This window comes from Arvicanthis niloticus, chromosome 5, assembly GCF_011762505.2.
Source record: "Arvicanthis niloticus isolate mArvNil1 chromosome 5, mArvNil1.pat.X, whole genome shotgun sequence".
Classification (NCBI taxonomy): domain Eukaryota; kingdom Metazoa; phylum Chordata; class Mammalia; order Rodentia; family Muridae; genus Arvicanthis; species Arvicanthis niloticus.
Genome location: NC_047662.1, coordinates 89,326,337 through 89,398,425, shown reverse-complemented (window position 1 = coordinate 89,398,425; position 72,089 = coordinate 89,326,337). Strand labels below are relative to the sequence as shown.

The 72,089-nt window shown below is 44.8% G+C and overlaps 1 long non-coding RNA gene across 1 annotated transcript; it reads left to right on the top strand.

The window, feature by feature from the left end:
- The first annotated feature begins 40,989 nt into the window (after positions 1–40,989).
- Positions 40,990–59,568, top strand: LOC143442445 (uncharacterized). Its single transcript, XR_013110667.1, has 4 exons — positions 40,990–41,137; positions 41,282–41,455; positions 42,269–42,338; positions 59,058–59,568. It is a non-coding gene; the product is annotated as an uncharacterized LOC143442445 (long non-coding RNA).
- The last annotated feature ends 12,521 nt before the right edge of the window (positions 59,569–72,089 follow it).

Sequence of the window (72,089 nt, the reverse complement as noted above, 5' to 3'; positions counted from 1 at the left end):
GAAAGGTCAGTCTGAGTTTGAGACCAAACCAGGACTAGCCTTTGATGCGGATTCTCAAACATACATGTGCAGATGTGGACCCGAATACTATATTTTGGTAAAAAGGGTCACTGAGGCTGGGGTGTTGCTTGGTGGCAGAGCACTTGTCTAGTCTAGCATGTGGTCACCCTGAGCCTTAGTTCTCCAACTTGGAAGAAAAAAAAAAATCTGTTAAGTAATACAGAGTTGGTGCTGTATGTACCATCTCTGCCTTGTAGGCCTAAAGTCCTGGGTTCAATACCCAGCACCCCATAAGCTGCACTTGGTGGCATATACTTCTGGTACCAGGACTCAAGGGGTGAAGAGAGTCAGAAGTTCAACGTCATCCTCAGCTACGTTATGAGTCTGAGGCCAGACTGGGCTACATGAGACCCTGTCTCAGAAAGACAAACAAACAAACAAATGAAATTAAAATGAGAAGGGAGGTGAGATGACCCAGGCACGTAATATTAGAAGTAAAGAGGTTAAGGCAGGAAGGAGGGTCTCTGCAAGTTCAAGGCCAATCTTATCTACTTAACAAATCCCAGGCTATTCTGGCTCCAAAGACACTGTCTTAGAAAACAACAACAACAAAAAAAATTCAATGTACCGTTTTATATGAAGGAGTCTAACTTGCCCTGCACCTGCATTGGAAGCAGGCAAATGAGAGGATAACTAACTAGGTGCTGCTTTGGGAGAAATTGAAGATTGAAATCAGAGAAAAGAATGGATAGGGCTGGTGAGATGGCTCAGAGTGAGTAAAGGCACTTGCTACCAAGCCTAAAGACCTGAGTTCGATCCCTAGTCCTGCTTGGAAGGAGTCAGCAGACTTCCCATAATTTGTTCTTTGACTTCCACACACATGGTGCACACAAGAAAATAATAAATAAACAAAAATTTAAAAGCGAATAAGAGAATGGCAGAATGTTAAGCAGGGTTTGAAGTTCCTAGGTCAAGAAGCTGTTAGAGCCTTTTTTTTTTTTTTTTTTTTTTTTTAAGGCTAGGAAGCAGGGACATATGAAACTAATGTGCTAAATTGTATTTTTAATTTGAAACAAGGTTAAAGTTTAATTTAAGCCCTGACTAATTTCCTTGGAACTGCGAGGAAGTAGAGATGTTGTAATCTGGATGGTGAGTTTAAAACTCTGAATTTTCTAAGAGGAGGAGAGATGCTGCACGGACCTCTTTCTTGTCTATTCCCGGGGACAAGGAACAGGTTCCTAACAATGTAATCATCCAGATGTAGCTTCACCAGTGAATCAATGAAGTCAGCCGTGTATGCAAATGAGGAAGTACTCAAGCTGTCTAAGGGATTAAACTGGAAACTGGAGTGAACGTATGGGGTGGGGGTGGGGGCGGCATCGGCAAACGATGGGCACTGTGAGGCAACCAGAGAGAGGGAGATGGAATTTTCTGTCTAATCGTTGGCAATTTGGGGGAAATCTCAAAGGACCAAATGTTCTGGAAGAAATTTTGTGTATTAAGAATGTCCCCAAATTAGACCTCTCAGCTTAATTCAGGCCTTCTGGAACATCCCCTCCCCCACTGGCGTTGAGAAGGGTAGTTTGATCGCTTCCTTAGAAATACAAACCAACTGGTTTTTGCCCAGTGTGGGTCAGAGTCAGGGAGAGATGTCTGGCTGACTTACACAGCTCCCACTGGGTTCCCAGCAGATGGGACGGACTGCTAGTTCAAAGCCACTTTGTTGTAAAGTGTCTGCCTGGTGGAAAAAGCATGTCATGCAAAGGACTCCAAAAGATGGATCGATGGTGACTCCAGGGCCACCCTGACCCCTTGAGCCTGTTCTGGTCTCCTTTTCCTGTTTAAAGAGAATGGTAACGTACACCTTGCTGTGAGACTGGACACGAGTGTGCCTAAGACAGCAAGCACAGAATCTGGCATGTAACAGGCCTTTCCTCAATGATCATAATATTATTATTTTTGCAATGCTTTCTGACTGATGTCATGCTGGACAATAAACGAAGCATTGAGCTGCCCATTTTTCTAGGTCACTGTGTTCACAGTTAGCGAGCTGAGCCAAATTGCAGTTCACTTGGAACAGGGATTAGTTCTCAGGCAAACAATGGGAAACAAGCAATGGGGGCAAGGGGCACTGCTGACCTATTGATTGGTCTATCTTGCTTAGGAGCCTGGGCAACCCAATGTGGTTAATAAGTCTGGGGCTTGTCCAGCAGACAAAGGAAGTTCTACAACACAGTGCCAAATGCCCTGAAACTATTTTCTACATTATACTAGTCCACTTTCAAGACCATTGGTTGGAACCGACAATGTTGTTGTTGTTATTATTATTGTTATTATTATTATATTAATTTTCAGACAGAGTTTACCTTTGTAGACCTGGTTGACCTACAACTCACTTTGTAGACCAAGCTGGGTTTGAACTAACCTGTGAAAATCTTCCAGCCTCAGCTTCCCTAGTGCCGAGACAATAGGACTATACCACTTCACCTGGCTTTTGACCATTCAATAGATCAGAGTTTGCACAGTGAAAGGCTGGCTTCTGTGGAGTCCCCAAGGTTGCAAATGAAACTGAGGTGAATGGCAGGAGGGAGTGTGTGCCACTGAAGTGCTAGGGATGGGTGGCAAAGGATGAACCCAGCTGTGTGAGCCTCACAGCTGCTGCTATTTCTAGAAACCACTGTTCTAGCATCTCCTGGTAAAGCATCACCCCCTAAGACAAGCTCTCCAATGGCAGCCATTTTAAAACCAGGCCCGTTGCTAAGGAGCAGAGCTTTACCAGTCCTCTCCAGTCCTCCCAGGGTTCAACCATGCTAGCCATGCAAGACCAGGCTGTCTCTGAACTGCCCATGCTGTGCTGAAGCAAGCTAGCTATTTCTCGAAAAACTCACATTCCGTTCTGCTTGCTTCTGACTTGGAAGTGCTAGAAGTCTATAGAGTTACAGGTGTTCACGAATGGCAGCGTGCATTCGCCGTGAGGCTTGAGTACACTTCGGAGGGCAGCGTATAGAAGTCAGTTCTCTCGACCATGTAGATGTGGGGGATTGAATGTGGGTTGTTAAGCTTGGCAGCAAGTGCCTTGACATGATGAGCCATTTTACCCATCAGACTTTTTCTCCAAGTGAGAAACTAAACCAGATACACACATGATGACAACATCTGGATGGAGGCAAAGGAGAAGCCACCATTCTGATCTCTTCACCAGAACAGCACGCTCTCCAGGTCCTGTCCAGATGCATACCTCTTACGTAGATCCTTTAGTGAGAATGATTTACTTCTACTTCAATACATTCACTTATTTCTCTTCTCCAGCTGACTTCCCTACTGAAAGCACAGCTAACATTGTTAGCCATGCACTGAGCTTAGACAAATTGTTTTAAGTATATCGACATTAACATAGCTTTGATGACTAGGTGTGATGATGATGATGATGATGATGATGATGATGATGATGATGATGATAGAAAGCATCTCTTGTGGCCCAGGATGGCCTGGAACTTGGCTGTGACTTTGAACTTCTAGTGCTCTTGACTCCATTTCTTAAGTGCTGGAATTACAGGCCTATTTTAATGCAGTACTGAAAATCGAACCCAGGGCTTCATGCATGCCAGGCAAGTACTCTACCAACTGAGAGATTTAGAAAGATTGAATAAATTGCCTAGGATTATACAAATTGACACCATCAGCAAGGCAGGTGAGTGAGTCTCAAATCTAAAATCTCAGAGCAGTTATGCAAATCCCCAAAGCCAGACTGGGATCTAGGACCCTCCTTCTGTCTTCCTCTACTCTTAGAAAGCATCAGGACTCTGGGTGTTTTTCTGCTTCTGCCCGGTGAAGCAGACAGACGGGCTATCCTTGCTCCCCCTTACTTATCTAACAGACTTACCATAAGTAATTCAGATTGTTTATATGCAGACAGCTTGGCAAACAGCTGTTTGGTACTGTTTACCAAAAGCTTTCAAGTACATGACCTCACTTGATGCTTACTCAATAGCCAGGCAGGAAGAAGGCTCATCTAGTGTCCTCAGATGTCAGAGAAGGACGGCAGGTAGGGACCTGCAGTCATCATCCCAGAGTCACCCCAACTTAAGGAGACCGTAGCTGCCAAAGCAGGCAGGTAGAGTGGGGTTTGCTGGGTGGATGGACTGTGATGTCAGCAGGTTCTGACCTTCTTCCTGGTAGTGGATGTAGTTGTGGCTGATACTAGCAGCAGAAGAAATGTTTTCAATGTGCTCCTGCACACACTGTTCCTGGGCATAATCCCAGGGCAGAAGGATTGCCTGAGGCAGAACCTCAGGTTTGAGGTCAGCCTGTGCTACATAATGACTTCTATCTAGCCTATGCTACTGAATGCACCTCCGTCTAAGTAAAAACCCAACCAGTTTGGGAGTGACACAGCTCAGTTGGTAGAGTGCCTACTCAGCACAAACGAAGCCCTCCAGGTTTTGTTCCCAGTATTGCATGAAGCAGGCACAGTAGCTCTGCTCTGGGAACCCAGTGGGAGAGAAGTTCAAGGTCATACTGACTACATGGGGAGTTACAGGGCAGCCTAGGCTAAATAAGATTTCGTCTCAAGAAAAACAAAACAAAGTAAACAACACACCCATACACATGGCCTTCTGAAACGGGGTACATATGTATATACAGACACCCTAGAGATTGGTGCTACTGAGTGCTCCAAGACTCAATCCTCGCTCTGGACTTTTGGAAGCCATTTTCCATCTGCAGTATCATTATCTTCCAAAGAATAATGCAAAATAGTGAAAGCGCAGGGAGGGAGGGAGGCTGCTTGGTTGGACTTCCCGAGTCAGTTTGCTTGCTCTCTAGCCTCGCAACATCAACAGTACCGGCCCCACTGAATTCTGTTGCCCAAGGTGGCAATGGCAGCAGGACTCACAAAGGACTTTTAGAAAAGGTGTTCATACCTATTCTTCCATCAATCATGGATACCAGTTAGACTCTTATGCGTGGTCATGATGATGCAGTTCCAGAAACTGGTAGGGCTGGTAATGGACATGGCCAGGATCAGAACTAGAGTCAAGTTTGTCCAAGATAAATCCTCATTTAGTCTATGCTTTTATCACGACACCGTGCCCTCTCCAATTTAGCAGCTCTGACATGGCCAGTGTGTCACTCTATCTAAGAGTAATTTCCCTGTAGATTGCTCTTCAGGCATCATCTGAGCATCTGGTAAATGGTCGGCTGTCTCCTCATGGCAGCTGGAGACCAGCGAGTAAAACATTTACCAGATTATTGACATAATGGGTCTGGGTGTTTGTTTAGGTATCAAGTAGTTGTAGATTGCCTTTAAACCCTGTTTTGAAATGAAAATAAATGTGACAGTGAGCCCCAAATGACCCTAATAGAATGTCAAGAATGATCAATACACAGCTATGATTGGTTTAGAGCCTTGGAAGGTAATCCAGAGGGAAGCCATAGGTTCTACCCGACTGGGATGGAGATGGGGATGTTCAGAAGGTCTTGCAGGAGAAACTGAAGGAGGAGGAGGAGGAGGAGGAGGAGGAGGAGGAGGAGGAGGAGGAGGAGGAGGAGGAGGAGGAGGAGGAGGAGGAGGAGGAGGAGGAGGAAGAGGAGGAGGAAGCTCAAGGGGGACTGAGGAGAATAGCTGGAGACTGAATGGGTAGGACTGTGAATTCTAGGTGAGTAATCTCAAGTCAATCAAAGGGCTACTTGTTGGTGGAACCCAGAGGCTAAGCCATAGTATAGCCTTTTGCAAATAAAGCTGTCTTTTATAATCCAGCACCCTGTGGATGAGGCCAGGCATATGCAAAACTGAAAAGAGAGAGAAAACTGAGATTGGGGCCTTCAGGAGTTTCAGTTTTTTCTGAAGGAAGAACCAGGTTAATCTGGAGGCCAGGTCATCCAAGAACCTTGGAATATGGAACCCCACTTAGGGTTCTCTATTGGGAGTATGGGGAGTACTGCAGGACAAGTTAGATCAAATCTGCTAGTAATTCTCAGGTCACCATGACTCAGGACCTCTGAGGATGGCATGGCTCCCATGAGCAGGTGTGTGTATGAAAGATAACAGCTGGTCATCCTCAAGGGCCTGGGGTGCCGCTGAGGCCTGCTATCCTGAGAGTACTCAGTGTTCAGGATCCTCCAGCTATAAGGTGGCTACTCAAACCAACAACTGGGATTGGCCAATGACAGATCACAGTAACTTTGGTAGAAGTGTTTTGCTGAGCAGAACAGGATGGAAGCAAGAGGGGGAGGGGGAGCTGAGGTAACCACAGTAACAGAGAAGGCCATAGCCAGAGGAGGGCTGAGGTCAAAGGATGATTTATTCATTTATTTTTACTTTTTATATGTCTGTCTGTCTGCCTGCCTGTCTGTCTGTCGGCGGGGGTGGGGGTAGGGGGTGGGGCTTGATGCCTTTACTGAGAGCTAATGGACCAGTCTGGGGAGGGTACTCCTCATTGGTTTTAGGAAGAAGTCCTGTCAGCTGCTGAGGGAAAACAGAGGTGTGCTTCCTCAGCTGAGGTAGATGAAGGCTTCCGGAATTACCTTCAGGTCCAGGGCAACTCAAAGTCCCCAGTACATCTCCTGTGAGGGCCAGCCTCCTTCAAGGACCACAGCCTCCCTGTCCTCACGTTTGCAGCCATGGGTAAGAGTCCACTGAATCCTGACGGGTCAATGAAAGTGTCTGTAGAGAAGATCATGGTGTGGACCAGATGTCTCTTCCCTTTTTTGTTTACCATTCAGTTTATGGCTTTGCATTCTTATCTTAATTTTACTCCGAGGTGGGTACCTCACTTAGGATCAGGGCCCCCTTTCTACTCAGCAGAACCTCAAGTCTGCAGTGTTGGGAGGAAAAGAGAGCAGGATGCAGAAATGAGAGCACTGGCGAGCGCTGAGGAGCTCAGGAACACACTAAGACTCCAGGCCAGGAAGTAGGAGCTGTAGGTTTCCCCCTCCCTCCTTTCTTCCCTCCTTCCTCTTCCCTCCTTTTCTCCCTCCCTCCCTTCCTCTCTTCCTCCCTCCTCAGCCTTTTTAGACTACATTATTCAGGCTGGCCTCAACCGAACCTCCCCCCCGACCCCCCCCAGCTAATGGATATTGAACTTCCGACCTTTCTGCCTCTACCTCCCAGACATGGGGATTACAGGCATGGACCTCACACAGTTACTGTGGTGCTAATGATTGAACCCAGGGTTTTGTGCATGTTAGGCAAGTGCAATACAAACTGAGCTCAAGGTGGATTCATCACATAGCTCAGGTTAGCCTAGAGATTACGATGTAGTACAGGCTGGCCTCAAATTAACAATCCTGCCTCTGCCTCCCAAGTGCTAGGTTCTCAGAACATTTGAATTAGGATTTTCACATCCACAAAGACAATTTTCAAGGATCTTCTGGGCATGGAGAATAGGAATGATTTGGATAAAACACTTCTCTTGGGATTCTTCTTGAGATTAGAACAAAGTTCTTGGGTCTGGTATGCTGACACATGATAATAGTCTCAATGCTCGGGAGGCTGGGGAAGGAGGATTGCAACCTGGGTTACTCAGAGAGACACTGCCTCATGATCCTTGATGGCAGTGGTGGTGACAGTTTCTGACCATCATCATCATCACCACCACCACCACCACCACCAACCACCACCTTCCCTTATCTGCACCATCAGGATGAGCTCTCCAGCATGGCTCTGGCTAAGCCACCCAGTGCTGTCATCGGCAGGAAGCAGGGCCAGCTCTCCTGCTCTCATGTCCTCCGGCTGGCTCACCTGCACCCAGGCTTCTAGAGCCAGCTCTATTGTGCTGCCCAGTTCAGGCCTGGGACCCACTCTCCCAAGTGTTGCAGCTTGGGAAGTGCTGGGTCAGCTCCCTCACTCTCATACTGTCAGGGATGGCTCTCTCATGCCTTCACCATCAGGGCCAGCTCACTGTGCTGCTCAGGTAAGGTGCAGGGCCTGCACTCCCAAGTGCTACAGCCAGTGAGGCTGCTCTCACTAGCTCTCCTGATTGCCTCAGAGGTAAGGGGGAGGAAGTAGAAAGTTTATGCTTCTTTAATACTTCAGTGTCTGGGTTTCATGCTGCAGTATTTAGGTTTTACTTAAGAAATGGGACTTGGTGTATTTTTGAGGGGAGGGTGGGCACAAGAGTGGGAGGGTGGACTTGGGAGGAATAGGAAAAGACTGTGATCAGGGTGCATTATATGAAATTTTTAAATAATCAATGAAAACAGTATGTTAGAAAAAAAAAAAAAACAACAAACAGAAATGAGTTCTCATCAAATGTAATGGACCATTCCTATAATCGGAACATTTAGAAGGAGGAAGCAGGAGAATTCTGAGTTCAAGGCCAGCCTCTAATACATAGTGAGTTTGAAGACTACTTACTTGAGACAATATAATAAATCAACCAACCAACCAACCAACCAACCAACCAACCAAGCTAGAGATATGCCCCTTATGTTGCTTGGGCTGGTCCCAAACTCTTGGGCTATCATGAACCTCCTATCTTGGCTCTCCAGGTAACTGTAGTGCACACTGTCAACCCTACTTCTTTCTGGCTTTTGTTTTTGCTTATTTGAGACAAGGTCTGGTTAGGTTGGCCTCTTGCCTCAGCCTCCTGGGCTTATAATTGCAGGCTTATACTATCACATCCCCCCACTCCAAAGGGAACTATTCTAAGCCCCTTAAGGAACTATTCTAAGCCCAGTATGGACACCAGAGTTTCTAAAGACTCTCCAGATGACAAAGTTCCTCTGAAACCGGAAAAAAAAACTCTCAGGGCCTATTAGATGCCTTTAGCAAGTAAAGACACATGACACTTGCTGTCAAGCCTGGCAGTCTGAGTTTGACCTGCCTCAGAACTTCATGGTGGGCCAACTTCAGAAGGTTGTCTTCTGACCTCCACATGTGCACATGACACATGCATGCACATATGGGAGCACACACTCTTGAGTGTGTGTGTGTGTGTATACAAATAAATGAAAAAATTTAAAAAGAGAGAACTCAGAATGATCTTGTGAGAGCAAGATGAACATCACGTGACTGGGCCTAGTCAGGGCTGATAACATCTCAGTTCTTCTTTGTTTTTCTTGCACTAGCTCTGAATTCTCTCTGATTAACCCTATATTATTTATTATTATTATTATTTATTATCATTAATTTGTTTATTTTGAACAATTTGGAGGACAGGACAGACTTGAACTTGCCATTCTTCTCCCTCACCTTCCTGAGTGTTGGGAATACAGAAATTATCTGTGGCATCATGCCTGGCCATCTATTAACTTTAAAAGAAAACTAGCTCATACTCTTTAACAAAACATTTTGTTTTGAAACAAGTCCTACTGAAACTCTGGTCTGGAACTCACTGTGAAACCTAAGCTTTCAAACTTGTAATAATCTTCTTGCTGTAGTCTTCCTAGTGCTGGAACCACAGTCAGGAACTATCAAGCCTGCCTTAGAAATTCTCATACTTAAAAAAGAATCATGTTTTGATGCACTATAGCATAGAGAAGAAACTCTATTCCTTCCTTCCTTCCTTCCTTCCTTCCTTCCTTCCTTCCTTCCTTCCTTCTTTCCTTCCTTCTTTCCTTCCTTCTTTCCTCCCTCCCTCCCTCCCTCCCTCCCTCCCTCCCTCCCTTCCCTCCCTCCCTCCCTCTTTCTTTCTTTCTTTCTTTTTTTTTTTTTTTTTTTTTTTTTTTTTTTTCCGAGACAGGGTTTCTCTGTGTAGCCCTGGCTGTCCTGGAACTCACTCTGTAGACCAGGCTGGCCTCAAACTCAGAAATCCACCTGCCTCTGCCTCCCAAGTGCTGGGATTAAAGGCGTGCGCCACCATAGCCCGGCTCTTTCTTTCTCTCTCTCTTTCTTTCTTTCTTTCTTTCTTTCTTTCTTTCTTTCTTTCTTTCTTTCTTTCTTTTGAGAGGAAGTCTCATTAGGTATCATAGGTCTTGAACTCACATTATAGCCAAAGTTAATTTTTGATTTTCAATCATCCATCTCATCTTAGCTTCCTGAGTGTTGGGAGCATAAGCATGTACCTCCACACCTGGCTCAGAAAGAGACTCTTGTTGATGCTTCATTTTTGTCTTTAAAGAAATGTAGTCCAACCCTACTATGCTTTCTAAAGCTAAGTGATACTGTTCTGGCTGTTCACAGTCCTGGGCTGTTAGAAAGCTTTGGAAGACAGGGATTAAATAAGCTCCGAGAACCCTCTATGTGGGGAGAGGAAAGGTGTGCTGTGGGGTATGGGGACTAATCATAGGGAAGTGTACCTGTAGCACCATCAAGCATTGTGGTGTGTGGAGACCACACCCCTAGTAGTTGGCATTTTAAGTTCCTCTTTGTTTTTAATAGCAGTACACTATCTCTTCCTTTCCTCATCTACTTCTTCACTGTTGATATAGGAATTATATGCAGAACATATTTCCTTTAGGTCTAATGAGTCTATATTTTGGCCTAACTCCAATGAACTTTTATCAGCTGGGCTAAGTTGGTCAGAAAGAAGCAGCCATGGCTGGCATCGTAATCTTTCACCTAGAACAGCCGATAGGAGTTTCCTGAGGGCTTTGTGTGCTCTATTGGTCACTTGTTGTGGTTGAAAAATGTCCCACAAAGTTCACGTGTTGGAGCAGAGTCTGAACACAGCAGTTCTGAGAAATGGGGCTGACATAAGGTTTCATCCAAGGCTGAATTCATGTTGTGGAGGGAGTAGGTTCCAAGACACTGGAGACTGGAATGGGCTCCTTATGAAAGCATGGGTTGGCTCTTTCTTTCCTTCTTCTTTTCTTCTCTGTTGCTCTTCTCCTATGGAATAATTCAGCAATGTTGTCCTCAGATGCTAGCCTCTCAGTTTTGGGTTTCTTAGCTTTCAGATGTATCAATTAATTTGTCTTTTTATGACAACAATACAAATTGGACAAACACTTGTCTACAAGCATCTGTCAATTATCTGTATATCATCTATCTGTCTGTCTGTTCATCCACCTGTCTGTCTACCAACTCACTCATCCATCTACCTATCCACTCACCCATCCATCCATCCATCCATCCATCCATCCATCCATCCATCCATCCATCCATTCGTCCATCTTATCTATCTAAATCTACCATGTTGGGGTAGAACTAGATCTGTGTGCATGATAGGCAATTTCTCTACCACTAAACTGTGTTCTCAACCTACAGCTTTCACATTTACTAGTGAGATTGCTAATGTCTTTTTTTTAAAACCAAGCTTCACAACCCTTATCCCAATCACCACCATAAAACTGGGTGACTAACTCCTTGCCACTGAGCCCACCCCTACTTTTTTGACAGGGTCTTGTTGGATAGCCAAAATTGATTTAAAAAACAAAACAAAACAAAACAAAACAAAACAAAACAAAACACACCACCACCAACAACAACAAAAAAAAACCCCTTAGGATCTTTGTGCATCTTTCATTCTGAGTACTAAGATAACAGACATGTCCAACATTTCTCCCCATAATGGTTTGCCTGAAGCAAATTATCTCACCCATTCATAAAATCACCCATTCATTCCATTCTCCATTTATAAACTATCACTCCCCATCCCTATCTCCTACTTGCTTAATTCATCTCTCCATCCACCCATCTATTCATTCATTCACTCGTTGAGCACATTTAAGGACTTACCTTTGAGGTCATAAAATGGATCAGTGGCTTGCTTTCAAGACTGATGGCCTGAGTTTCCATCTCTGGGACCCACATGTTGGAAGGAGAGAAACAACTCCTATAAGTTGTCCTCTGACCTCCAGTGTTCACTGTGATACTCACATATATAAGTGGATGGAATGGATGCAGTAAATTCTTACTTTCCTAAACGTTTGGTGTTTTTGTTATGCTATAATTTATTAACGGGAGTTTTGTCTTCAAAAACAATTTTATTTTGGTGTTAGGAATCAGACTTCATGCCTGGTAGGCAAACACTCTGGTACTTAGTCACACTTCCAGCTACAGTTATTTTATTATTATTATTTAAGTATGAATTCCATAATGCTTGGACCTACTTTTGTGCATGGTGTTCTGTTAGTAATACTGAGGGAATAGTAACTAATGTGGGTTGAATATTTTATTTTTTAAAGGCAGAGTCTCTTGTAGGCCAGGCTGATCTTGAACTTGCTGCGTTGCCAAAGATGACTTTGAACTTCTACTTATTCAGCCTCTGAGTGCTGGAATTGCAGATGTGTACGACTACAGTCTTATTTGGCACTGGGGATCAAACCCATGGCTTTGCCTTGCTAGGCAAATGCTCTCCCAGCTAAGCCACTTGACACCCCTCTGAGTCAGTCTTGGGGGTTCAGTCAGCATTGTGTAGGTGAAAAGAGCAGGGAGATAGAGAGAGGGATAGGATTCTGTGCGTAAGAACTGTTGTGTCATGTGGATACTAAGACATGTGACTCTGACCACTGTCAAATAGTGCCTGCTGTCAGGGTAGCAGGGTGGAAGGTAAAGGTCTCCAGCACTGAAGATTAGAGATGAACTATGTCTGGGCCATGAATGTCTTGGGTTCGGGCTGAGAAGCCTAGAACAACTATTGAAATCAACTTGATAATTTTGTATAAACCGTGAAGCTATTGACTTCTCTAGACTTTCTGAGTTGAGCTGATGACAGATCTGAGCCGAGTCCCATGACTATGAAGCCAGAGGCAGCCTGCCCACTACTCCGTGTTACCAACCTTTCTTCTGACTCATTCTTCTTCTCCCTATATCTAATCTGTCTCATCTCTCAGTTTCTAATATATCTGTCTGTAAACCCAGTCAGAGCTCAATAAATGTTTGTTGAATGAATCACATGCTTATCAAAGGTATGAGCATACCCAAAAGCCCTCTAGAATTTTGTTCAGCATTCCAGTCTGTGTATACTTTTCTTGGTGTAATTGGACTAGATTAGCCACCTCAGACACTAAGCTGCAGGCTCTGGCTCTCCCCTCATCAGCCCTCATAGCCAAGCTTCCATTTGCTTTGGAGTCGCTGACGTGGATCTGAAGTAGAGTGGATGGCCACTACTGTGACTGATGCTTATAAGGTAGTTGAAGCTATGGATATAATAAGTTCATAATGTCTGTGAAGGAAATTTGCTAACTGTGGAGTTCTGTGCATTTACCGGGCAATATTCCTATTCTTCCCTCTACTAAAATAATGTCATACTTGAATGATGGAACACTTCCATACCTAGTATGTGTATTGGAACATGTTTGAGGCACTTATTTTTAAATTTTAAATATTGCTATTCATACTTTTTTGAGGCAGAGTCTTATATATAGCTTAGGGTGGCCTTGAACTCACTACATAGCAATGGTCCTCAATACTTAATTTTTCTGTGCCACCTTTCAAATGCTAGGATTGCAGGCACATGTCATCATGCTTGGATTAAATTTAGTTGCCATTATGTGTGTGTGAGCATGCTCATAAGTATGTGTAGGTACACAAATGCCATGGTGTGTGAGCATGTGTGTGTGAGCATGTGTGTGTGAGCGTGTGTGTATGTGTATAGACCAGAGAACAGTTTCAGAGAGTCAGTTCTTTCATCTCACCATGGATTACAGAGGTTGAATTAAGGCCACCAGTTTTGTGTAGCAAGCACCTGAATTATCTAAGCCAACATGTTGCCTTAGAGTGTTTTTCTTTGCATTTATTTATTTATTCATTCATTCATTCTATTTTCTTGATTGCTCGTTGATAGAGGAAAGTCTCCCATTGTAGGAGGTATCGTTTCCAGGCAGGTGGGCCTGGCCTCTATCTTAAAGGCAGCTGAACAAGCCAGGGAAAGGAAGCCAAGGAGCAGGATTCTATCATGGTTTCTGCTTCCTGTTCTTGCCTTAGTGTCCCTGTAAGCTAAAACAAGCTCTTCCCTCTCATATTAGTGACTTTTCTCTTACTGAGAAACTAAGCCTCCCATTTCTTAGCCCCCCAGCAGTATCGTGGTCCTATCATAACACAAAATGTAGTTAGTTCAGCTTCAAAAGTCTCTATTGTCTTTTACAGTCCCCACTCTATTTTAAAGTCCAAAGTCTCTTGTGAGACTCAAGGCAATCTCATAATTGTAACTCCATGTAAAATCCATAAAACACCATGACCAAGGTAACTTATAAAAGACATAGTTAATTTGGATTGTGGCTCCACAGAGTCCATGATGACAGAGTGAAGGCTTGGTGGCAGGAACAAATAAAAGCTCACCTACTGAACTGCAGGCAGGAGTCAGAGAGCACACTGGGAACAGCATGGGTCTTTTGAAACCTCAAAGCCTACCGTCTGGTGACATACTTCCTCTATCAAAGCCACACCTCCTAATCCCCTCCAAACACCCACCAACTGGGAATAAAGTTTTCACATGCCTGAGACTTATGCAGAGACATCTCATTCATACCACCTGCATTCCACTCCTTTGTCCCCAGTAGTACCATGGCTGTATCATAATACAAAATATATTTTGTCCAACTTCAAAAGTCCCCATAGCCTTTCACCATCTCCCACAGTTTTAAAGTCCAGATATTCTTCTGAGACTCAAAGCAAATCTCTTCATTGTAACCCCATGTAAAATCCAACAACAAATTATACCTTTCCAACCTACAATGACATAGAATATACATTACCATTCCAAAAGGGAGGGACTTCGGCATAGTGAGGAAATACTGGCCGGAAGAGAGACTGAACCGCAAAAGGTCAAACTCCAAATCTTGTAGCTCCATGTGTGACAGAAATAAAATGACCCAACCTTCCAGCTCTTCTGACTGCAACACACTTCTCTCCCTTGGGCTGATTTCACTCTCTGTCTGCAGGTCTCCTGGGCAGAAGTCTCACGGCTGGCTCAGACCATCAACATCTCTGGCTTTCCAAGACAGTTCAGGTTTCACTTTTACAGATTCACACAAAGGCCTCTCAGGGTCTCAATGGAGGAAGTCTTCTGCCACCGGCTTCTTCCCAGCATCCCTCCTTAACTTAAAAGGGACAGTCTACAACCCCTTTACTAGTGTGTCCTTTGTGACTCTAAAGCCAGCACACATGACGAGTGTGGTGGTGAGCCCTAGAATCACATTTACAACAGCCTCAAGCTCCCATTAGGTCTCTTCCTAGTCTCTCTATCCTCTTTAGTACAAACCCTGACGCCGACATCATATTTCATGGTGCTTCTTTCTTTTTTCAAGCTGTACATTTTTTTTTTTATTTCTTTTTGCCCAACTTGCTCTTCTTCATTGCAGACCTGCCTAAGAGGGATTACTATTAGCCATGTGGTACACCCGACATCAGACTGTCTTATAATCTCCACCAAAGAAGTTACTCCATTACTTTTAAATTTTAGTCTCAAGCAAAATTTCTGCCTTAACTTAGGATAAGGGCAGAACATAGCCACATTCTTTGGCAAAATATCACAAGAGTAGTCTCTAGCCTAATTCCTAATTTTGTTCCTCTATGAAACCTCTCGAGTCATGTTTCCACAGTCCACAGAGCCCCTCAGTACTACTATTTTCCAAGTCCCTACTAGGATGGCCTATTACAGCATTCAACTGTTTTTCTAGTTCAAAGTTCCAAAGCCTTCCACACTGCCCCACAAACCACATGGTTAGGTCTATCACAGCAATAGCCTGGTACCAACTTCTGTTTCAGTCACTTTGTTATTGCTGTGATAAAATGCCACAGCCAAGGCAACGTATTAAAGAAAGCATTTAATTGGGTGTATGATTCCACAGTGTTAGAGTCCATGATGGCAGACTGAAGCCATGGGAGAAGGAACAGCTGATAGCTCGAATGCTGAACTGTGAACAGGGGACAGAGAGCACATTGGCAATGGCATGAATCTTTTGAAAGTAAGACTTGCTCTTACTCACTTATGAAACCTTCTTGTCAACAGCTACCAACTAAGGACCAATAATTTAAATGCTCAGACTTATGGGGGACAAATCATTTAAACCACCAGACCTACCCAAGCTTTTTGTCACGATGCTTCTCAGAGCAATAGAAATCAAGCTAGAACCATAACCAAATGACCAAGCCAGCAAGCTACACTACCACCACCACATCGAAGAAGTCAAAATAGAGCTTAGAAGCAAAGACAGGTATGGTGGCTTGCATGTGTAATTCCAGTACTCAGAAGGCTGAGATTGGAGGATTGGTGGGAGTCTGGGACCAACCTGAGTTATATAATAAATTTTAGGCCAGGTAGGACTAAAGAGTTAGACCATATCTCTCCCAGAAAGAAAGAAACAAAAAGGCAAGACATTCCAGGCCTTCAAGATGGCTCATCAGGTAAGGGACTTGCAATATAAGCCTGGTAATGTGAGTTCAATCCTGAAACCTCAGAAAACATGCAAGGAGAGACACAACTCCACAAAGTTGTTCTCTGACATCAGGTGCACACCATGTCACACAGTACACTAAACTGGTTGGTTTTTGTTAACTTGATACAAACCTATACATGCATGGGAAGAGGGTTTGGTTTTTCGAGACAGGGTTTCTCTGTATAGCCCGGGCTGTCATGGAATTCACTCTGTAGACCAGGCCTGGAACTCAGAAATCTGCCTGCCTCTGCCTCCCAAGTGCTGGGATTAAAGGCGTGTGCCACCACCACCCGGCGGGAAGAAGGTTTCTTAAAGATATCTTTTTTGTTTGTTTGGTTTTTTGAGACAGGGTTTCTTTGTGTAGCCCCGGCTGTCCTGGAACTCACTCTGTAGACCAGGCTGGCCCCGAACTCAGAAATCTGCCTGCCTCTGCCTCCCAAGTGCTGGGATTAAGGGCGTGTGCCACCACTGCCCGGCTGAGAAGACAGTTTCTTAATAGAGAAAATGCCTCTATAAGATTGGCCTGTAGGCAAGTCTGTGGGTCATTTTTTTTTCTTTTCTTTTTAGGATTAAGGACTGATGTCAGAGGGTCTAACCCACTTGGAAGTTGTGCTACTCCTGGCCAGGTAGTTCTGAAGTATATAAGAAAGCAAATGAGCAAGCTATGGGAAGAAAACCAGGAAGCAGCATTCCTCTATGGCTTCTACTTCAGTTCCTGTCTCCAGGTTCCGACCATGGCTTTTCTAAATGGACTTAACCTGTAAGCCAAATAAACCCTTCTCTAAGTTGCTTTTGGTCAGGGTGTTTTATCACAGCAATAGAAACCCCAACATAAAATACTGCTACTACGACGACTACTACTACCTCTTCTATGCCTACCAATACCAAATAATGTAACTCAAAGTATTCAGTATTTTAAAAGTAATTCAGGGGCCAGGAAGGAGCACTGGAGCTGAATTTCCAGCTGTTTCCCTTCTCTGTGAGCTGGTGGTTATAGCACCGAGGACTTCATGGGGATGATGAAGACTAGCTAAGCCAGTGGCTTTCTGCTGAGCCAGCCTTACAGAGTGGGATCACATCCAGAGTGGGCCTATGACCAGAGCGGACCACGGAGTGTGTAGCTGGGATTTTCTTGCGTGGGTCAGCTGTGGGAGCCACCTCCTCACACTCGTGCAGGGCATCTGGGGCAGTTCTGGTGAGCTGAGATGACACTGACAGGACTGAAATGCATGGGATAGCAACCAGGCTGTAAGGGACCGAGGAAAATCTTGCTCACTTATGCCAAACCTTGGGCTCTTCAAAGGCTCCTGGTAGCCTGAGGTGGTCAGACTTCCAGGGGCATGAGGTTAGGATCAGTCTGCCTCTTTCCCACTAAGAGAAAACAGACGACTACTGGGCTGTTGTGGTCGAGCCTAAAATGCCAAGGTCCTGTGGGTACTTTGTCCTCGGCTCACCTGGGACAGTCCTGGAGCTCCTTGCATAGTTGAGTGGTCCTTGCTGGGTTCATTTGCAGGGTGAGCATAGTGGGCTAGACACATGGTGTCTGGTGACAGTGGCTGAGCCTTGCACACAATGGCCTGCTGTGTGGGAGGAGTTACAATAAGGGAAACACTGTAGGGTGTGCTGTTTAAGGATGACCTTTTTTCTCAGAAAGCCTGTCCTGCTGTGGGCAACCTGGAGAGGGAGGGTATGTTTTGAATCCTATACCAGCTGCTTCTCCTACCTCAAACCAGTCCTTGCCATGAGCTTGGAAGGAGAAGAGCCCAAGGAAGCCACTACCAGATTTATCTTCATTTTGGCAGCATCTGAAAAGCTTACAAAACTACCGACTCCCTCCAGAATCTTCAGGTCTGTGGATGGAGCCTTGCAATGTTTATGAATCAGTTTCTCTTCCGGTTATGATCAAAGGGCCAAACCCAAGCAGACACAGAGGTATGGATTTGTCTTAATCCAGGAGACACCTACCCCCAGTGTCTTGGGTCTATAATCCTACCACATGAAAAGTTCACAAGTTCAAGTCCCATCTGGGCTGTAGCACAAGTTCAAAGCCACCCTGGGCAGTTTCTCATGACCCTGTTTCAAAATAAAAATTGAGACTGGAGGTGGGGGTGGGGGTGTGCACCATAACCCTAGCCCTCAGCAAGAGGGTAGTTGCAAATGGCATGTCTACATGGTAAGTTCTAGGCAAGTACTACACAGTGAGATCCTGTCCTCAAACAAATAAAGCAATCTCCCCAAACACAAACCCATTAAAATAAAAAGTGAAAAAGAGTATGAGGCCCTAGATTCAACTCCCAGAACCCCCAGCACACACTAATACACAGAAAACATGTGAATTCCACAAAAATCTGTAGAAGGTAGGGGTGCAGGAGATGTAACCAACAATCCTGAGCAGGGAATCTGTTCATTCATAGCCACCTAGCAAACCCAAAGTAGACATCTACCAGAGTACACATGAGTGCCTAGAGGGGTACACACATGGACACACACATACACACACATGCAGGCAGATACACACACATGCAGATACACACAGACACACAGATACACACAGACACAGATACATACAGGCTCACATAGACACAAATACACACACACAGAGATACACATATGGATACACACAGACTCATACAGACAGACTCATAGACACTGAAAGGCATACATACACACACACGCACACACACATACATGCACACGCATGCACACACACACACACACACACACACACACACACAGCCTGCAAATTGGTAGAAGGGAGGAGTGAAGGGTGTGTGATGAAGAGTCCTGGAGGGCTTCCTGGAGGAGGATGTGATCTGACTTGCTTGGTTTCACTCTTTATGGAAAGGTATTCAGATAGGGAGTAGGGCACAGACACAGCTGGGCTTTTGTCTTAGTTTGGGTTTTACTGCTGTGAACAGACACCATGACCAAGGCAACTCTTATAAGAACAACATTTAATAGGGGCTGGCTTACAGGTTCAGAGGTTCAGTCCATTATCATCCAGGTGGGAACATTGATATCATCCAGGCAGACATGATGTAGGATTTGCTGAGAGTTCTACATCTTCATCTGAAGGCTGCTAGCAGAATACTGGCTTCCAGGCAGTTGGGATGAGGGTCTTAAAGCCCACGCCCACAGTGACACACCTACCCTGAATGCCACCACTCCCTGGGCCAAGCATATACATATATATACAAACCATTATAGGTTTGTGAAATGGTCCCTTCAGAGAATAAAATATGTGTGGGAATTCATCCAGAAGAGACTAAGCAGGAAGGCTGGGACCAGATGACCGTGTTGGGAGTGCTCTCTACAAATAGGGAATACTACAGATGTTATCAGCTCTGCCTAGAGCTTCTCAAAGCAGGGGTACTGCAGGCCACTTGGTCAGCTTATAAAAGGGCAGAATCTAATCCCTTAGGGGAGGATGGATTGGTACCCCGAATTTCTAACATGGTGGTGTGGTGAGAGACTTGCTGAGACTATGGTTACCTGAATTATCCTTGAACTAGAAAACACTTTTTTTTTTTTTTTAAAAATGAAAAACTTAAAAATGCATGTGTGCATATAAGTATGTACATATGTGCATGTGTGCAGAGGCAGGATAATCTTGAGTCTCATTTTCAGGTACTACCCACTCTTTCTTTTTGACATGGTGTCTCTCCACGATTTAGAATTCACCAATTAGGCTGGACTGACTAGCCAGCTAGCCCCAGGAACCCTCCTGTGTCTACCTCCCCATCACCTGGGTTACATATCACCATACCTAGTAGTTTTCTGTGGGCTCTGAGGATTGAATCAGGTCCCCACAACTTGCAAAGGTGAGGATTGAGTCATCTCCTCAGTCTAGGAAGGTTTTAAATAGTTCATCTTCAAGCCAGTATGGGGGCAGGGCTAATTGGGGCTGGGAGTTGTGTCGCTATTGGCAGGAAAAGCATCAGACAAGGCACAGATTAAGCGTTAGTTATCTAAGAAGACTGTAGCTTCTGCTGGGTTTGGGAGCAGACCCTGTCAGCCCCAGCATATGTCACCCTTTGGGTTTTTCTCATCCATAAGAAAACCCAAGAAAGGTCTGGGGGGACTCAGCTTAGCTCCCATTTCTAGAGAGGGCAGTCTTCAGCAACTGACATTTTGATGCCCATGGGAAATGGTCAGAACCTATTGCTGTTTGCTCCATCACAGGACATGAAGTGATTCTGAGAGCAGAAAATATGACCGCCTTCCATGCTGTGGTAAAGGCTGAAAACCACAAACACAGTCTCCTAGGCTGTGACCAGCTGCCCCAGCGGTTTCTGTGACTGTTGGTGAAGTCTTCATTCTTGTCATCTGTGAGCAGAAGCGTGGTGGCAGTTGCCAGAGTTTGGGGGGTGGGGTGAGGGGGATCATGGGAGAATTTACATTTGAGAAAATTCCATTCATTGACTTAATTATTTCTGGGAATTCAGAAAAGACCACCATGATCCTCCAGCCACGAAAATGCTAGGGCTGGCCTTGAAAGTACCGGAATCTTGCAGCAGCAGCTTTTGAGAAACCCTGAACTATGCGAATTTTTAGCCTGAATAGTTTTCTTTTGTATGGGATATTTTGGAAACTTTAAATAGTGCAATGGTACTAGATAGTTCAGGGACTTCTAACGGAGGTCTCCTGGCAGAGGTGCTCCCCTAGCAGGGGAGCACTGAGTTCCAATCCTACTACCACATAAACATGGTGTGCTAGTGACACGTATAACCCCAGAACTCAGGAGATGGAGGCGGGAGGATCTAAAGTTCAAGGTCATCCTCAGATACTTGTCCAATTTGAGGTCAGCCTGGTCTACACACTACAAAACAAAAACAACAAAAAAATCAAACAAAAATAACTAGCTAGTTTTTGTTATAGCCCTGTAAGGTAGTTAGCCTAGCATGAACATGGTTAAAACCAGTGGGGACTTGGCACAATTTCTTGTTTTTAATTTAAAATTTTTTTAAGTCAAGGTCTCAATATGCTATGTAAATATACACAGGCTGGGCCTCAAATCTGCTATGTAGCCAAGGAAGACCTTGTACCTCTGATGGTCCTTTCTTCTCTCAAGGGCTGGGACTGCAGGCATGCACCACTATGTGGTGCTGGAATGAAACCCAGGGCTTTTTGTCCATTGTAGGCAAGTTTTCTCCCAGTTGATCTATAACCCCGGTACACCACACTTACTCTTTCACTTTAGACTTCATCCCCAGATATTCTTATCTATTTATGCATTTTCCATGTAGATGCCTCTTGCCGGCTTTCTCTGTTTCTGACTGCCTGTCTCTGTGGTTCCATAGTCCAGCGATCGAGTCCATGGGCTGCATAATTTACTGACTGGATGTGTTCTAGTTTGCCCAGACCTTGCTATTGGCTAGTTCAGCCAGGGATGCCATTAAAGATGGGATGAGCAGCAGAACTGGTGGGAGTGTGAAATGGCACAGCCCTTTAGGGAAAAGGAATTTGGCAATATGTATCCTAGGCCTGAAAAGTGTTCATTTCCTTTGGGCTAGTCATTCCTCATCGGGGAATCTCTCATAAGAAAATAATTCAAAGTGGAGAGCTGGATTGCTGTCTGAGATCAAAACCTCACGTTTAGGAGATGAGCACTTAGAACAACCTGAACTGTGAACATGGGGGGAACATGGTGTAAATGGTTATACCGAGAAACGGAATACTATATAACTATAAAAAATAGGTATGTGCAGTTCATGAATGGAAAACGGTTATGATTGAAAGCAGTAAATATAGGATTGTATTTATATTATAATCTCAGCTATTTAAAACTTGGCTGCTGGGCCGACTATGTGGCTCAACCGGTTGCTTGCAGCCAAGACTGATAATTTGAGTTCAATCCCCAGGACCCACACAATGTTGTGAGAGAAGCATTGCCTTTGAGTTGTTCTTTGATCTGCACACACATACTGTGCCTCTGCAGCCCAGCCCTCATGCATGCACATAGGCACACACACAAGACAACTTAAAAAACCTAGGCGTTTAACTGTATCTAGGAAAGTACTATAAGGAAGCATAGTAAAATATCAACAGGAGGTGTTAAAAGAGATTGATTGTATTTTTCTTTCAACACTTTATGTCTTAAAAAAAAAAAAAACCCTGAAAAGCGTTTAATGAATTAATTTTGAGATAGGATTTAATGAAATCCAGGCTGGCCTGAAACCAGGCATCTTGTTTTTCTTTTTTCTTTTTCCTTTTCTCTTTTCTTTTCTTCTCTCCTCCTCACCTCCCCCCCCGCCCCCTCCTCTTCCTCTTTCTTCTTTTTGGTTTTCGAGACAGGGTTTCTTTGTGTAACAGAGCCCTGATTGTCTTGAACTTGATTTATGAACCAGGCTGGCCTTGAAGTCACAGAGATCTGACTGCCTCTGCCTCCCAAGTGCAGGGATTAAAGGTGTGTGCTACCACACCCAGAAAATCAGGCATCTTTAAACCTCTGCCTGTTCCACTGTACTTGGCAAGACCTATAATTTTGTTCTGATGAAACTATTAACATTTATCGAACAAAAGTGCAAGCATTTAAAGTAATATATAATACACAAAATTAACTCCTATTTGTTATTCTTTTAAATATTTATCTAAAACGTATTTCTAGAATTGATTCAGTGAAAGAATGCCATGATATTCTATTTGTGAGATCTTGAGGCAAATTAAATTTTATAAAATGCGATTTTGCCGTTATCATATCTGGATTGTTTTTTACAGAGAAGGGGAGGACAAGGTCAGCTTCAGGAAATCGGGCCTGGCCAGGCTCAGCAGCAGACATTCCTGTCAGGCTTGGAGCTTCCCGTATGTGGAGTCACATCAGCTGCTCTAGCCAGGGAGGGCCAAGTGAGTCTAGCCAGTTTATATTCACTCAGAAAATGCCTCCACAGGGAAGTTAAAATTGAAAAATCTCTATATTTCCCAAATGGCCTATGTAACCAATTATTTACTTCATAGAAATTAGAACTTTATTTATTCACACTTGTCTTTTGAGACAGGTCTCTTGAAGTCCGAGCTGTCTTTGAACTTGACTCCTGATCCTTATGTCTCCACCTCCACAGTACTGGGATTAAAGGCAGGTGCCACGGTGTTCTCTCAGAACTGTCTTTAAGTTGCAAAGATGAGGTAAAATGTAGCTCAGTTGATGGAGCCCTGGTCCAGCATGCACGAAGCCTGGGTTCCATCTCCAGTATCAGCTACACCAGGGATGGTGATTCAGGATAGTAATTCCAGCATTGACAAAGTCAGAGCAGGAGGGCCAAAAGTTTAACATCATCCTTAGCTACATAGTGAGTTTAATTCCATCCTGGGCTATATGAGACACTGTCTCAATACAACAACAAAATAAGCAAAGGGCTAAAATCCAGAGGCATATCACAAGTTCTATAGAAGAAAGATTTAATAAATTATAGATCTCCTGTTCAATGGGCTACCTGTCAAGCATGTTAGCATGTCATATTTATGGATATTGGCAACATGCTAATTTATCAGTAAAGTGATAAGAAGCAAACTGTTAAAAAAAGAAATCCTAGTACTCATGAAGCTGAGGCAGGAGGATTGCCACAAGTTCAAAGCAGCCTGGTTTATATAGTAAGTTTGAGGCCAATCAGGGCTACATAGAAATACCCTGCTTCAAAAAAACTGAAGGAGCAAACAAAACCCACCCACAGTACTTGAATAATCTAAAAAAGAATTCGCCATGACAGAGTAGAAGTATGTGTTTGTGTGTTTGTGTGACTGTATGGGTTTGTGTGTGTGTGCATGTGTGGGTTTGTGTGTGCATGCACATACCCATGTGTGTGCTGCATATGTGTGTTTGTGTGTGTGTTTAGGTGGTGTGCGTGTGCTTACTCTGCAGATCAATATAGGCCTTCAGGATCGATTGCACAGCCCTTTGCTCATGGAACCATCTTGCTTGCCCCTGTCGTTGTATTTATGAGTAAAGTTTTAAATTCTGCTAATTGATAATTCCATATCTTTAAAAAATAGAAGTAAAAAGTTTCCCATCTTCATTTAATAAAAGAGGAAGGAAGAAGAAGTGAGCTTGGTTTCTGCATGGGAGATGAGTCTTGATTGAAGATTTACGCAAGTCTTTTTTTTTTTTTTCTGACTCAGAGAAAGAGTCTCATTTATGTAGCCAGGACTTGTGTGACCTCCCAATGTTGCTCAGTCTGGCTTTAAACTTGCAGTAATCCCTCTGCCTCTTTCTTTCCAGTGGTGAGACTAAAGTATTGATTGCACCAGCACACAGTTAAGGCCCCCAGAGCTTTAATCTTTGCTCCCCCTATGTCAGACTACTTACATTTCCTTGCTTGCTTGTTTCCTTGTTTGCTTGCTTTCTTGCATCCTTTCTTCCTTCCTCCCCTCCTCCCTCCCTCCCTCCCTCCCTCCCTCCCTCCCTCCCTCCCTCCCTCCCTTCCTTCCTTCCTTCTTTCTTTATTCACATAGGGTCTCACTCTTAGTCTCACTATGGAGTTATTCCAGGGTACATTTGAACTTGCTTTGGGCTTTCCCTTTTATTCTCCTTCTCATCTTTCTTCTTTTGTGCCCTCACTCCTGCCCACCTCTCCCTGCATATGTGTACTTGGGAGTGAGCAAGCATGGGTGTATTCAGGTACACTCCCCCATGCTAGCCGACTCTTACTTACCCCAGCCTGTGGCTACTGAATCTTTACTGGTAAAATCAAATAACTGAGATATTTGTTTTTAAAATAACATGTGCCAGCACACCCACCCAAGGCTCAAGCTTTACAACCCCCCCTCCCATCCCCACAAGCTCCTTGTCTCACCAGGTCAGCAGCTATCTGAATTTAATTAAGCAGGAGAAGCACTTCCTCCAGGTAGCCTCTTGCTCCCTCCCACCAGAGTATAAATAGGTGTAAATAGCATCCACCCCCAGCCACACTTCCTGCTCTCTCCTATCACTGTTTGGAGCCTTAGGGTTATGTAAGACATTATTATGTAAGATACGAAGACATCAGCATCAGGGCAGAGTGGGTATACAGTCAAATTTGGGGGACTGTCAACACAAGAGCCTTTCTTCTCTAGGGTGAGGAGTTAATAGAGAGAGAATACTTACAAGTGAATGTGCTGTGGAGAAAAAAAGCAGCAACATAGCCGAACCTTGAATAACCCACACGGATCTGGGATTGCAGTGGGTACTGGCTTTCTCTCAGTCCTTCCCGGATCTTCAAAAACTATTATCAACACTTAGTTTGCGGATGAAGAAACTGAGGCTCAGGTTTGCAGAGCCAGAGAGAAAGAGAGAGAGAGAAAGAGAGAGAGAGAGAGAGAGAGAGAGAGAGAGAGAGAGAGAGAGAGAGAGAGAGAGAGATAGCCTTTTAATCTGTGCCCATTTAACCCCATAACCCTTGACATTCCAATGGGCATGAGAGGCGCCAGGCGGGTGACTCAGGATAGAAGGCCAGAGGTCTCCTTGATTGTTTCATGCCCGGTAGCTGAGACAGATGTGTACTGCGTTTATATTTTATCTGGGGATTTTCTGTACTGGATTCCATGTAGCAGTAGAGCAGTAAAGGGATAGGTTTGCTCACCCTTCCTTCCTTCCTTCCTTCCTTCCTTCCTTCCTTCCATCTTCCCTCCCTCCCTCCCTCCCTCCCTCCCTCCCTCCCTCCCTCCCTCTCTCCCTCCCTCCTTCCATCCCTCCCTTCTGCCCTCCCTCTCTCCCTCTTCCTAGTCATCCTCTTCCTCACTACCTGGCCCTCTCTCCCAAGTAACTGGCCATGACGTTTTCTGTCCAGTTAGTATTTAACTTTTCGCTCCTTTAGTTCTAGCCCTGGCAGCTTTGCCCTTCCCCAGCACTGTAAAACAATCAAGGTGTTTTCCCATTAAAGACAGCTGACCATGACTGGCTTTCCTGCTGTATTGAGTGTTGCTAGGCAGCAGCTGTCTATGAAAAATGAAGAAGTGCAAGCCAGAGGGGTACATGGAAAGTGGGCCATGAGGCTGGGGGTTAGCTCAGTTGGCTGCCTAGTATGTATGAATCCTTGGCTTCAGTGCTCAGCACAAAACAGGAAGTAAACAGAAAGTGGTGGCACAGGTCAGCAACCCTAGCACATTTGAGGCAGTCACAAGAGGATTAGACATTTAAGGTCATCCTCAGCTACATGGGATATGTAGCCCAGGCTTCCCTCAATCTTGGAGCAATCCTCCTGCCCTTGCCTTTTAAGCTGGGATTCCAGGTGTGAGTCACTACACACTCAGTTCCTTATGGAACCTTTATGGTCATTGAGAGACACACAAAAAAATTGTACATCATCTAGGAGTGTTCCAAGCTGAGGATTTATAAGGCAGGGAAAGGAAGGAAGGAAGGAAGGAAGAAAGAAAGAAAGAAAGAACAAAGAAAAGAAATAGGGATATTTCAGAAGAGTTGTAATTTCTAATTCATCCAAAATTACTTTTAGTCTTCTGGAGTGACTGTCCCTCAAAGCTGACACAAGTTAGGGAATACCCACCTGTGCCTTTCAGAGGAAATGGGGCCAGGTTCCTCTGAGTCCCTGGTCACATCCCCCTTCCCCCATCAGTCTATACCTGGCTGTGTTCTGTAAGCATTATTGGTTTTGTTTCATTTGTTTTTGGTTTTTCTTGTGACAGAGTCTTGCTATGTATCTCTCTCTGGCCCTGAACTTGTGGCAATCCTCCTGTCCTACTTTCCCAGTGCTGAGACAGCAGGAGCACAGAGAAGCTTCTCAGCTGGGAATATGTGGGTTAAACTGAAGTGTCCCACATCCATGAAGGCCCAGAAAGCACCATGAGCAACTGAGTGTGGTGGCTCACGCCCATGAGGAGTGTGGCTGGGGTAGGATTGCCATGAGTTGCAAGTAGCCTAAACTATGTAGGGAGTTCTAGGTCAGCCTGTACTAGAATAAGACTCCGAATTAGCAAAACTAAGACAGAATCGATGAGCTGGCTATATGGGTAAAGGCGCTTGCTGGTAAGCCGGATGACCTGAGTTCAATCCTAGGTACCCATGTGGTAGAAAGAGAACCAACTTTTGAAAGTTGTCCTCTGACATCCCCCCCCCTTATGTTCTGTGACACATACACACCTCCTCCCACCACATAAATGACTAAGATATAAACAAACACAATGAGAAGATATAAAAAAAAGCATCTTAAGCTTTGACTGGAGTTAAAATGAAGTTTGAGGAGGAGAATTTACAAATACAGAATGTTTGTATTGATAGTGTGGTGGATTAATATGATCAGCTTGGAAGGACCTAGAACGCCAGAGAAACAAGCCTGTGGACATGCCTGTGAGGGTTTTCCTTAACTAGGTTAATTGCTGTAGAAAGACCCACCCTAACTGGGTGACACCATTCCCTGGACTGTATAAAAAAGGAGAAAGCAAGCACTCATTCCTCTGCTTCCCGACTGTGGATGTAACATGAACGCAGGCTCAAGCTCTCTTGGCCGTAAAGGACTGTGCTATCCACCCACGAGAGCAAACAACCTCCTCTTCCCCTTTGTTGCTCTCTTCAATATATTTTATCACAACAAGACAGTAACAGTGTCGCTGAGAACAGCGCAGCTAGGCATCTGGTGGGCTGTTGACATCTGGGAATAAGTAAAGCTAGTTCTAAGATAAACTTTCAACTTTAAGAAGATAGCTTTTCCTCCTGCTTTCTAGAACCAGGCCAAGAAGACAAGGCTGGAAGCTGAGGGGAAGATAACCAGAGGTTTCTGATGCTTTTCTGGAGCCTGTCCCTCTCCCGTGTCAGCCAGGTCTCCCGTAAGAAATCCCATTCAGCTTAAAGAAAAGCAAGGGAAACATCCGTACATGTAAAGTTTCAGGCCTCACCCAAAACATTATAAAAGGAGTTGTAAATCCAGGGAACACGGTGTCTGCACAGTCTGTAGCTGTCCAGAAAAATTCAGGCCAGACAACTGTGGTGGGGGAGTGGAGGACACAGGGTGATCTTCACACCCCTCCCGCGCAGTCTGCTGTAGTTCCTCAAAACTCAGGCCCCAGTGGAGTCCGTGGCTGAGCAGCAGCAGCCACTGTAGTCCAGCCCACCGCAGAGCTGGGTGGAATTATCTGGCTACCTGGGTTCTAGCAGCAGAACTGGGCAATCTGTGTGCTCCTCCAACTTGCCATCTTTCTTCAACTTTTGAGTTGACACAAACCAAATATATTGGAGAAGTTGACAGTGATTTGATGAGGATTGAAAGTCATTCTTTGTAAGTCCTAAGGGATTGGTGATTTTTTTTTTTTTTTACTTTTCTGTATGTATTTTTTGAACATCTACTACATGTAGTTTAGGGGGTGAGCATTGGAGGTAAGGTTTGAGTTGAACCCTCTTACAGCCTGGGTCTAATGTGGTAGAACTCTGACTGACTAGACTTTTACCCAGTAGAATTATAATGTAAGTCTCTTTGGCACATTTAAATATCTAAATTGTTGGGGCCACAACAGAAAACTTAAACTGACATATGTATATGTATGTGGATGTATATGTATATATATATATATATATATATATATATATATGTGTGTGTGTGTGTGTGTGTGTGTGTGTGTGTATGTATGTATGTGTGCATATATGGGTATGGTATGTGTATGCGTATATACATATATCTAATGCTATATTTATATTTGCTTAAGGATGAATTAGAACATTATCATTTCAATATATAACCCAAAATGAACTTGTTTGTTTGAGACAAAGTCTCTATAGTTGAAGATGGCTTAGAGCTCACTCTGTAGCTCCTCACTCTGTAGCTGAGGCTGGCCTTGAACTCCTTTCTCTTCCTGCCCCTACCTCTGTGGGCTCTAGGTTATCAGAAGGTGCCACTCTATACAGAAGATTGTAAAGGAGCTCCAAATGGAGCACTGGACCTGGACTTTGGCATCCTGTTAGGTGAGACACCACAGAGAGGCTGAAGGATAGAGGCCAGATACAGGAAAAGCAATGGTGACCTGTGGTTTTCAGTCCTGTGTGTTGGTCCCTGTCTCTGGTGAAGCACAGACAGGTCATCTTTTGTCTTCTGTATCTACATCTCAGCTGACCATCGCTGTTGCTGTTAGCATCAGTACTTGTGACGCTAATCTCCTGATAAAGAATTCAGTGACTGGTGAGGCCAACAAAGGGGGTATGACCAAATTAGAGATGTGTAGATAGTGAAATAAACTAAAGGGAATTCAGCCTGTGGTGAGGCTAGATTACACTCCTCTGTACACACACAGACATACACATGCACACACAAATACAAAACAAGCACACACAGACCCCCCCCACACGAACATACATGCACAAACACACATGGACACACACATATATACACACACAGATACACAATGCACACACACAGATGCACACACACATGTGTGTGTGTGTGTGTGTACACACACTCATTCACTCACTCCACTATCAACAATAACAAAGGCAACTTATGATGCCTAAGAAGGAAGAACCAACTTCCCAGTTCACTTGGCTGCTAAGTTCTTTAGGAGACTGAATTACAGTAAATCTAAAAATAAGGCCTGGTGTGCCTTTTCCTTAAAAGCACAAAAGCTTTCTCTTTTCTACCTGCCTGTGGAACAATCTAATCCAACAGGCACATTTGGCTCAATTTTCTTACGTAGGACCCAGAAAAGCTCAGGGGAGAAGGAGTTCCTGAGATTGTAGCTCGCTGTTTGAGGATCAAACCTAGGGAAAGTTATTTTTATACCTAGTGTGGTTTTTTTTCCCCTTCTTCTTTCAACTGCCTGGTGTTTATCTTTGAAATTAGGGGTTTGTGTTGTTAAACAAAGTACTTTTTTCCCCCCTTCTTGATTATAAAAGATGTACATGTTCATTGTAGAAAATTAGAAACTACAGAAAAAAGGGGAAGAAAAAGATGCCATCTTGCCATGTGAAGAGAGCCATGGTTACCACTAGGGCATCCCCAGGACCCTGGTTTCTATGCATTTACATTCTTTTCTCTCACAGTACTGGGGAGTGAGCCAGGACTTTGTCCATGCCAGGCAAGCACTACCACTGAGATACACCCTCTCAGCCACATTTTAATTCTTCTTTAAAAATTAGTAATTTATTTTTATGTGCATTGGTGTTTTGCCCGCATGAATATCTGTGTGAGAGTGTCAGATACCCTGGAACTAGAGTTACAGTCAGTTGTGAGCTGTCATGTGCGATCTGGGAATAGAACTCAGGTCCTCTAGAAGAGCAGTCAGTGCTCCTAACCGCTGAGCCATCTCTCCAGCCTCATCAATTTTTAGTAATATTTTAAATGGCTTTTTCTTTTCTTTCAGTACTGGGGATCATACCTAGGGCTTTGTCCACATGAGGACAGGACTCTACCACTGAGCTGCTGAGTTTAGAATTGTGTAGTGTATCAGTCAGTGAAATAGAACAGTGGCCTCTGTGCTTCTTTTAAATAGTTAAGCCCATGAGATACGTATGGCCTCTTGTCTACACTTGTGAAGTATTTCTGGTCTTAGCAGAGTTTGCCTGTCTGGCTGAAGTGTGGAGAGCATTTCTTTCTAGTTTGCTAACAATTTCTTCTTTTTCACATATTGAGATGTTGTTTATCAAGACATTGCCTATCCTTGCATAATTTAAACTTTTTTTTTTTTAAATCACTGTCAGCATTGTGCATGTTGGGACTCAAAGTGTGAGAAAGGCATAGAGGACCACTGGTCACCTGGAGATTCTGAGAATCCCCAGAAGGCAGCATCAGTGGTCCCGGTGAGCTGCAAACACTGTACAAATAGACCATTTTCTTTTTAATTTACTTTTTTATTTTCTCATGGGACACAGGTTGGCTGTGAACTTGTTCCATAGTTGAGGATGGCCTTGAACAGCAGAGTCTTCTGTCTCCCCCTTCTGGGGGCTGCATCACCCCAGGTTCATCTCTGGCCTTTCGCTCTTTCCCACATGTTTCAGAGCCAATGTTCCAGTTCCTGTGGAAAAGCTGCTGGTGTTTTGTTTTCCTCTCCCTGCCGTTTCCCCTCCTCTCCCTTCCCCCAAACAACAGAACCTGTTAAACAAAAGGAAACAACAGAACCCACATTTTATGAATTTCCCCACTGAGGTCTTGTAGTTGTTGTTTTGTAAAGCTGAACAAGGTGTCACACACTTGAAATCCCAGAACTTAGGAGGTAGAGGATCACTTTGAATTTCAGGTCAACTGAAACCGTGTATAGACATATCTTTTAAAAAGAGGCTTTATTCTTTAGTAAGTTGTACTTTATTTTTAGATCTATTCATTTTTCATTTTATGTGGATGGGTGTTTTGCTAGCACCATGCACACGCCGGAAGAAGCTAGAGAGGACATGGGATCCCTTGGGGCTGGAGTTAACGCTGTGCTGGGAGTCTTCACTTGGGCTGGGAACTGAACCCAGGTTTTCTGGAAGAGTAGGCAGTGCTCTTAACTACTCATCTATCTCTCCAGCTCTGTATTTTTTTTAAAACAAAAATTTATTAAGAATCAAGATAGAAACCGGGCATGATACTCATGCCTTTAATCCCAGCACTCGGGAGGCAAGAGGCAGGCATATTTCTGTAAGTTCAAGGCCAGCCTGGTCTACAGAACAAGTTTCAGGATAGGAGACCAACAACCAAGGGTCACAAGTTTAAGGCCAGGGCAAATTAGTGAGAACCTGTCTCAAAATAAAGTTAAAGAGGCTTGAGGATGACTATGAAAGCCAGTGGTAGGGAACCTGCCTACTTATGGAAGAGATATTGAGCTAAGTCTCAGGACCACTGAGGAAAATCTTACAAAACCCCAAACAAAATGAAACAGACATCTGTTGAAATGATAGGTGACCGCCACTATGCCCATTCAACTTAGATTTCTAAATTCACATTAATTCATGATTATTACATTTTTAAAAGGTAACAGCTTTTCTCATAATGATAACGATCTTGCTAATTTTTGTTTCTTCTCAGTAACTTCCAGTTTTCCTTAGTGTTTTTATAAATGTCATTATTTGTGGTTTAAGAAATTTTGTAATGTATTCATGAGTGTGTGCTTTCCCAGAAAAGTCAATCTAAAATAAAAATGGCTGCTTCGTTGACCACGAGGAAATTCTTTTATCACTTCACTGCTAAGTATGAGGTTTGCTTTGGATTTTTGTAATTTTTCAAGTGAGGGAAATTTCTATTTCTAGTTTTCTAAGTTTCTTGCCTCCAAATCATGTGTTACTGTTGCATTCTAGAAGACATTTTTGTGTGACTGCTCCCATCTTCTGGTTTATCTTCCCTAATATGTTACTGGGAGGGGGCTGGAGAGCTGGCTCAGCAGTTAAGAGCATGTACTGATCTTCCAGAGGACCCAAGTTTGGGTCCAGAACCCATGTCAGGTTCATGTCTCATAACTCCCTGTCACTCCAGCTCCAGGGGAATCTAGGTATCTTCTTCTTCTGACCTTTGTGGGTACCAACTTCCACCACACACACATATACATGGTAAATAAATACTAAAAAAATTTAAAAATATGTTACAATGATGAATAGCAAAAATATACAACTGGTTTTATCCAGTACAGCACTATTTAGAATCCAGTGGCTCTCAACCTGTGGGTCATGACCCATATAGGGCGTCACATATAGATAGATATCCTATATATCAGATATTTGCATTCTGGTTCATAACAATATCAAAATTATAGTTATGAAGTAGCAATGAAAATAATTTGTGGTTGGGGGTGTCGCCACATATGAGAACTGTATTAAAGGGTCGCAACATTAGGGAGTTTGAGAATCACTGGGGTAGACGAACTACATTGTGCACATTGCATCTAGGTTCACATGTGACAAGGCTGGCTAGCTTTCTTTTTTTTTTTTCTTTCCTTTTTTTCTTCTCACGTAGGCATATTTTCTTCAGCAAATGGATGGGAAATTTATTCTCTGTGTTGCATGTGTTGGAATTGTTGGGCTTGGGAGTTCTGTTTATAAGATTGTGCTGTATGATGTATGTGTCCTATACATGCAAGGTGCATGTGCTGGGAGCCAGAAAAGAACATTAAGTGACCTATTCTATCTCCATCTATCTCATTCCTTGGAGATAGGGTCTTCACTGAGCCTGGAGGTAGCCTGGTGCCCATCAATCCTCATAGACCCTCCTTCTCTGTCCCCCACAGTACCAATGTCATAGTTATGCACATGACCACACCAAACTTTTCACATGAGGGCTAAGAATTGAAGTGAGGTCCTCAACTTGTTGGAGCAAGCACTTTTATCCACTGAGTCATCTCCCTAGACCCATGGGAGTTCTTTTTAAAATAATTTAATGTATATTACATGTTACATAAAATAAATGCTAAATTATTTTAAAGGTAACATATAACATTTTTTAGCCATTAAAAGTTTAATGTATATTATATATCATACATATATGTAACTATATATTACATATATGTATATATTATATATCACGTATATATATGTGTATACACATATATTAGACTTCTTGATGGTTAAAGAAAAAGGCAGAATTTCTAATTATTTTTAGTGGATTTTGTTATCATAATTGTACAGAGGTATAAGTTCTCTTTTATCTATTTAAATTTTACTGGCATAAAGTCACTCACAATGGATATACTTTTAAATTCTAGTTATTGAAGCTAAGGCTTTGTAGGTGGCTGGCAAGCAGTCTACCACTGGGCTGCATCTCAATCCACTCATTCATAGCGTTGATTATTATTACTCTTTCACCATTACACTATGGGTAATCACACTCCATGTTTAGCATTCCCAATGATCATTTTTGTTACTGTTATTGTACGGAAGTCTGGACATACTCTAGGGAAGTGACTCTGAGCTACACTGACAGTGTCTCTCTCTCTCTTTCTCTCTCTCTCTCTCTCTCTCTCTCTCTCTCTCTCTCTCTCTCTCTCTCTCTCCAGTCTTGTTATAAATCGATGAGGCTGGACTAGAACTTGCAATTCTCCTGCCTCCGCTTCCTTACAGATCACTAACTCTGGCTGTAGTGCTGCTGTTCTAAGCTTTCATAATTTTATAATTGTCTTGATTATTCTCTCTCAAAACTTATCAATCCTTTTTAAACTTGATGAAGAACTATCTCTGATCTTGCTGAACTTGGGCTTGTTCTGTCTTACCTTCCAGCAATCTCTGCTTCTGTCTATATTGGTTTTCTTTCCTTGAGTTTGTTTTGTGTTAAGTCCTTAAATTGGATATCTAGTTTACAGGACCTTAGCAATTCTTCTATCCAAACCAGTACTACCATCCATCCATAACCCGCCTATGGAGCTTGTGCGGCTGTGCGTATGGTCAAGCAAATACATTTGTCACTGGAACTTCTAAGTATGTTCAAAGGCATAGCTTAATTTCTTCAGTGACCTTGGCCTTATTTGAATTTATACTCAGATACTGTCAAAACCACACTCCTCTTGTTATCCCCCCCTTTTTTTCCAGATCAACTCTTCAGTGGTTGGAGAATATAGCCTAGAGATTATGTTTCTAAATAGTTTTGGACTTGATAGCCTGGTAGACAGGTTCCATGTGAAAACCATATGATTTTTTTTATAGTCAGGGCCTCATTTAGCTCAGGTTGGTCTAAAAATCCCTATATAGCTGAGGGTGACCTCAAAATGCTAATTCTTCTGCCCCTACCGCCAATGTGTTGTGTCACCATACTAGGATTATGTGGTACTGGGGATCCAACCCAAGGCGCTAAGCTAGCAATCAGCCAACTGAGCTATAGTCCAGATGTTACTTTATATATATGCTGTTGATTCCTTCCAATAAAGATGCTAAATAGAAACTAATGTTTAAGAAGCATGAGGGTCCTGGAGGCCCGATCCCCTCAGACACCGATTTTAACTTACATAATTGCTTAGGTAGTCATTTGGAAAACCAGACAATAATAAGATGACAATAATAATACTCTGAGTTTATTCATAAATATGAGTTTAAGGACATCCCAGGGATTCCCCATAACATCTTTGTTAGCTTGTCATTTCTTTCTCTCTGTAATCTTGCTGTCTCTTGAGGGCACTAGGCCAGGCCTTGGGCTGGGCTCTAGAGCTGGCCTTGCCCTTGTGCAGTTCATGCCTGCTAGCATTGTGAGGTCATTTATCCTTCTAGTGAAATATTAAAACAAATAAATGCACATTGCTATTTTGGGGATGATTGTTGTGGTGACAGCTTTGCTGTTATTGTTTGTCATTGTGTGTTTTCAGTCCCTGCCCTGCCACCTCTTTTCTCTTAGCTCCTGGTTCTGAGTCCTCCCTCTAGGTTCCCTGGAGCTGTCTCCGGGTCTAATGTTGATCTCTACATTTGCTTCAACTGGTTCTGATCTTTTATATCTTCTCTTCCTTTTTCTTTTCTTCATTACTCTTCTCTTCTAGTCCTTCTTCTCTCATGCCCCCCCCCCCCCTTTGGTGCTGGAAATTAAATATTGGGCCTCATGCATGCCAGACAATTCTCCACCACTGAGTTATCTCTGCAGTCTTCTGTTTTGATATTTTAGACAGGGTCTCACTAAGGTGCCTTAGTTGGTCTTGAACTTATTGTGAGACTCAGGCTAGCCTTGAACTTGGCATTTCCATGACTCAGTCTCCGGAGCGGTTGCATTTACAGCCTTGCACCACTATGTTTGGCTTAGCTGATCTTGGTTCTCTAATCTCATCTGCCTCACTGTATGGCCCATATTGATCTTGGGTCTTGGATCTTTTGCTTCTATCTCCCAGGTTCTGGGGTTACAGACATGAGCGACCATTTCTGCTTTCACACAGTGCTGAGGACTGAGACCCAGGGTCTTATTGCCTGCTAGGCTCATACTTACCAGTTTCTGAGCTGCATCTCAGCCTGGGAAACGTCAGATAATGTCCCCTCTGTTACTACATTGTGACCATGAAGTAACTCCACCACCCCTGGAGACCACAGCTCCTTCATTATAAAACAGGGCCAACTCAGCTACATTCCGGCTCACAAGGTGTGTCAAGGTGAGTAGAAAGCTTCTAGACAACATGTATGCTCAGAAAGGCCAGACAGGGAGGCCAGACTCCAGCCTCACACGTGCTCTGTAGGATGGGTTCCTGTGAAGTCACTTGCCCGGGGTGGGGGGTGGGGGGGGCTTCACCCTGGACTGCCAGCATCTGGAATGCAGCCTGTGCTAGCTGTGGAGGTAGAAAACTCTTTTGAGAAACCAGAAGGACTTTGTGGCTAGAGCGAAGAGGGGGTGGGAAGTGGTGGGAACTGAGTCTGAGAGGCAACTAGGGCCCTGTTGGTTTTCACAACACATGCTAAAAAGTTCCTTTGTCTTTCATTTGGGGACACCAAGAAGGTTGCTAGTATGACATGAATAGTGTAGCTGAAGCCAATAGTGCATGCTTATTAGATGGTTGGTATTTCTCCAGTAACTAGCAACACGTCTGGCTGTAAGGAGGGGGTTCCTGCTATTTCCATTCTCATTTTGTAGACAAGGAAGCTAAGGTTCAGAGATGTCAATCCACTTCTCCAGGGCCACACAGGTGATCTGGCGCTGACCTAGGCCTCAAATCCAGGTACTCTGACCCTAGGGAATACTGCCTAAATTACAACTTTCTCCTCTTCGGTTGGAGCTGGAAGATGATTACCTTGTTTGATTTGTCAGTTTCATGGCTGGGGTGGGGCAGGGGTGGGGGCCGAATATGGGTTTAGGCAAATTTGAGAGGCTTTATGGCACTAGAATGAACAGCTGTGTGGATTCATTCATTCAGTAACTACTTAATGAGTGTCCAAGTGCCGGGTCCAAAAATAGCCAGGTTGGTTGGCTTAGGAACGTTCTGGAGAGGTCTGGGCTTTTGAGGGAGGGGAGGAAGAATCAAGAATGACCTCACTGCATTGGAAGAGCTGTTTCTACAGTCAGTGCAGCCTATGCCACTGCTTTCGGGCAGAAAGGAAGATTGCTGGAAGGTTCCATCCCATCCACAAGTGGGACGCCAGGACATCTGCAGTCAAGGCTTCTAGCAGGCTCCTTCTGGCTGCCATGGCCTCCCCTTTGGCTGAGTATGAGGTCTGCCTTGGCTTTGATTCCCCATTAATTACCCTTGGAGGTAATCTTCTAAATGCCAGTAATGACCACATGTTAATTTCCCTCTCTCCTGCTGTCTCGCTCCTTCCCCCTTTAATGGGCCATGCACGCTTGTCGGGATGTTTACCAAAGCATCCCGGTTAGAGACTTAGAGACATAAATAAATGAATTTCTCTTGTCTGAAGGATCTAGAGATGGAATTAACGTGAGAGGAGTAATTTACAGGTGAATAATCACTTGGATCCCCCAGCAGGGAGACCCGTTCAGCTTCTCTAATTATTTACCTTCCCCCAATTTTCTTTGCTTTGAACTGTGTAACATGGAGGTGTACGGGGGTGGCATGGGGAGCCAGAGATCTTATTTTGGATTTTCCCTCTCGGTTGTGAAATACCTCTTGGGGAGGGGCCTCATTAGGATGCAAAGCTGTCCATCGAAACACTCTGTGCATGGGGCGGCACTTCACGAGTCACAGCTTCATTCGGATACCTCTGAGTGTATTTGGAGGGAGATGCTACTGCCAGCCCCTTTTATAGATGAAGAAGCTGAGGTTCTATTGGATGACGTCATTCTCCACAGACACCTCATGGTAGAAGTTTCAGGCTATGGCTCAAGCCAGCTTCCTGACTCTCCCTTGTTCTAAGCTGCCCACAGAGCATCTTCACCTGGCTGCTTGCTGTCTGGCATTTACAGTTGGTGAATTCCTTTAAACATACCATGCAGCACAACTCCCTTCTGCAAGAAGTCCCAGCACTCTCTGCCAACAACCTGCTGTCTTTCCCTGTAGGCTGGTGGCCGCGCCCCTTCCTTACGCGGCTCATTTTCCATTTTAAGATTTCCTGTTTGAACTAAAGGGCAAAGATCTTGATGTATCAGCCTGGAGCCAAGCTTCTGTGTGTATAAAGGGGAGCTCTGGCCCCTGCCCTCTGTTTGTCCACTGGCCTTATCGATGGAGCCCAAGTTCCAAGTTCAGAGGCTCCAGTTCCTTCCCGATTTGCTGGGTAAAGTCCAGCCCTTCCGTGCGGGCGGCCAGGGCGGGTGACCAGCCTGGAGCCAGTGGTCATTTACTGCTGGACAGGGCTTCCGTCCTGCCTGGTAATCCATTGGCTGCAACTAACAGACAGCTGGACAATTGCAGGACAGGGGTACTAAGGACACCCCATTTTTTTTCTTTTTTACTGCTCAGTGCTGACTAAGCCAGGGAGTGAGGCCAATGAGGCCAGTGCTGTTGAGGGCTGCTTGAAGCTACAGGTTTTTCAGGGTCCAGATGGCTTTCCCCACCTAATGTGTGCTCTCACAAGTAAGCTCACTCCAGATAAAACTAGGAGCTCCCCAGCCTTGTCCTTTTCCAGAGAGACACTTAACTGGTGCCATTTTTATGGGGGATAATAAGACTGGTATCATTGCTGGTGTGTTGGTTCCAAGGTCCTTTCATCTCCTACGTCTCATCTGATGTACAGGACAGTCAGGAGTCGTCTAGATGCTTATCACCTTGGTGTTCCAGAGGAACCACCAGAGCCAGAATCGATGGTTTCACTGAGCAGTTCCCTTCATGATTCAAGTCCCCACAAGTTGAGGATCACGAGGTGACATAGGTACAGTCGCTCTTTGGGTGGATCAGAGTTTCAGTCCTTAGAAGGAAAGACTCTCAAGCTCAGGAGAAACTCCCGAGGTGCGTCTGTGTGTGTCTGAGGGGCAGAGTGGAGGGGCAAAGCATCCTGAGAAATTGCTTTCACAAGGTTACCTCCAAACTCCCTGAGGACCAGGAAAGGGCTATAGCTCTCAGAGGCACTCAGGGAGATCCTTGTCTACTTAAGTTTAAGTGCAGACTTAACCTTAGATACTCCTGCTGTGACCCGCCTCCACAAGACAACAGGGCTTCCCAGTTTCCCAGTGGATGGTGTGTCTCTCACCTGAAGGTATTTACCTGTTTGGTGACTAGCTTTGTCTCTTGGTGCTGAGAGGTAGCATGGCCCAAGACACTGGATGCATGTTTTCTATGGAATGAACATCTTTCTCTCTCTCCTACACGTGCGTGCGCGCGCACACACATACACACACACACACACACTGCCATTCTGAACCTCAGACCTATTAAATCAAAAGGCAAAATGAAGCTTCTAGGATAGTGTAAATTGCTAGCTGGAACTGACCTAAAGCAGAACTCTGGGTCTTGTGTGCCTGTGCTCCAGAGACCAGGAATTTGGTATGGGGCGACTCACATTCTGATCTTGCTAATAATGTTTTCCAGTTTCAACTGACCTTGTCATGTTCTGTGGCCAACCATGTAGGCCCCTGTGGCAGGCTCAGGTAGTCCCTTTCCTGCTTAATAATTGTTGGGTTTGGGAATGAGCACTAAGTCCCAGGGGAGAACTTCTCCATGTGGAGGAGACTCTTCTTTCCAATGCGGAGGCAAGCTTCTGCCTGGGCTGTGTTGCTGACCCTTATGATGACAAAGATGGCTGCTGGACCAGGTGCTAGGCAACCTGTGCCAGGGTGAGTGGTGGCTCTGTCCCCTCTAGGCCAGCTTCCCCATTTGTTCTGTTCCTATGATATGGTGCCTGGAGCCCTGGGAGCCAGGGAATGAAAGGGTATCTTAGGGTTTTCCTGAGCTGTGGTCAACCCGTCTATGGCGGGGTCTATCCCTCTGCTTTTCTCTGCCACACCCCCCGACATTGCTGACTAGGGATGTGAGCTACAGCTGCTGGAGGTTCAGAGACTTGCTCAGAGCATTGCTGGAAAAGACTTGGAGGTCTATGCTGGTCCCTAGCCTTCAGCTAGTGTCCCTCCTGGGAGACCTTGTAAAGTTCAGGATGAATCCTGCTGCCATCTCTCAGGCTTTGAGCTGTTCTCAGCTTGTCCTTTTCTCTACTTCCTCTTTCACCTCCACTTCTTTTTAACATTATCTTTCTCTATTCTGATTCTCTTGGGGTGGGGGTGGGGAGTGGCTGATACAGCACAAGATGACGTCAGTAAGAACAGGGCTTCTAAACGCCTGGCCTGCTACAGCCCAGCACAGGGACTTGGGCCTCAGGTTTTTCATCTATGGAATAATTATTTCTTCCCAGGCTTGTGAAGATTCTTTGAGATAATAATGTACTTCAAGCTCTGGTCAGTAGTGAAGAAGACCATAGAATTAGCTAGGCACTGGGCACCGTTCCAAGGATTCTTGGACCTTGGGTGTTCCCATTTTACAGGAAAGTAAGTCAAGACCTAGGGTCAGATAGCTTGGGAGTGGCAGAACCAGGATGGTGAATCCAGCTATCTGGGTCTGGGCCAAGTTCTGCTGCCCTGTAGAGATGCCCTGCTGGTTGGCTGAGTGCTCTGTGGGGTCAACTTTTCCCAACCGATTCCCTTGCTTGCTAACTATCTACCTCTAGGAAACTCATCCTGAAGACACTGTAGGCAGCTCCCCTTCTCACCTTCCCCTGACACCCCACCCACATTTCAGCCTGGTGATCTGGTTCCATCTTCTACCTCTGTGCCTGAGGGGAACAACAGAGCAGCATCTTGTCAAGAAGCATAAGAGAAAGTTGTAACTGTCTGAGGGCTCTTGGGAAGGAGCCTGTGGCTTCTGAGACATGGAAAAGCATTAAGCTAGATTTGCCGTAATACCTGCAGGTGACGGGAGGGGTTATGCTCATTTCACACACAGAGGAAGGGTGAAAGGCGAGAGGCTTGAACCTAGTACTTCTCATTCTGGACTGCCTGACTCTGGACTGTGGAATCTGCTGACTGCTTTCTCACACTGGTTTTGTTTGTTTGTTTGTTTTGTCAAGGTATTGCATATCCCAGGCTGGTCTCAAGCTCATTGCATAGCTGAGGAAGACCTTGACTTTCTGATCTGCAAAATCTCCACTTCTTAAGTGCTGGGATTACAGGTAGGCATCACCACACCTAATTTATGTGGTACTGGGGAGGAACCAGGGCCTCATGCATTCTAGGCAAGCATGTAGGCAAGCATGCTACCAACCAAACTACATCCCCAAGTCCTGCTTTTTTTTTTTTTTTTTTTTTTTAAATAGGATCTCACTCTGTAGCCCAGCCTGCTTTTGAATCTGGGATGTTTCCTCTACCTCAGTCTCTCATGCGCAGAAGGCAACCCCTGAGACCTCCTTTCACGTTTGTAGGAGAGAGTGAGGAGTCTCCAGGACATAATGGCCAGAAGCCCTAAACCTAGAATAGAAGCCTGCAAGGAGGTTGGTATTTGTCCTGAGGATTGTGGGTGGCATGTCATGAGGCAGAAGGAAAAGGTTGTGGGCTCAGGAGAGAGATGCTGTGATATGTTTCCAGTATACACTGGCTTGCTGCCCCCCAAGAAGGCAGCATCTTGTGTCTCTTCTCATGGCAAGCCAAGGACCTCTGGGCAGAGAGCAGGGAGCATGGACAAGAGGGCTGAAGTGAGCTGCTGCGTGCCCCAGATCACCAGATCCAGGCTCAGTTAAGCATGCATTCTTCACACAGAGAATCGGGGTTTGGGATGGTCTTGGGCTTCCTCAGTTTTTCTAAATACTTCATTCTTCCCTGAGTCAGCCCCTGCACGATCTAGGGCAAGAAGCAAGCAAGCCAGGCATCTCCTAAGCTTCACAGGGAGGCCTAGCTTTCTTCTTGGCACGTGAATTAAAGAGAGGGGGTGGGAGGGGCCATGACTGCTTAGCCTAGGACAGAGGTGAGAGAGGAAGGGAGACACAGTTGAAGTTTGAATGCTCAGTTCAACATAGTGGCCTTGGGGAGAAGAAAGTTGCATCTGTGGGTAACACGTACCCATACTTCAGAAAGAGCCAGATGCTGACAAAAATAAAAACACCACCTACCCCTTCTCCCCCTCCAAAAAAAACCTAGGTGTGTTAGGATCGAGGGAATATGGTATTTGCTTAGAAATGAAAATCGATTGCCTTTAACTTACGATAAGATAATTGTGTTTCTCTGAGTCATCGTCATGCATTGCTGTCCGTAAAGCTCACTCATTAAGTAGTAAGGGTATGTGCTTTATCTTAATTCATTTTTTATAGGGCTGTGAATTCCTGCATTTATCTACCTTGGTTTTCCTGTGTAGACACAGGGCTGCCTGGCCTCGCAGAGGTAAGATAACTTATTATGTGGCCACCATTTCTCTGGAACTCAGCCTAAGGCTGAAGTGGGCCTAGTTCCGACTGCCTGATGGTGTATGGCCTGGGGGTACCCATCCCACGGCTCCTCTTCATTCACAGCACACAGGGAAGCTACGTGCTGTGTATGTGTCTTTCAGCCCCATTGAGATAATGCTGGGTCACCACTGTGAACAAGTGCTGGGATCGTCTAGAGCTATGGAGTGGCTTTACTCACCCTCCACACGGTCCTGGCCATCAGGCATGGCCACCCAGAGATGAACTTGGGTTGAATTGGTGGGAAGGGCTGAGGAGGGTTCTGGAAAATGGAGCCAGTTTTAAGCGTTCAGGTCCTCATGGATAAATAGATAGCTTCCTTCACTTGAACTGCATCTCTTTTAGTCTTCCTTTCTTCAACTGTTAAATGAGATGGATGACCGCACTGTCCTCAGAGGGCGCTGGGAAGACATTCCATGAGAAAAACACAAGATGTATACAATTTACCACAGGGCTGGACATGGTGGTGTGGGATAAGAGTCCCAGCTACTCAGGAGGATTTTTTTTTTTTTTTTTTTGACCCCAGGACTTCAAGGCCAGTCTGAGCAACATAAGTGAGACCATGTCTTAAAAAAAAAAAAAAAGTCCTCCAAACTACAAAGCAATAACAAAATAGTATAGCAAATGAGAACTCTGATTATTTTAAATAAAATGTGTACTAGAGCTTAGACTAGATGCTAAGTGTACATTAGCCCTGGTGACCCCTGGTGAAATAGAGGCTATTTATCATGTGGGAGATGGAGAAGTAGGGGAGGTGGAGGAGGTGAGTGGGAGACAAGTATGTCTCTAAGCCAGCATCTCTGGAGCTGCTCTGATGCCCTAGGGACAGCCAGTTCTCTTGGACCCAAAACCCACTATGTGCCCCCCATGTACTGCCAAGCTGGGATTCATGGTACTTTTGAAAATCTGTGAGATGGAGTCATCTCAGAGACAGGGATCAGATGCTCTCTTCTGGATTCCCGGGGTACCAAGGAAGCATGTGGTACACACATATACACACAGGCAAACATTTATACATATTAAAAAACGGACACATAAATCTTTAAAAAGAGAAAAGAGAAAAGGAGGAATATGGAGGCAGAATTTGGCAATTCCAATCCAGGCCTCTCTGTCAACTGATGGCAGGAACACAGCCACAGTCAGAACTGTGGGGGCTCTGTCGTCCACACGTGATGCTCCAGAAACAGTGGCAGAAACTTGCTGCTGCCAGACAAAAACGACCAGAGGAGTGTCCCATCCTTCCAGCACTCTGGCAGAAAAAAAGCAAATCTACACAAAGATGTGTTTCAGTTGCAAGCTTCTGACTTATCAACAGCATCTGGAGTCAGGCTTTTGGGAGTCGGCATCAGGAGGAACAGGAGTTCAAGGTTACCTTCAGTTACAGTCCCTTTAAGGCTAGCCTGGGCTATAGAAGACTCCGTCTTAAACAAACAAACAAACAAACAAACACACTTTACACACAACACAGCACACATACCACACACCACCACCACATACCACACATACACACCCCAAATGCAAAGAAAACCTCACAATTACAACAACAAAATACACAGTAGTATCACATTTTCTTTAACAGAGCTGTCTGACTCAGAGCAGTTGGTAGATAAGTCTGGCGCCTGCTCAAAGGCAGTCATCGGAGACTGGCCACAGCAGTTCCACGAAGGATTGACAAGGATTGGGCAAGTCACATTTGTTCAAGGGAGACAGCTCACAAGCCATCACAGTTTGATTCTGTGATGGGTGTCATACAGCACTCAGGGCATGCGTCTCTCTGACTCACACTGTTGGTAGAACTGTATGGACATATTTGGTACCTGTGAAGCGTGTATACCCCATGCTGGAGGTTTAGACTTCATCTTCAGGTCAGAATGGGAAGTAGATGATGGAAAGGAAAGGCAGTTGGGTATCTATATCAGGTACAGATGAGGGCACTGAATGAATGATTGCTGCTGTCTCCCTGACTTAGGGAACCAGTGGGACTTGTTCAGAGGAACCCATGAAGAAGAGGCAGTTGTGCTCCGGCCCTCCTAACCTTATTTCTGTGCCTTTAGTACAAGCTCTTCCTACCCCATGTCCTTTGCATGTGCTAGTCTTTGCCTGGATAGGCTCCCAATTCTGAGCATGCGTTTACATTCTCAAAGAGTCTCTCCTCAAGCTCCGTATTTGCTTCAGACTCTCATCACGCTTGCATTTGCTTATTTTAATATTGCAGAGTGTCTTAGGAAAACATACAGGCTGTGAGGACCAGGAGTTGTCTGCCTTATTCAAGACTGTGGATCTGCCTGCCACCCAGACCAAAGCTCAGCGTCTCCTACCTAGTCTTTTGCCAAAGGTTGGGGAGGACCATGAGTCTAGGTGTGAACTGCTCAAACAGCTTTGTTAAGCATACTGTTTGCACACTGTACAGGTCATTTGTTTAAAGTGTTAAATGCTAGGCTTTTAGCATAGTCACAGACATGCACATTTTAGTCTCCCCAATAACTATTAGCAATCAACTTTTATTCCCTTCCCCCCACACTCCTGACAACCCTCACCTGCCATCTGTTTCTATGGATTTGCCTAGCCTGGAATGACCCATACCCTATGTCCCTCAATAGATGGCCATTTGGGCCATTTGTGGTGTTTCCACCCCTCTACCTTTCCCTCCCTTCTTCCCTCCCCTTTCTCTCCTTCCCTCCCCATTTCTCTGCCTCCCTTCCTTCTTCCTTCTCCCTCCCTCCCTTCCATTCTTTCTTTCATTTCTTTTAGTACCGGGCACATCATCTTCAGCCTCGCACATGCTAAGGAATGCCACACCACTGAGTCTCATCCTTGACCCTTTAGCTTTTAGTTTTCATACAGGGTCTCACTAAGTTGTTCCTGCTGGTGTTGAACTCACTCTGTAACCCAGCTTGGCTTTGAACTTGTGGTCCCTCTGCCTCATCCTCCCAAGTAGCTGGAATTAGAAGTTTCCACCTTGAGAAAAAAATGTGTTTATTTATTTATGGTGAGTATATATGTGTGCGCGTACATGCCACAGTTCGTGTATGAAGGTCACGAACCTTTGGGAGTGACCTTTGGGAGAAACCTTTGGGAGTCCATTCTCTTCTCCCTTGTTGACTCTGGGTTTTTCTGGTGTCTGCATTGTACAGTGGACACCAGGAGAGCTGGGCCACAAGCTTTTGGTTGATTCTCCTGTCTCCACATCCTAACTCACTGTAGGAGTGCTGGAATCACAGGTTGCGCACCACTGCATCCAGCGGTTTATGCTGACTTCAAGGGATCGAACTCAGGTTATCAGACCTGTGTGGCAAGCCTTTTTATGTGACACCTATCTTCTTGGCCTATCTCTCCCTTCTGGCAGTTGTGAATAATGTCACATATACATTTCTGTTTGAGTTTTTTTTGTTTGTTTGTTTATTTTTGTTTCTTTTTTTTGTTTGTTTGTTTGTTTTGTGGGGATACATTTTCATACTGCTTGGGCATATATATCTTTACTGTATCTTTTAACTCTCTTGCCAATCAGCTCCATGGAACTTCCTTTGAATGACTTGGCCTGCCTGGTGTACTGGCTGGTTTAATGTCAACTTGACACAAGCTGGAGTCATTGGAGAGGAGGGAGCCTCAATTGAGAAAATGCCTCTCTAAGACATGGCTATAGGCAAGCCTGTAAGGCATTTTTTAAATTAATGATTGATGGAAGAGTGTCCAATTCATTGCCAGTGGGTCCATCCCTGGGCTCGTGGTCCTGGGTTCTATAAGAGAGCAGGCTGAGCAAACCACGAGGAGCAAGCCAGAAAGCAGCACCCCTTCATGGCTTCTGCCTTAGTTCCTGCTTCTAGGTTATTGCCCTGTTTTGAGTTCCTGTCCTGACTTCCTGTGCTGATGAAGTATGATATTCAGTGGAAGCCAAATAAGCCCTTTCCTCCCCAAGTTGCTTTTGGTCACGGTATTTCATTGCAGCACTAAAACCCCAACTAAGACAACCGGCTTCCCCGTAGGAGCAAATCTGCCTCCCTGTTCTTCGGCCTGCAAGGGATTCAGGCTTCACCCTCCAAGGACTCTAAGAATATAGGGAGAAGCGAGTTGAAGTCCTTCCAGCCAGGTGGCAAGGCGGGCATTCCATTCTCCCTGCTGGGACTCGTCACTTTCAGTAGCACCTCACCTTTCATCTTTATGGAGGGGGAACAAAGATCACCATGCCTTGTTCCCAGACAGAAACAGACACAGCACTGTAATGATTAACATCATAACTTTGTTATTGGCCTGCACAGGCCTCCTGCTGTCAGCCAGCAGCACACAGACAACCCTGCTGGCTCAGACTTCTAAGTTGGAGGACACTAGAACAAAGCCAGTGTGTATGTGCCCAAGTCCCCTGCACACAACCTTTTGCCACTAAGGTCTACCTGGAGTGGTCTGGCCACTCCTGAAAGACTTTCTTTAACCTAAAGGACATAGGTGCTTTTGACCTTTCCCCTTTGACCCATCTCAGGACCTCTGCCAGGCATGCTCCCTATACCATCCTTATTTTCTCAGCCCGGCAGCAAAGCTACTGCCATTTGCTCACTTTACACACATGGATGATGACTTCAAGCTCGAATCTGTCACCCCACCTGCAGGTGCGCATGTGTACACGGTCATGCAATGGCTTTTGAGAGACAGTTCTCTATTTCCACTGTGTGGGTCTGGGGATCAAACTTAGGCCATCAGGGTTGGCAGCAAGCAACTTTACCCACTGAGCCATCTCACTGGTCTGCGACTTTGAACTTCTGATCCTTCTGCCTCTACCTCCCAAGAGTTGGGAGTTCAGATGTGTGCCACCATGTCTGATTCTACACAATGATGGTGACTGAACCCAGGGCCTCATGCAGGTTAGACAGGCACTCTGCCAACTGAGCTACATCCTGGCACGCCAAACACTTCATTATCTCTTCCTTTATCTCCCCCCATCTCTTTTATTTATTTATTTATTTATTTATTTATTTATTTATTTATTTAATGTTTGGAGGCAGAATCTCAGTAGCTGAGGCTGGTCTCAAACTTGCTAGCTAGTCAAAAATAAATCTAAACTCCATGTCTACCTCCAAAGGGTTGTGGTTAGAGGGCATATCACCACATCATGCTAAGACCCCCAATTCTCAATCTACCTCCCCCCTTCCCTGGCCTTGACCTTTGCTTGAGTTTCTCTAGAGCAGACATACCACAACTCATCCCGTTATTCAAGAGATGATTCACTTGGCTGTTCATTAAGGCCTCTCTCTCCGAGGCTGATCTTACATCGCCTCTGCATCCGGCATTCTGCTACAAAGGTGACGATGGTGTGGTCCAGGTCCTCAGGGTTAATATAGTCTAGTGCAGATCTGGTGAGAGTTCTTTGGGTTTCCATCGAGTGGCAAGAGTAACAGATAAGGCATCGCTGGGGTAGGGAACTGGGGCATGAATAGAAGAAGTGTTAGCAGCCTCTTGATGCTAGGTGTTCTAGTCTCCTGCATCCAAGCAGACATGACTTATATCCATACCTGGCTTTTCTTGGCAATAGCTCTGTAGATCAGAGATAGACCTTGGACCCTAGAAGAGCTGATTCCTAGGTAAGCTAGAGACCACTGACTGGGGCCGTGGCCTGTAGAGATGAGCTTACCTAATTGGATTTTGTTTCCTGGAAGTTAGACTTGGGACCAGAGAAACCGACCTAGTAGGTACTTTGTTCCATGGGCTTGGGTGCCAAGTAGAGTTGAGGTTGGAATGAACAGCAATCGGGTATGGGTGAAAGAAGTGCACAGCTAATTCTTAGATACTCTGTGTGTGTGTGTGTGTGTGTGTGTGTGTGTGTGTGTGTGTGTAAGACTGGAAGAGACTCCCAAAGACAAGAAGAAAAGGGGGTGGGTGGGGAGAAGAGGATAGAGAAAGTGGTTCTAGTAAACTTTGTGGGTTAAGTATAAAGGTTTTCCAGCCTCCAATGTGGCCTCTACTTACTTTCTTTGTGTGTCTGTGTCCGTCTAAGAGCAGCCCCATCCTGCGGAGGAATGAGCTTGGTTGGAGATGTAGGGCAGCCTAGCTTATACAAAGCACCGAGCGTTTGATTCCAGTGTCACACAAAATGAGGGATGGTGATTCGTGTCTGTAAGCCCATTACTGAGGAGATGGAAGTAGGAGGGTCAGGTGTTCAAGATTATTCTCAGATCCATCTGGGTTATAGGAGACTCTGTCGAAAAAATAGCAAACCAAACCAAACAAGTCACATAACCAACAAAATAAACATGACATTTAGTCCTTGAAATAGCCGGGTGGTGGTGGCACACACCTTTAATCCCATCACACAGGAGGCAAAGACAGGAAGATCTGTCTTCAGAAGTTCAAGGGCAGCCTGGTCTACAGAGCAAGTTCCAGGACAGCCAAGGCTACGCAGAGAAATCCTTTTTCAAGAAATCCAAATGAAATAAAATCTTAGTCCTTGAAACACAGAGTCTTGACTACAGCAGCACTGTGTTCCAAAACTTCTCAGGCAGACAGAGCCTTTTCAGTTGCATAAGATGAGGAGGTTATTTAAGAACATTCTGGAAAGGGCCAGCATCAGTTCTGAGAAGGCGGAGACTCAGTCCTAGTGGATGCAGTTCCAGTAAGGGGGCTGTCGGGCTTTAAAGAGCCTCTGTGATTAGAACTGGGAAAGCATGTGAGAAGTAAGGCTTCCCAGTGGGGCTGGGTGTGCAGGACCAGGTGTTCAAGATTACCCAAGATATGTCCGAGTTACAGGAGACTCCCTCTCAAAAACAGCAAAACAAAACAAATCACCAAATAAACATGATGTCAGGAGGATGAGTGTGTGTGTGTCTGACTGACTGTCTGTCTGTCTGTCTGTCTGTCTGTCTTTACAGGTAGTTCTTGGCAGAGACACATTATCTCAGCTGCGATTTCCCTCCCCCCATTTTTGGCTGTTGAGATGTTGGGAAATGCCTTTTCTCTTACTTGTAATGAGCATGCACTATTCCACATCTGTCTGAGGCCAGCGCTTTTTCTGTTATCAGTTGCTGAGAGGTTTCACGGTTCTCTTCATCTGTCATGGATTCTCCTGACTTGTCTCTTGTCAGTGGTGCTGAGCTTGGGCAAGTGACTCGATCTCAATCTTTCTTTGGGTCTCATTCTCTTCATCTGGAAAAATGGGGATTCTCTCAGTTGACTTCTAGGGTGGCACTTTCCAACTCCCTATGGGGAAACACCAGGCCTTAAAATATATATAATTTATATATATTTATTTATATATAAAAATTATATATACACATATATAAAAATGTATATATAATTTAATAAATGTATACTAAATAAATATTGTGTGTGTGAGAGTATGTGTGTATGTGTGCATGTATGTCTGTATGTGTGTGTACATTTGTGAATGTGTTTGATTGTAAGTGCATGTGTGCATATTTGTGTGTGTAAGGCACAGGACAACCTCTCCTGTGATCTTTATGAATACTATTCCCTTCCTTTGAAGCAAGATTTCTTATTGTTCTGAGGTATACCAACTATGTTACACAAGCCACTGAGCCCCGAGAGTCCTTCTATGTCTGTTCCCAGGTTTGGTATTGCAAGATATGTCCCATCACAGCTGGCCTTTTTATGTGGGTTCTGGGTACCAAACTCAAGTCATCATCTTACTCCTGCAAGACATCCCCCCCCCAAAAAAAAAAAAAAAACCCAAGGATGACCAAAAACTCTTGTTTGTGCTTGGTTTTATTCGTGCAGTGCTGGGGATCAAACCCCACCTTCATAAATGCTAGGCAAGCTCTCTTTCCTTGAGCTGTGACCTAGCCTTCTTTTACATTCTACGTTTGAAATAGACTCTCCCTAAGTTACCCAGGTTGCTTTTAATCTCACTGTGTCTTAGGCATTGAACTCCTGAGTCTCCTGCCCCAGGCTTTCAAGTGCAACCGTTACAGGCCTGCAGCACCAGGCTCAGCTTACTGCTATTGTTTACATCACATGATGAACTCTATATCCTTTTCCTTCCACCATAACATGTATTTACTGAACTAGACCCAATGTAAGGTGGAAGGAACATGGAAACAAATCACACATTTGTCCCTCATGAGCTGACTGACAGATTGACATATCCCCACAATTCAGTATGTAAGTGTCCCCATAGTTGAACAACACACAGGGGGTTCAGAGGTCAAGGTTTTAGTACGTCCATGGAATACAATTTTGGGAAACAGTTGGGACTTTAGTATAACAAGGGCAGAGCAGGGGACCTTAGTGCAGGCTGAAGTGATAAATGACCCACAAAGTCTGTTTTAAATAACAGACATTTATGGCTTATAGGTCTGGAGGCAGGAAGTCCCTGGTCAGAGGGGCCAGCACAGAGAGGCCTCTCAACCTTTCAGGACTTCATCAAGTCCCCTTGCAGCCGAGGGAGGATGAGAGCATGCCCTTGGGTATCTTTTGTAGGTGCAGCATCCTATTCGTTTGGGACACTATAGCAAAACCCCACAAACTGGAAAGGTTATCAACAAGAGAGGGTTATTTCTCATAGTTGTAGAGCCTGAAAAGTTTGAGAGCAATGCTCTGCCAGATGGAGAGTCTGCTGAGGGCTTGTTTTCTGATTACTTGATGATGCTATAATCCTGGGCCCTCATATAGTGGAAGAGGTGAGCGAGTTTCCTGGAGCTCATTCACAAGGCACTAATTGCCTGCCATAGCCCCACCCTACCGGCAGCATCACCTTCCAGGTTAGAATGTCAGTGTATTCATTTGGAGTGGGTGGGGACTACAAGCATTCATTGTATAATTGCCCAGGAATGGCAGTAGTAGTTAGATGGGAGACTTATTGTTTCACAGAGAGCCTTGAAGGAATGCAAAGAACCTGACTGGGACTCTATGGGTCAAATGAAAGTCAGGAATTTCAGCTCCACTACAAACCTGTTCCCTTGGTCAGTTCCTTGGTGTGTGTGTGTGTGTGGGGGGGGATGGAACACAACACACAAGTGAGTGACACTGGGAGGACACTCTGCTGTCCGACACTTGCATTAGGTCCTGCTAATCCGTCAGTACCTGATTCTTCTCTAACATTACACGCAGCCCTTTGGGAGAACACAGATGGTGCCTGACCTATCATTTATCCAGAGCCCCAAGCACACAGTGACCTTCCGAAGAGAGGACTTAGCTTCTTTAAAATGGCACCCCAGGAGCAGCCAGTAAGTGATTGCAAACCATTTTGCAACTATTAAGTGCCCTTTTGATGTTGTATAGGAATAATATTTTTTTTAAAAAAAAGTCCCCTCTCTTGAAGGACCCAGTGATTCATTTCTTTCTTCCCTTCCTTGCCCATTAAAAGGCCTTTCCCCTGCACTCAGTGAAGAACAATAAAGGAATAGTCAGCACCAACCAGATCAAGGGGTGGAAAAATACGAGGGTTGATTGAAGCTTTTGTTCCCTTGGATCTCTCTGCTTAGCACTGATGACTGGGCTGCAGCTGAGGTCTTGGGTGTTGCTCCCTTTGGCCTGGCAGCCACCTTAGAGCTCTGTAAGGCCAAGGTCAGCTTTCCTCGAACATGGGAAAAGGAAGACTCAGCAGAGAATGTAAATGTGGGATGGGTATGGCGTGTTGATTGGAGACTGCTTGCCTAGCATGCACTAGGCCCTCTGTATGATCTCCAGCACCTCATAAACTGGGCATGGTGGCACAACCTGTGATCGAAACACCCAGGAGATGGAGGCAGATAGATCAGAAGTTCACAGTTGCCTTCAGCTACATGCTGAGTTCAAGGTTAGCCTGGGCTATATTAGATCCTGTTTCAAAACCCATAAAGATAAGAGACTAAGTATTTCTCCAGGGTTATATCAGCTGTGCTGGAGGTACATTATCCTGTCTCCCCCATCTCTCCAGTTTCATTTTTATTTAATTTTAGTTATGTGTAGGTATCTGTCTGAATGTGGGTATGTACGAGTGAGTGCAGGTACCCAAGGAAGCCAGAGGCATAGGATTCCCTGAAGCAGGAGCTGTAGACACATGTGAACTGCCTCATGCAGGTGCTGGAAACAGATCTCAGTTCCTCCAGAGGAGCAGCAAGTGCTCTTAACCATGGTTCCATCTCTCTCCATCCCCCGTTCTCCTTTCTTTAGACGGAGGTGCTCATTAATTTCTGTTGAAGTTGTTATTAAGTGTATGTGCTAAATACTTGTGCCACACCTGAGGCAGGCACTTGTTTTTTCAGGAGGAGGTACTAAGAGAGAATCTTATTCTATAGTACAGGTGGGCCTTGAACTTGTGATTCTCTTATGTGAGCTTGCCAAGTGTTGGGGTTAAAGGCACATAGCACCACACCTGGCTACTGAACTGGGAGCTTCTAAGTTGAGGCTCCTATTTGACCTTCAAGCTATTCAGAAAGCTTGACGACTCCTACAGCCTCAATAATCTAGAATGTTCTATTCTGAGTCAGCATGTTGCCCAATTCCATGTCACCTACTTACTGTTAAATCAACTTGTAAGGAAATAAAAAGTGCTATAAAAAAAAAACCCGGATCTACCTGTTTTCCACATTGCTTGTTTGTTTTTGCACCTCGCTTCCTGTAGTTTTTCCATGTGTACTTAGGTTTCTAGTGTAGGGATGCATTCATTTCTAAATATTGGTACAACCCATGCAATGGTTTGTTCATCTTTTATCAACTGACATCGTTTTCAGATGTTTTCCAAAAATTTGATAATTACATTTCTCTCAGATTACAAATGCCCTAGAGACACCACTGTTCATTTGCTTATGGGCCTCTATTCTTACCCTGCTTATTATATTTTATAATTATTCTATTATCTAAGTTTTAATGGAAATGTACAAACTATGCAGATTTATGGAGTACCACATGATTTTCCCTCTCTCCTTTTCTCCCTTCCTCCCCCTTCACCCCTCCCTCCATTCTTAGATCTCCTTTAGCTCAGGTTGTCCTTAGAACTTACTATGTGTCTGAGCATGACCTTGAACTCTTGATCCTCTACTTCCCAAGTGATGGAATTATAAGCATGGACCATCATACCTGGTTGGTTGTTTTTGAGACAGGATGTCTTTATGTAGCTCAAGCTAGTCTCAAACTTGGGATCCTTTTGCCTTAGATTCCTGAGTGCTGGGATTATAGGTGTGTGCCCCACACCTGACTCTATGCGAGGTTATTGCATACACATGCATCATTGGGTAAACATGCCTCTTTCTTCAAACTGTTGTCAGTTCTTTGTGGGAAAAGCATTTCTTTAACATATTCTTGCCAAGTACCTGTATGTGCCAAGCTGAAAGGAAACAGGCACAGGTCCTAGCTTTCCCAAGAGTATACTTCTCTGGGAGAGGCCAAAGTGACACAAGGTGTGGAAAATAATCATGGGCAGGCTGGAGAGATGGCTCAGTGGTTAAGGGCACTGACTACTCTTCCTGAGGTCCCAAGTTCAGTTCTCAGTATCCCCATGACAGCTTACAATTATCTGTAGCTCCAGTTCTAGAGGACCTCAAATCAAATGCAGTTCTAGAAGACCTCAAATCAAATGCCTTGTGGCAAACTGATGTCACCCATATCCCCTCACACAGACACACCTATAGGCAAAACATCAATGCACAATAAAATAAAACTAAATTATTTAAAAAAGATAATCGTGGGCTATGACCATGCCATACAAAGATGTGATGGAAGATGATTCGGGAACTTCCTGATATATTTCCTGGAAGCCACTTGTACCAGAATTTTATGAGCTGAGTGACAGAGAGTGAGGGTAATTCAGGCCCTTAGAGGGATCTAAGCCAGTGAAGACACATACAGAAAACATGGCGTTCCACACCCTGAGCCGTGTATGATAGAGCAAGCATTTGTTTCCCCCTTTGGGTTCTGCTCAGAGATGATCGGACTCTCCTCTCTGCCTCCGGGTTTAGCTCCCTGATGGGTTCTTCTCCTTCCATTCCTGGTCCTCTTCTTGTCACCCAGCTGCCAGCACGTCTGAATTCTTTGTCATAGAAATGGTGTCTTCAGTTTGGTGGAGAAAAGGGAGAAATAGGAGAGGTTTAATCATTCACAATGATGAAGAAACCTCCAGGGACAGCTAAAAGAAGGGTTTACACAGGAGCTGGAGGGCCACCTCAGCTCTGCTTGGCTATCGGCTGGCTTTGTTCTTGTGCATGGCTTTCCCTTGTAGTGTACACCTTCATTATCAGCTTCAGGGGAGGTCTTGTTTGTTTACCTGATAGAGTGTCTTGGTGGCCCAGGCACAAGAGGACTTGCTATCATGAATGGTTGGGATCGGTTAAACTAAGCATAGATTATTGTCCTATCTGTGTGCTGGGAAGAGGAATCAATACTAATCAAGCCTCGTGTCAAAGAAAAATGACATTCTGCTACTAAAGAAGGAGGGAGAATGCTGTCCTGGCAGGGTATGAAGTGATGTGCTCCTGTATACAGTTGACCTCCACATCTGCCTGTCTTCCCTCACGCATACTCCTTTCTAGGCCCAGACATTGAATCCTTCGCATACGAGCCACGTGTTCCTTTTCTCAGTCTGGATGGCACTTCTTCTTCCCACCCTTCAGCTCCTGAAAGACCTCTTTCAGAAGCTCCCTTGGCTATTCAGCTATGTGGCCCTCACCAATAAGTCCTATCCTATCCCTTTGTCTATTCCTTCATAGCACTACGATAATCTGTGCTTATCTTGGGCCTCTCTTCACTTACCTTTGCTCTCTCTTACTGGCTTGTATACCTGGGGAGGGTTGGGGACCGTGTCTAGCCTGTCCCATGCTTTTCCCCCTAGTGTGTTTCACACAGTTTGCAGCATGACAGATGCTCATCAAATATGTATGGAGTAAAGAATGAGTGGGTGGATGTTAGTGTTTCCCTTCTTTGGGGATTATAATAACTCCCCGGGTTACTTCCAAAGCCACACGAATCTTGTTTATTATTTAAATTTTATTTGGCAAATGTTCATTAAGTAACTGTCTTATCGTGGCCCCAGCAGTGAACCATCAGGGTAGATTTAGACCACGGGGTTTATAACCCACAGACCTGGAGTCTCCAGAGATCAACCTGACTTCAGTTTGTTTCTTTCTGTCTTGAACAAGAGAGGAGAGAGCTCTTTTGGTGCTCTATGTTCCTTTATAGCACACTTCCTTCCTGGGGGATGGGAGAACAGCAAGACTTGGAAGTGAGTGGCATGTAGCTTGGCTCTGGGACCTTCAGGGTCTTTGCCAATGTCTCCTTGCCTTGTTGTTGCCAGTAGAACACTCAGCTCTCTGCTGGCCGGGATTCCAAGGCACATTCACTCTGGACTCTCTGTCCCTTGCCTGTCCTGTTGTTAGTCTCACTTCCATCCTTATGGAGACGAGTATGCATGCGCATATGGACACACTCTGTCTGCAGTGCTGGGAATCATACCCAGGGCTTGCAAGTGCTAGGCAAATGGTACAGAGACTTCTGAACACTACCTCCTGCTCTGTAGCTTTATTTAGTAGTCAGGTCTTCAAGCTGATATGACACCCATGAGTGTCAGGATGTCCCAGCCCAGAGTTGGGCTCTGGGTTATAATGTGAAAATCTAGTCTGAGGCTTCACAGGTGTTGATGTGCGCATAGTCAGGGGAGCAGGGACCCATGTGAAGAAACTGTACCTCACAGGCTTCAGATCTTCTCAAGACAGTTGGTTGTTTATTTACAAGGCAGTAGGGGTCTGGCTTTCAGTGATAATTGTGTGTTGAGGAACTGGCAGGTCATCAACTGTAATTTTCTTTTCAATTAAAAAATTAAAATGGCCTTCAAAGGCCCAGAATTGAAAACACCAGGCATGGAGAGCACTACGGTTCTCACTTAGTCTGGACACAATGGTTAGCTTCCTCTTTCTTTCTCCCCAGAGGCCCAGGGTGTTGGGCAACTGCAGGCCAGCCCATTTGGCTCTTCCTCATTCGACTAGGCCTAGGGCTTAGAGAGAAGCCTTCTTTCAGGGCCTCCGTGTGAAGAAACCGTGTCCTGTCCTCAATTTCATCATTGTGTGAAGGAGAGGAGTCCTTCAAGTACGGTATTGTTCTTTTTCTTCATAGTGGAAGGAATTGAACCTTAGGCCTTATGTAAGAAAGGCATGCACTCTACCGCTAAACTACCGACCTAGCCCTTATCTTTGCTCTTTTGTATGCCTCTGTCTCTTATCAGTTGGTGTAGGCCTCATCTTGTGGTTCAAAATTCATGAGGGTTTTTTTTTTTTTTTTTTTTTTTTTTTTTTAAACCAGGGCCATATTAAGTGTCTGGTGAAGACTTGATTGCCTCACCAGCAAAAGGGAATCCACGGAGCCACGTGGATACTTAGTAAATCTCTCTTTAAATCTTTCAAGGCTTTCCATTTTTGTTGAGTGTGTAGTCATGCCTGTGAGTGTGAATGTACACAGGTCCCCGTGCTCATGGAGAGGTCAGAGGGCAGCTTTCCTTTTACTGTGGGTTTTGGGGCTCCAACTCAAGTTGTCAGGCTTGGATGGCAAGTGCTGTACCTATTAAGCATCTCCTGCTCAACACTGACTTTTTTTTTAAAGGGAAGTATTTGGGGTTACACATAGAACCTTTTGGATGTGAAGTCTATCGCTGAGCCCCAGACCTGTAATTATCCTTCTAGGGGTATGTGTTCCATCTCCACACCTCTCTGAAATCTATATACTGAGGTATTGGTGGGGATGGTGGGGATGATGATGGTGGTGGTGATGATGATGGTGGTGGTGATGATGATGATATAATGACAGATGACAATTTCCTCCTTAGACTGAGCTAAAAGACAATAAAGAGCAAAGGATGCTTTTTTTTCCCTTACCTCAGCCCTGCCCTTGATGCTCCACTTTGAGTATATAATTTGCTTCTTAAACACACTGCAGACACCTTTGGCTTTGCCAAATTCCCAAATTTGTCTGCCATATTCCCAGCATATTTAGGTTATCCCAGCTTAGCCCTTAGGATTTTTTGCATGCTTGCCTTGTATTCCAGCTTGTTGGTTTCTGACAAAACTGATAGAATTCTCCAGTCTCCAAACTGCCTTCTGGCCCTCAGTCCCCAGACTGGAAGATTGGATTGGCTCACCTTGGGCCTAAATGTCTCTTGTGGCCCAAACTTGACCATGCACTTGATTTGTTTGACCTGGCGAAGTCACAGGAGGGGCACCCTGTTCCTCGGTGCATCCCCCCTCCCGAAAGCACAGAGGGCTTGATCCCCTTCTCCCTCCCAACAGGTGTCCAGTACCTGAGTTGCCTGGGCTGCAGCAGTAAAACAATATTCTGTGCTATAAACACAAAGCTCACCTGTGAAGGTCAGTGTGCCCAGGGGTGGGGCTGGCAAACAGAGCAGCCATTTACAGTTGAGCACACGGATCATAAATTATTTCACAGATAGCACTATTCCCTTATTTACAGAGGAACCGGGGGAGGGGAAGACCACACACCTACTTTCTGCGGTGAGAAAATGGAGTTCAGAGTTTTACCCACAGACTTCCTATCATTCTCCTGATAAATTACCTCTTTTCCTTGTACCTGCCATTGAACATTGGATTTTTTTTTTCTTTTGGTTGATAGTCCCATGCTGGTTTTTTGTTTGTTTGTTTGTTTTTGTTTTTCCATTTGTCAGAATTCTGAATTTGAGAGGAACTTCTTTGGTCTAACTTCTTTGTGTAGAGAGCATCTCCTAGACAAAGGTTCTGTCAGTGATGGCTAGTGAGTTTCGGAACTTACAGACATGGGTTATTTTGAGCACTGGTAAGAAATGCCCATGCACCCTCTTGTTTCTTAGTTGGCTGATTTGAGAAAGAATCTATTCTGGCCCTCACTGGCTAGCCTGGTAACTCACTATGTAGCCCAGGCCTCAGTCCTGTCATCCTCCTGCCTCAGCCTCTAAGTGCTGTGACTACAGAGATGTGCCACCATGACTGGCTTCCCGTTCTCTGTTCTGCTATTCCACGACTTCTGGGAGATTGATTATTTCTGCTACAGGTAAAGACTGTCTTGTTCTATCATTGTGAAGAAGACATGCCCCCAAATACCTACTAATGGGTGTATGCATTCTACTACCCGGAGCTCTGTCCTTTTTATGCTTGCTGCCAGGTACCTCATCCTCCCTGTGTTTGCCCTTAAATTTTGACCTAGGGCCTCAGAAATGGGATGGAGGAGGATTGAAAAATTGCAGGTTGGGGACTTGGATGTTTGGTAGCTGTTGGTAACGTACGAGAAAAGGCCAGTAAAGATGGGAGGTAGCCAGACAGATTGGAGTCTCAGGTCTGCTCTAGTCTAGCTGCTGTGTTCCTTTGAGTACTTTATTATCTCCTCAGACCTCAGTTTATTCATTTGTCAATGGGCCTACCAGAGTCTCTCTCATGGAAAAGAGGTGAAATAAGACCACAAGAAGAGCCACATGAGTTTTGTGTGGCGTGTTGGGCCATGTAGTCTACATGGGGCGTGGGGCTCAGCAAGATTCCCAGGGTCACACAGCAGTTTCCCCTCCTCTTCTCAACCTGAGAAGATCTGAATGAGATAGAGACACCCCCAGGTGGATGGGCTTTGGCTCCACATGAGCTGCCCTGGAACATGGTGGGTTCATGATGTGCATGTGTGCACACTGGGTTGGTTGACCTACAGAAGTTTATTATGTCTCTCTCACTTTTCTGATACCAGGAGTTTGAGTCACTTTGCTCGTGTTTTATTTCAGAGAACAGTTTAGGTGTGCGTCTGTCATGGTGTGGAAAGCATGGTGGCAACCATGTAAGACAGCTGGCCTCACTATCAGGCAGGAAGGAGAGCGAGACAAATCCTGACGATCATTTTCTTTTCTCTCTTCGTGAAGTCTGGGACTTCAGCCCACGGGAATATGCTGCTCACATTTAGCACAAATTTCCTCACTTCAATGAACCTAATCCAGAAGATCCCTTGTACCCATGCCAGAGGCACATCTCTTCAGTAAGCCTAAGTTCTGACAAATGGACAGCATTAACCATGGGAGACTACATTTCAGCTATGGTGCTCCTGTGCCTTGGAATGATGTGACTTGAGGATTCTAAGCAAGATCCATGCAGAAAGGATGGAGATCACTCACTGTCCTGAGAACACTGGTGGCCCTCCCAGTTCATCCAGCCAGAGCCCTCATGGAAGGCGCCAGAGTGTCATAAAAATACCAGGATGTTTCTGTAGGCATTTGCAATAAAGGACTTTTCCTGACTTCAGTCTAAGAGTTCTTTGCTTAGGGGAGTGTCTTACCTCTTCTAATTCCTGAACAGCAGCAGCAGCAGCAGCAGCAGCAGCAGCAGCAGCAGCAGCAGCAACAGCAACAGCAACAACAAACTAGATAAGTTTTAGTTCCTCTAGTTAGAACTCCTGTCCCTTTGCAGAAGAAAGAAACTAGCCCTTGCTGTCTTCTTAACTTTGATATTTCCCTAAATCTTACAGCAGCCCCTAGGTATAGGCCAAAGTGACTGACTCAAGGTGGGGTTGACATGGGGATCTGGGGCTCATAGAGGTGAGGCTCATCCAGGTCTTTCATCCAGAGCACAGAAGCTGATTTCTGAACCTGGGACTGGCTCCAAAGCCCAGGATAACTTTGTTGCCTCAAAGGCTATGGAGAAAGACGATGTAGGAGCTGTGATGAAAGATACTGACTGGCGAGGAGAGTGGTGGGGTAGAAAGAGGGAAATATAGAAAGAAATGCATACATCTCTTGCTTTATCGAGGCAGCTGGAATTTGCTTACATGGTGCACATGTAAGTACTGGAACTTACCCTGGAAATCTCAGCGTTTGGTAGCTCACAGAGCCTTCATGGTGATGGTTCTCTCAGTGTAACGTCACTTCTCTCCAGACACCAATGAGAGCTCTGGCAGCTGTATCATGATTTGCCACTCAACTTGATCAGATTGATATCAGTGGGCATTTTTCTTAATCAACTACCTCTGTTGGCAGTTCTGCAAACTCACATTGCTGCCTAGTAATGAGAGGCTACTATCTAACTGGGCCTTAGAACCCCATGAGTGTGTGTGTGTGTGTGTGTGTGTGTGTGTGTGTGTATGCTATTGCTATTTCCCCTTTTAAAGCAAGTGCAGTGTGCCAATGTGCCCAAGGTCTGATAGTTGATAACGATGAAGCCAGAGGTAGAGCTACTTCCCAGATTACAGCAACACTCTCTTGCCATAGTCCTGCTTTCTGGAGAAACATTCTCAAAGTTAATCATCACAGTCCCCTAGAAACTCAGGTTCTGGATTGATGATCAGTTGAATGGCCTTTTGAATCAAGGTCTAATTGTTTAGCCCTGGCTGACCTGGAACAGTGTATATAGACCAGCCTCCTGTGTCTGCCTCTTTAGTGCTAGGATTGCATGTGTGTCGCCCCATCCACACTTATTTTACCTTTTTAAAAAAATTTTATTCTAAATACTGTCAATCACATAACTCTTAACCCTGCACTAGGTTGATATACTTTTATTTACTCATTTTTTTAAAAGTTAGCATACAAAGTACTGAAATTAATTATGACTTTTTTTTATAGGTAGATATCATTATATTTTGTTCTAATTAGCTACCTCCTGACTTGGGCTTAGTAGGCTTTTTTATACAGAAATATTTTTATAAGGAAGCTAACTGCCTTGACTAAGACCCCATAGGTTCCTAGTGTGTGGCAGGACTTGATTGGAGTTTTCTAGATTTGAACTTATGGTTTCATCCATTCTATTATGTTTAAAGAAATTTCTCATTTCCATTTAACTACCAACCCATTCACTCATCTCCCCCTCCATTCATGAGTCATCTGCTTATCCATCCACCTATCAACATCACTCATCCATTCACCTTCCATCTACCCACAAACCCATTCACCAATCCATCTATTCATTCATCTACCCTCTAACCCAGCAATCCATCCATCCATTCACTCACTATTTTATTTAATTTTCATCTTCTGTACATTGATTATTTGACTACATGTCTGTGTGAGGGTATACAGCAGTTATAGACAGTTGTGAACTATCATGTGTGGGTGCTGAGAATTGAACCTGGGCCCTCTAGAAGAGCATCCAGTGCTCTTAACTGTTGAGCCATCTCTCCAGACCTCACACATACATTTGTCTGTTTAGTCATCTGTCCATCTCCTACCTATACACTTAACTCATCCATCCACCTAAGTATGCACAAACTCATTCATCCATCTACACATCTATCCACCCTCTGATTCATCACGAACACATATATCTATCATCCTTTCATCCAATGGACCCAGGGAACCCCCCCCCATGAACCCACCAATTCATTCATCCATCCACCATGTTTATACTTCAAATGATTTCTTCACTACTTTCTTTGTAGCAGGTTTTATGCTAGCTATTCATAAAAAAATCTGTCATTTGCTTCTAGAATCCTGTGGGTTATTGTCAGAGCAAGCCATCAATGACATAATAAGATGCTGAGTAAGTGTGGTGGGAGAAATATGTAGGTAGAAGTAGAATAAGCTTGCTCAGTTGGCTTGGGGAGCTGAGATCCTTGTCCCTGCTTGGTAACAATTTGTTCTGAAGTGCACTGCATGCATTTTTCAAAATCTGCTCTTAATTCAATGAGGCACCTGCCTCGGTGGCATCCTTGCGGGTAGTGGCTAAACAGGAAGTCATCTTCCATGTGAATTAGGCTAATTTGGTGAAAATGAAATGAATAGCTGTATAATTTGGGCTGATAGGAAGTCCAGAGAAGACCAGCCATGCTCTCTGCAGAAGCTCTGAGTCATGACCCGGACTCCAGCAAGTTATATAAATCATCTTCAGGTGAGAACTAAGTGGGACTCACTCAGCCAGCAGGAGCTGGGCTGCCTCTTCTTATTAGGCTCTGGAGTGCATTTTTATAACTGCCCAGCCATGTAGAGATCTCCTATTTTGGAGACCACAGGTTGTAGGAGGTCTCTGGGTGGCTATCAGGGACCTGTGAGTCTGAAATTAAAGGCAGGCTGCTTTGTAGATATGCATGCAGCATGCAGGGAGAAGGACTGCAACATTCATCAGTTCCTCAAAATGAACCTTGGGAAAAGTAATATAAAAATAATACAAGGTAGCGATGTGGTTTCTGGTTCTTCCCAGTCAACGCTTTGCTTCATTAACTCTGGGGTGAGAAGCAGATCTCTGATTTTTTTTTTTTTTTTTTTTTTAGCTCTTTATAGATTTCCAGGTGATTTTTAATGCTCACACAGACCTAGGAACCACTGAACTAGAACACGACTTCTCAACTTTAATGAGCAAACAAAGCCCCTGGGGATCTTGTTAGCGATCAGATTTTGATTCATCCAGGCTGAAATGAGATAAAAAAGAAGAGATCTGTGTATCTAACCAGCTTCTTGGTGCTGCCACTGGTGGCCGTGGTGGTAGCACACCATACTTTGAGAAGAGAAGTTTTGGCTAAAAGCATATGTGTGCTTGGGTCACTCACAGGACATTGGTTAGATTCTACCACACCCAATTCCTTTGCTTGGGATTGAGGCTAATTACTCAAGCCACTTCCCTTTGGGGTGGGGTTAGGGGGGGCAGACACAATTAGAAGGAAGTTAAAAGAAGATTTGCTAGGAAGCGTTGACTACTTCATAGTCCAATTCTATTTCCAAGGGCTGTATGGTTAAAAATAATTGAGCTAAAAAAACTTTGTAGATAAATATGCTGTGCTTTTTAAACATAAGTCTGAGGTAAGATAGACTTAGGAATAAATCCAGGTCCTCATACAGATCTTCCATCCATGTATCCACCTGCTAGGAGAATGATGGGCTGACATGTGAACCCACAGGGCTCTATTTTGTATAGCTGGGAAGACCTTTGTGAGATTGAGGTTCCTGACCAAACAAATAAGACAACAACAACAACAACAACAACAACAACAACAACAACAACAACAAAACCTCAAAACTACTTATATATCTTGGCTCCAAGTCTGGGGCCTTAGAGTCCATCATGGTAGGGTATCCCTGGTGGTTTCCTTCTCTTTTTTTTAATGTCTGGGATTGTATTCTTTGAGATAGCACCCATGTGCAGGGTGGGTCTACCCTCTTCAGTTAAACCTCTGTGAAAACACTGTCACAGATATGCTTAGAGCTATGTCTCCTAAGTGGTTTTAAATCCAGCCAAGTTGACAATGGAGACCTACTGTTGTATGTCTACCGTGTTGCTGGCAGGGGAAGACATTTAGAATCAGGTTTTCGTTTGAACTAAAACAGCCTACCATCCGGAATCAGACTGCCTAGCCACCCCAGTTGCAAAAATAATGTTGGAAAAGGATGGTTTTGGCTTCTAAGAGCCATAAGAGAAAAGAGATGTAAAAACTGAAGCTAGGCCTCTCTCGGTAGTGCCTGCAACATCATGTGATCTAGTCAATTTACTGAATCTATTCGAAGGGTCAGTTTCCTCATTTGTAAAACAGGTGACTACTTCCTTCTAGCAATGGTTTGCCAAGTGTGGAGAATGGTTCCCATACCAGCCTTCAGGCACTCACCCAGAAACTTGGCCCTCTGAGTCACAGACTTGTAAGGTAGAGGCCCAGTAGTCTGTCTTAACAGGCCTTCCAGGTGACGCTGATGAATGCTGAAGTTTGAGAACCACAACCTTAGAGATCTCTGGGAAGTCTGGTTAAGGCAATTACTTATGGCATTAACTCTAAGCGTTTCTAGCTGACAGCCTGGGAGTTCACATCTTTAACTAAAACAAGCTATGATGGTGTTTCTTTGTGTGTGTGTGTGTGTGTGTGTGTATTATTGTTGTTTGTTTAATTTTTAAAAAAAATACTGAAAAATATACTTCTTTGCATGATAAATTAATGACAGATTCTTCAAGGATTCTTCAGTGATAGACATTGCTCTTTATTAAGTCAGAGCACTGAGCATAGGCAGTGGAGCTGACTTGACTGGATCCCTTGACTTTTCAGAAATTATAGATTTATTGACATAATTCACACACCATAAGGTCATCCTTGGCAAATTCACACTTTGGTGGTCCTTAGTACATTCACAGAGTTTCACAACCATCACTGAGCTCAAATCTCAGAGATTTTTAACAGGCCCCCAAGGAAATCTTATACCCGCCAGCAATCCTTCCTCCTCCTCCTCTCCTCCCAGCCTCTGGCATCCACTCCTGCACTTGCTGTTTCTAAGGATTTCCTTTATTTATTTATTTATTATTTAATTTTTTAAAACTGACTTGTTTACCAGAAGGACTTCCAAGATTAATCTTGACATCATTGATGAGAAGATCATAGTTCCTAGACGAAGGTCTCTCATGAGTTCATCCTATGAAAACAAGAAAAACAATGATGTTATTGTTTATTGCTGTGAACAAATGTGGTTGTGTTCTCTTGGGTACCAGAGCACTTGCATAGATGGTGACACATCACATCCGTAAGGTCAGGATTCTTATATGGTCTCTAAGGACCTCTGGATCTAAGAGTCTAACTTGTTATTTATGCTTGTTGGGGCCAATCAGCAATTCTGCCCACTGCTCTGTGTCCTGACCCATATATGGGAGTGGAAGTGAGAAGGTGGCAGATACAGGAACAGATGATCAAGCTAAGGAGGGCTCTGAAGCCTTGGACTCAGAAGCTGGAGTATCCTCTAGAGCAGTGGTTCTCAACCTGTGGGTTGTGACCCCTTTGGGGTTGAAAAACCCTTTCACATCTTTCCGGGAAGCATAGTCGTTTACATTACGATTCATAACAGTAGCAACATTACAGTGAAGTACCAATGAAAATAATTTTATGGTTGGGGGACACTACAACATGAGGAACTGCATTAAAGGATCACAGCATGAGGAAGGTGGGGGAGCACTGCTCTGGAGGAAGGAAGGTACTGGGAGGCTGGGAAGCTTGCAGGATTTCTACCCTGGGAGGAGAAAGCAGATGCATTTCATGGGGCTTCAGGGCACTGGCATGACTGATGGGCCAGTGCAAGAGAAATCCTGTTGCAGTCTCTCTTAGTTAGGATTTCCATTGCTACAAAGAGACACCATGACCACGGCTGTTCTTATAAAGGGGAACATTTAATTTAATTGGGGCTGGCTTACAGGTGCAGAGGTTCAGTCCATTATCATCACGGCAGGAAGCATGGCAGCATCTAGGTGCTGGAGGAGCTGAGAGTTCTATGTCTTGTTCCAACGGCAAACAGGAGAAGACTACTGTCTTCCAGGCAGCAAGGAGGAGGTTTTCAAAGCCTACCTCCACAGTGACACACTTCCTCCAACAAGGCCACACCTTCTTTTTTGTTTTGTTTTGTTTTTTGTTTTGTTTTTGTTTGTTTGTTTGTTTGTTTTAAAGATTTTATTTATTTATTTTACGTATGTGAGTACACTGTAGCTCTCTTCAGACACACGCCAGAAGAGGGCATCAGATCTCCATTACAGATGGTTGTGAGCCACCATGTGGTTGCTGGGAATTGAACTCAGGACCTCTGGCAGAGCAGTCAGTGCTCTTAACCACTGAGCCGTCTCTCCAGCCCAAGGCCACACCTTCTAATAGTACCACTCCCTGGGCCAAACATATTCAAACCACCACACAGTCAGAGGTCAGATAAGGTGTGGATGTGTTATACTGGCAGGGAGTGAGCACCCTTTCTATGGAGTATGCCTTTGGGATTGTGTTTCAAATACACAGTAGGGGATGAACTAGAGGCATAGTTCTGGAATAATATGATGTAGCAGATTTCATGAAGTTCTCACATCAACATGCAAGAAGCATACATATAAAATGTTTAACTTCTTCTTACCTCCCAGGATAATAGTTTATGGACACTGAACCTGTGACTAGTAGCCACCCCTTTCTACCAAGCATTGGATTTTCCAGTGGAGGAGTTCTCCAGAGATGTGTGGATAGGTGAGAAAAGGCTGAGTATTGGCCAAAGGCTGTGGATGAGGACTGGGCAGGAAATCTTTACCTAGAAGGACTCACCCATTCATGGAACATCTGTGTGCTTTGCTCTCAGAATCTCAACTTTCACCCTCTAAGGCAGACTCCAAGTGATGGCAAATATTGTTGTCAGTTTGTCACCTATGAGACAAACATATCTGGCAGAGGTGTCTAGACTGAGTTAGTTGAGGCAGGAAGACCCATTGTAAATATGAGCAGCATCCGTCTGTGGGCTGGGATCCCTGATTGAATAGAAAAGAGAAGGGGGCCCCAGCATCAACACTCATCTCACTGTTCTTCCTGACCGTAGACACAATGTGAGAAGTTGCCTTATGGTCCTGCTGTCATGCTTTCCTCTTGGTGATGGACAGCATCCTCAAACCGTGAGTCAAAACAAACTCTTCCTCCCTTAAGTTTTCTTTGTCGGGTTCATAATGACTAGAGAAGTGACTGAGATCTTGTGAGACCAGGTGTGCTCATAAAATCTCCCCACTGGAGGTCATTGAGAGGTGGATTTTTCCTTGACCCTGGTGCTGCTTTTCTTGCTGACTATGTGGGCTGCATCCAGAAGGTCTCAGGAGAGCAAAGGGATGTAGGCAACCTGATCTATCTTAAATAAACATCATAGGCAACGCTTAAAGCTTGTCCAGTTGCTACAGGGTGAGTCCCCTAGAAGTTTCCAGCTGCTTTGTCTTCATGCGATGGAGATTTGAGTCTGACCTAGCTTCCCAGACTACACGCAGCTTTAAGATAAGGCTCGGCAGTACGAGAGACAGCTTTAGAGAACGTGTGAATGAATGTGTCTAAGGGACCGGTGAGATAGCTCATTCCGTAAAGTGCTGGGTTTGTAAGCACAAGGACCTGAGTTTGGCCCCTAACCCACATGAAAAAGCCACCTTTGGTGGTAGACACTTGTTGTCCCGAAGCTGGGGAGGCAGATATAGGGCCTCATGGCCAGCCAGCCTTGTTGGTGAGTTGCAGGCCAATGAGAGACCTTGTCTTTAAAAAATGAGTTGGTTAGTACCTGAGGAATGGCACCCAAAGTTGTCATCTGGCCTCTATGTTCACTCCCAAATACTTGTGGAGACATACACGTGAACATGTGAACACATACACACACACACACACTTTATTTTTTCCCAGACAAAGCTTATCTGCCAAGAGGCTGGTGGAATAAAATGAGCATAGTTATGGTATAGGTGGGTCAGAATCTGAATACTGGCTACCCCTGTCTAGCTGGATTGTACATTAGAATCTAATCTTCCATTCAGAAAGCTTCCATGTTAACACTGGGTAGTCGATGTTAAAGCTATAAAGGATAGATACAACCAGTTGTGGGGACAGAGGGTTATATACATTCTCTGTATGATGTTCTGACTCTTAGCAGCACCACTAACAGGGAGCCTTGAAGAAGCATGTTCTACCAGGGGCCCCAGGGTGTGAGTGGAGTTTATGGAGGTCTCCTGGCTATTGTCCACCTGGTAGTGTCTTCTGCAGACAAATGTTTGGACTGAACTTCACCCTCCCACAATGAGGAAACATGTTTTAAAGGCCTCACTTGTCAAAAAAGAAAGTTATAAAACAGACTTAACAAGGCTCCCATCCACAGTTTGCCCTGGGATTGGCTGCAATGGGGTGAGAAAGGCTGGAATCCAGGGCTTGATAGCTCTTGCCCTTTCTGCTGCCTGTGTTCCACACCTGGCCTGGCCTGGTTGGGGGCTGTGTGTTCTGTCTAGCTGATAAAGTGTTAACAAGCAGGGCCTCTAAGATTATTGGCTGTTAAATGCACCTTGTGTAAAAGCAAGCTGCTGTACTCCCTGAATGGAAGTGCCCTTTAGTTTAGAACTCGATTAATCTCTCTGGATGGAGACAGGCATGCTGGATCCATGTGGAGCACCCTGTACTTGCTGAATGGGGAGCCCAGGCCCAGGGCAAGCAGGGCACAAGGTCCTGAGTTCAATACCCAGCATCCATAAACTGGACGTAGTGGCACATGTCTGTAGTCTCAGCACTTGAGAGGCAGAGACAAGAGGATTAGTAGTTTATGTTAATCTTAGGCTACATAGCTAGCTTGAGGCCATCCTTGAGCACATGAGATTACATATACATATGATATATGATAAAACCAAGAAAATATGGAAGAATAAATAGACAAGGTCCTTCCGAGATAGTTGGAACAGAGTTCTTGGGGTTTCAGTTGAATGAGACTATCTGTCCTTCTTACTTATTTCTTTACACTCCTAGAGAACACTTATCCTTTTCATGCCAAATGAATATGGTATTAATTTCCATGTTATAGAAACATATATCATTGGAGGTTGTACCACTGTGTGGGGAGCCCACCAGTATTTTTTTTTCTTAGAGCAAACACTGCCAATCAAACTTGGCCTGTGACTTCGCAGGCAAAATCTTTGCCTCTGGGCTTCTCTCCTGGCCCCTATGCTGTGTTCAAGATAACTACACTTTGGCTCAGGAGAAGAGCAGCCTCGTAACCAGGACCCACCCTTTATGACTATGCAGAAAACCATGGGTCGTTGTCAACTATTGCTGACCACTGCCTGCCCGTGGCCAGATTCACAGCATTCAAGTCCACTTGTGGGCCCTGTGACCCTGCACTCAATAGGAATGAAGTGTCTAGATAAACTTGAGGTGGGGGTGGGGGATGCTGGACTTCTTGGGGACTGCCACGGCCAGGATGCACATTTGCCTCCTATGCAGACATTCTTAGGAGTAGTCTCTGATCATCTCTTATTTATTGACTGTCCCTTCATGCCTGCTCAACAGGAAGTTCTCAATAAGTATTTTCTTATGAATCCTTCTGCCTTGCTTTAGGTAAACATGTCCTCATCTGAATACAGAATCCTGCTTCTCCAGGATGGATCTCTCCTCTCAGGCCTGCAAGCCAGGATATAGTGTCCATTGGAGGCAGCATCCCATCAGCCTCTCACTGGATAAGCCAACACAGATTTCTTTTGATGCTACTGGTGTTCATTCACACAGTTAGACTTAGTCCATAGACACACTTTTGTCTTGAGCTTGGAAACGTCTTCACCCTCTTGCATGGATCAAGCTGTTTCTGCATTCTGACCTTCTAAACCTCCTGCCCCTGTTAACTGCGGGTAAATCTTGAGGGCATCACGTAGGACACATGACCTCACTGAAGGAGAACCGGAGCCCAAGGAAAAGGGGGTAGGGGTGTGGAAGGCAGTGCCAAAGGGACAAGGCAGTAGGCAACTGAGAAAAGAGCATGCATACCACACAGTGAGCACTCAGCCTGAAATCTGGTTATCAAGAATTGGATCCAATTCTGTGATATTTGAAAATCACACCATCCATATTCTTAACCAGTATTATTAGCTTGAGACGCTCCCTTCTTCATCTCTGCCCCATCTTCTGGTCAGAAGCAGTCTGGACTAGGATTGCAGGTGATGTAATGTCAGGGGTTCAGGCTTCTTGTGCTGTATTGCTCTTCTCAAGGTCACCTCATGGTCTAAAATACTTGCTTGAGGTCCAGCCTCAAGCTGCATCCGAGGAGGAAGGAGAAGGGAAAGGCAGAAGCAAAGGAGGTCCCACTTGAAGCACATTTTCTAGAGTTCTATCCGCCTTTTACTGAATATAACTCATTGCTTAGAACTTAATGGCATGGCTAGGTATGGCAGCAAGCAAGGCAATAATCTACTCTGGACGGCAGTAAACTCAGTTAATGTGGGGGGTTCCTGAGAGGAGGGAAGTCCCAGACTGGAGAGCAATTTGAATCAGCACTATAGATGTGAACTCTTTTCTCCGTCCCACCTCAGGGCCACAGGGTTAGGTTTTATTGCTAATTTAATTTTGTCTTTTGCATTTTTCTTTTTATGAGACAACATCTTGCTAGGCAGCTCAGGCTACCCTCACTCTCATGATCCTCCTGCCTCAGACTCCTGCCTACTGGTATTACCAGCCTCAACTCAAGTTTGGGTCTTTTGTGTCCTCCATACAGTGCTGAAGCTAGAGCTCAGGACCTGGCACACACCAGAACAGTATTCTACCATTGAGCTGTGTGCCCAGTCCCCGGTTTAAAGAAACCTGAAGATGAATGGCTTGCTCAAGTCAGAGTTTATAATTAGAAGAGTTGGGATTTGAACTCACATTTGTCTGACATATTAAACCTGAGGGGTTCATATCACATGCTTTAAAGGATTACTAGCTTGTATTAATTATGTAAAACATTAGGCTTTGGGCCAATGAGGTGGCTCATCAGGTAGAAACACTTACCACCAAGCCTGAGGACCTGAGTTTGGTCCTTGGGACCCACATAGTAGAATGGGAGAACCAACTCCTGCAAGCTGTCTTCTGACTTATACATGCTCTGTAATATACATGGGCTCCACATACACAGATACATTGACACACACGCATGCACACACACACGCGCGAGTGCACACACATGCACGCACACACGCACACACACAACTGTAACAAAAATGGGCTTTGTGCATGCATATAATGTACTTTGATACTACTCACTCTGCCCAATTAATCCTCCCCTCTCTCCCATTCACGTACATGTAGTACATGTACACTTGGCCACTGGGAATTGTGTGCCTGCCATCCCTCTGTGTGACAGCTTTTCTACTACTCTTCTGTGTGTTTTCTATGTTCCCACACAGGGCAAATGCTGCCTACATTATGTCAAGTGGATGATCTGAAGAATGAATGACTAAACCAAGACCATTTGTTACCCTGGAGTTTCTTAAGAGTCTTCTGTGTCCCTAGAGTCAGGCCTTTTTGTATGTACTAGACATAAAAGCTACAGCAAGCAGGCCCTGCTATGCAGTCTAAACTCATCCAGCCAACCTGCTGGACCCCAGGAGTCCAAGAGCAGAAGATCTTGATAAGTTTTCGAGTGCCCACTCTACTGCTGTCTGCACATAACAATTCATGATCCCCATAACCTTTTTGTGGGAGATGCTATTCCCGTTTTAGAGAGGGGAGACTGACTTAGTTAATAAGTGGTGGTGCCAGGCAGCCAGTCTGGCCTGTTAGAATGCAGGTTTTTCACTTGGGCATCATTCATCCATTTTGTTCAGTCCTTCCAGAGGGGACAAGGACAGAAACAGCTGCTTAGCATTAGGGAAGAATCAGGAGCTGGTTGAAGGACAGCTAGAAACCTAATTTGATGGGGTCACATGTTTCCCAGGTATTCCCTCTTTGCTTCCTGACTCCCAATATTGGTGCAGCCATGTCCTCACTCTCCCCACCTCCAGGGCTTCTGTTCATGTTTCCCTTGTAAACTAGATCACCATCTGCATGGAAATTCTTGGTCCTTTAGGTGCTCAGGCCTTTCGTCCCCAGCCACCTTTCCTATGGACCACATGAAGAGGGTGTGCCCAGGCCCAGAAAGGCTGAATGATACTCAGCCTGTCTTGGAGGGAGGGTCAGGGTTCACTGGCCCCAGCCACCATGCTGCTGGCTCCTAGGTCCTTCAGCTCTTCCATCTCACTTCAGTATGCACGTCAGGGGCAGCCATCTGCCATCTGACTTGGGGCTGCCCTTCGTGTTGCCGAGGGCTTTTCTGTTATGTCTTTTATTACTGCTGACCATGATAGTCCCAGGAGGATGGCCCACAGTGACAGCAAACTTCACAGCTCAGAGGAAGGAGACCTGCCAGGGAAGGGAGGGATCCCAGGCCTCCTCTGGGGCCACTTATCTAATCATAGAGTTTCTGGCACTACTCTAAGACAGACCCCTTTTTACCCACGGTCCCTGCTCCATGCTCAGACCCAATCATGCTGGCTTCCTGTGCCTCTCTGAATCCCAGATCCTGATCTTGGATCCAGGGCCTTTGCTTCAGGGACTCTTCAGA